General features: G+C 38.9%; 1 protein-coding gene and 8 long non-coding RNA genes across 10 annotated transcripts; 4 read left to right on the top strand and 5 right to left on the bottom strand.

Annotated features, from left to right (window-relative positions):
* Nucleotides 1-951: 951 nt before the first annotated feature.
* Nucleotides 952-2473, bottom strand: LOC134216455 (uncharacterized). The gene is made up of 5 exons (XR_009980679.1): nt 2340-2473; nt 2059-2272; nt 1888-1976; nt 1658-1789; nt 952-1591 (listed from the first exon to the last, which is right to left on the bottom strand). It is a non-coding gene; the product is annotated as an uncharacterized LOC134216455 (long non-coding RNA).
* A 478-nt stretch (nt 2474-2951) lies between these two features.
* Nucleotides 2952-4415, top strand: LOC134216454 (uncharacterized). The gene is made up of 3 exons (XR_009980678.1): nt 2952-3087; nt 3155-3915; nt 4130-4415. It is a non-coding gene; the product is annotated as an uncharacterized LOC134216454 (long non-coding RNA).
* A 1528-nt stretch (nt 4416-5943) lies between these two features.
* On the bottom strand, nt 5944-6392 carry LOC134216452 (uncharacterized). The gene is made up of 3 exons (XR_009980677.1): nt 6338-6392; nt 6142-6272; nt 5944-6073 (listed from the first exon to the last, which is right to left on the bottom strand). It is a non-coding gene; the product is annotated as an uncharacterized LOC134216452 (long non-coding RNA).
* Nucleotides 6393-8314: 1922 nt separating this feature from the next.
* On the bottom strand, nt 8315-12115 carry LOC134209765 (uncharacterized). The gene is made up of 3 exons (XM_062685802.1): nt 11998-12115; nt 8500-8699; nt 8315-8434 (listed from the first exon to the last, which is right to left on the bottom strand). Exons 1-3 carry the CDS (start codon nt 12047-12049, stop codon nt 8315-8317), a joined length of 372 nt encoding a protein of 123 aa, XP_062541786.1. The 5' UTR covers nt 12050-12115.
* A 6405-nt stretch (nt 12116-18520) lies between these two features.
* On the top strand, nt 18521-22859 carry LOC134216451 (uncharacterized). Of its 2 annotated transcripts, none has more exons than XR_009980675.1 (4): nt 18521-18685; nt 18764-18933; nt 19836-20113; nt 20174-22859. It is a non-coding gene; the product is annotated as an uncharacterized LOC134216451 (long non-coding RNA). The 2 variants fall into 2 exon arrangements; XR_009980676.1 differs by having other exon boundaries at nt 18521-18706.
* Nucleotides 22860-27027: 4168 nt separating this feature from the next.
* On the top strand, nt 27028-36201 carry LOC134212330 (uncharacterized). The gene is made up of 4 exons (XR_009979244.1): nt 27028-28152; nt 33926-34280; nt 34350-35025; nt 36004-36201. It is a non-coding gene; the product is annotated as an uncharacterized LOC134212330 (long non-coding RNA).
* Nucleotides 36202-43689: 7488 nt separating this feature from the next.
* LOC134212329 (uncharacterized) lies at nt 43690-45168 on the bottom strand. The gene is made up of 3 exons (XR_009979243.1): nt 45063-45168; nt 44308-44998; nt 43690-44072 (listed from the first exon to the last, which is right to left on the bottom strand). It is a non-coding gene; the product is annotated as an uncharacterized LOC134212329 (long non-coding RNA).
* Nucleotides 45169-45703: 535 nt separating this feature from the next.
* On the top strand, nt 45704-47860 carry LOC134216450 (uncharacterized). The gene is made up of 3 exons (XR_009980674.1): nt 45704-46235; nt 46298-46550; nt 46645-47860. It is a non-coding gene; the product is annotated as an uncharacterized LOC134216450 (long non-coding RNA).
* An 86-nt stretch (nt 47861-47946) lies between these two features.
* On the bottom strand, nt 47947-50524 carry LOC134216449 (uncharacterized). The gene is made up of 4 exons (XR_009980673.1): nt 49999-50524; nt 49423-49936; nt 48441-48888; nt 47947-48171 (listed from the first exon to the last, which is right to left on the bottom strand). It is a non-coding gene; the product is annotated as an uncharacterized LOC134216449 (long non-coding RNA).
* Nucleotides 50525-60948: the final 10424 nt, after the last annotated feature.

Below are 60948 nucleotides of genomic sequence, written 5' to 3'. Positions count from 1 at the left end.
TATTGCTATGTTATTGATCAACTCAGTGTACCTTTTGAACCCCTTGGCCGATTTCTACTAAATTTGAAACACACATTCTTTATCTTTAGGAGATGACGATAGGGGGGTTGGGGATACTTTATGGAAAAAGGGGGAGGGTGTGGGGGAGAGGTGTATCGCTAAGTTATTGATCAAATCAGTGTACCTTTTGAACCCCTTGGCCGATTTCTACCAAATTTGTATCAAATATTGTATGTCCTAAGGAAACAACTTTAGTGCATGAGGGTAGGTCATTTTAAAAGGGGGATGGTGTGAGAAAGGGGTATTGTTTAGTTATCGATCAATTCAGCATAACTTTTGAACACATTTGCCGATGTCCACCAAATTTGGAACCCATATTTTCTGTTTAAGGAAGACTATATCAGACTGGATAGGAGTGTCATAGCTGAATGAGAGAGAGGGTATATTTATTAAACGAACAGTTTAGTATACCTTTTTACCGCATGGGTCAATTCAAACCAAATTTGTAAACACGTATTCTCTGCCCAAAACTATTATAGAGAGGCTGGAGAAACTTTTGGAATGCGGGAGGTTATTGGGGTTGGATATTGTTTGGAAAACGACTTAATTTAAAATCCCTCCTATTTGGTTCATTCGAGGTTCTTTCACATTGTACAATGATCCTAAAACAAATTTCCCGAATTTCTCAAAAATAGCAAATCCTCGAACATAACATTTTCCCGGTAATAACATTTCCCCAAAAATGACTTCAACGAAAATGATATTTCCCAAAAATGATTCTTATCGATACACATATTCCAGAATATGGCATTTCCCTGAAAATGACATATCCCTGAATGAAGCAGACCATTAACATAACACTATTTGGCTTAAGGTCATTCGACATGAAGGGCATTTGGAATAATTATGAACAGCATCAGAAAAATCTTTCATAGAAAGCATGCATTTGCTGGGTATATAGCAATGATAATTGTTACCCTGCATCGGAATCATGGCTTGCCCAGTGAAAAGCAATGATTAATGTGTTTCCTTCTGAATGGTGGATGTGATTGCTTCTTTAAAAGTAGGCATTTGCCCGGAATAAGGCAATGGTGAGTGTGATCCCTTCTTTAAAAATGGGCGTTTGCCCGGGATAAAGCATCGGTGAATGTTTTTCCTTCTTTAGCAATTGACGTTTGCCCGGAATAAGCCTATTCAAGCCAACGATCCCTTTTTCAAGATCAGTCAATGTTTCCAAAAGCCTTCTTTTAATCAAATGATGAAGTATAAATGAGTTAACACAATTACTCTGTTGACCAATTGGTTTTATCTTTTTCTGATTGGGAAAAAAACTAAAAATCAAACTGGCAATTCCGAGCAAGGCCGGGTACATAAAGCTAGTTAAAATTAAATTAAAATTAAATTAAAATTAAATTAAAATTAAATTAAAATTAAATTAAAATTAAATTAAAATTAAATTAAAATTAAATTAAAATTAAATTAAAAATAATTAAATTAAATAATTAATTAAATTAAATGAAATAACGCCTATTGGTCCTGCAGCAACTCATCTCCTACACCCGGCGATTTCTCAGGAACCAACCAGCACCACCTGGAGCATAGAATAGAATTTGATTTTGAGAAAAAATATCTTGCTTTTCAAACAACAGTGTCTTACCCAGGCGAAATCCAGATGCATTCTGCTGGTTGAGATTCGTTCCCGGATGGAAATTAATATTCCGAAAAGACATTCCTCGTCGCCTGGCAGTAGAGCTGTCAACCACCGAAAAGAAAAGTGCCTCCTCTGAATCTGAAAGTGAATTAAAAACAAGGGTCGTAGAAAGATATGTAGATAGGAATGAGAGCACTGAACTCATATTTTATATTGAAATATTGATTTAAACTTACTTGCTTTATCTCACCATTTTATGGTGGTCCCAACTGATGCGCATTCTTCAGGCCAGAGACGTTATGATTATAAAAAAAACACCAAATCGCTGTTGGCAAAACCAATTAAACAAAAAAAGCCATAAGTAATGGTTATCTTATAATATATGCGCATTATGAAGGGAAACTTACTCAATGGAGCTGCCAAAGAAATGTGAATGCTGCCGGAGTATTCCATCCAAAACGCGGACCGTATCACAGCGACTATTCAGAGGAAACCCCATCCCATCTATGCGTTGCATCTTTGAGCGCTTCTCATCAGCGATTTCCGCCCTGGGGTGACCATGACCAGCTTCTCGTCGATGCCTGCAACTTAGTTTTGCAGATGCTGACACAAAGCCGAATGCTGAAATTCGAAGTTTAATATTAACAAGCTACCTTAATGTTCTTAATCAGTGAAAGTAAATACTTACATGAAAAAGCAATCAAACATCGCAATATACATATTGATTTTTCAGAAGAAAAAATCGCAAAAACAGCTTGGAAGCAACGTCACTTGTTTTTTTTTTCTGTTTATGTTTCCAGTTTGTTGCCGGCGTTGCAAAGCACGAGAGAAAAAGAGGAAAAAGCATGACACTGAAGTGTATGTTATATGCTTTCTGAAGAGAAGCATAACTAACAGACCCTAACCAGACCCTACACGCTTAGATTGATTTACCTATTTATGGGTACTTGCTTCACTCATATATGGGTAAATGCAATTATACCAATATTATTAGTAAAACTTACCTAAAAATCGGTTAACTTTACTGATATTCTGAAGAAACGGACTTTACCTATATATGAGTGATTGCATTTACTCATATTTGGGTGAAAATATAAACATAACAAAAACGAACTGAGGGCTACTGTTAGATGATTTTATTATTAATGGGTACTATGTTATTGTTGATATTCTCACTGTGAATTACCATTTTCTTTAAAAAGCGCCACTACTCATTAAAATGGGTAGTGGCACTTTTCAAGAAAATGGGTGAAATTTTCACGGTTGGAATAATATCAACAATAACATAGTACCCATTAATGGGTAAAGTCATCTAACCGTGTACCGGGGCCACCGTGGCAATGTCGCAGGAGTTTGGACATTTTCTTTGTTTTATCTTCGATACAGTCACGGTCGACGAATATTTTTGTAGTTCCGAGTGCAGCTCTTGATGTGAGGTAAATAATTTGTTATCTTTCAGTAAAATTTGTATATATTTAATTGCCATCCATTCTATTCACACAGCGTTTCGTTTGGAACTTCAGAAGATTTTAAGCAGTTCCTATCAGTTTGAGCAGCTGTCGGATATCGACATCGCAAGTTTTCTATTACGAGAAACCGGTCTAGCGCCCAAGCCATCGGTGGAGAATTTCTTGCAGCTCCGAGTCCCTGACCCCAGTTTAGGACATTTTTGAGATCTACCACCAGTGCTATAGAATCAAGCCGCCAGCAACCATTGTATTTTTCCCATTGAGAGCGCCACGGATGTTCCGAGAAAATATGCAGACTCCCATTCAACAGGACATTGTGCAGCAATTAACCATTGGTCCTTTAAATCACAAGGAAACTGGAACCATTTACTCATCTCGAGGTGAAAATCGAACGACTTCTCCTGTGCGGGTGCGAATATTGACGGCACCGAGCCTGGCACCAAAGACATAAATGGACTTATCTAAATACTCAAGGCCGATAAAGTTAACACGATCTGCTGTTAAAAGGTACACCGGACGTTAGAAATCCTTTCCGAACGACTCCTATATGTAAAAATATCGATGTTCAATTTGCATGCTGCCTCGTCTTGTCGCTCCCGACAATTGCCAACAAGAACAGGTCGGAAAAAGGAAAAGGATAAAAAAATTCAGTCCGTTCGGTTCGTTCAAGACAGGGGCATCACCAGAGGGAAACGGAACGTAAACCAAGGAGGAGTTATTATTTTTTGTACCAAGAGCTCCTGTTTGAGTGTGCTGCTTCAACAACATCCGGATATCAGATTTTTTATTAGATTGGTAGGTAAGGTAGGGTAAGCACTTCTAAATCCCTTGAACCCTGTTCAAAGCATTCGCACTGCTTTGAAATCATTTTTCAAAAACTAATTGAGAAAAGTTCAAGTATTTTCATACACTTATTAAACAAAATATGAACATTATTCGACTATTTTATCATAACAAATATTTTTAAAATTCAATGAAATAATTAACAATTTGATTTTGATATTTTCAGATCTCGGTGCGATCAGTCGCGGCATCGATCCAACGACATCAGTTATCATCTTTAGTCCAGATACCATCAGCCAAGCTGTCACCAGTTCCGGAATTCCGTCAAAATTCCGCACAGCTCGCTTGTGATCCGGTGCTTGCTGCGATTGATGTTTCCTCCACCGCGCAGTGATGAGCAGCTGAGGGATGCTCCGGTTCGTCCGGAACTGCTACCATAAATGAAATCTCCCACAGCTGCTTGTATTGCAGCAATAATAAGGCTTCCGACAAATGTATTACATAAAAAATAATTTAATGCAATAAAATAATTTGCTTAATAATTTATTTTTACCTATATTTTTTATTACGCGAAATATGAATATTATTCAATATGACTGTAAAGACCAAACAAAAAAGATTTACCCATATTTAGGTGAATTTCACCTGTAACGTTGTACCCATAAATAGGTAAATATTACTAATATTTCTATGAACTACTTTTACTCAAATATGGGTGAAAGGAATTTCACCCATAAATACGTATGTGCACTTTTTCGGGATTATAGGTACTGTTCACCCATATTTGGGTGAACTGAACTAAGCGTGTAACATCTCACAGATTGTTACTCTGGGGCATAACAATATTTCGAAGGACCCCCACTGCCACCACCACCCCACCCCCTATTGCGTTACGTAATATTTGAACAGACCCCAATATTATTTAAATTGATTTAAAAGTACTCCGAAAATTAGTATTCCAATTTTACCGTGCATAAAACCTTAAAATGGGTATTTTTTTATCTCATTAGGGTAAAATCAGCAGTGATTCAAATCGTTCGGGGCTGTCAGTTTGAATATGAATCTGAATCATGCACTTTCCCAGCAGTGGCTCATGATTCATTTTTTATAACAGTCGAGATTCAAAAGCTTAAAACTGGCTCATGATTCATTTTTTATAACAGTCGAGATTCAAAAGCTTAAAACTGTTATACCGCTCAGTTTCTGCAGATTTGAACCACGAATGAATCACGAGATTCAAATATTTTTCAATTGTTTTGGTGCATGAATGCGTCATTTTATGTACGGATCAATCCACTTTGCATTTACCGCGCCTTCCTCAGCAGCAACATAATCATTTCATTTAATGAAAAAAAAAATCAAACACGAATAGAACACTGCTGAAGAAACCTGTGAGTTTGTTCTATTTTGGCTCATATTCAAACTAGAATAGTATTCGAAAATTTGCAACCAAACTGAATCACTACTGATTTCACTCTTATGGGTTTATGTTTTATCTGTATAACTACACGCTAACCTGGATCTACCCAGAATTCTGTCAAAGTGACCCAGATTCAGCAAAACCGTGGTTACTCTAAAATGGGTATGGGTACCCTTACTCAAATTTGGGTATACGAGGCGGCAGAGAAATATGGGTAAACGGAACCCATATTTTGACGTTTTGAAACAGGGTAACCGCTACCCATTTATCTTGAGTTGGGTCAGTATTCTTGTTATTAAATTCCCAAAAAAATTAGCCCAAAAAAATACAAAGATGTATGGTTAAATAAGCGTTTTATTTTGCTTATTGGTATAATAAAAACAATATTCAATCATAAAGCTAGTATAGTTTTGCTTACATAACTTAGATCAAAATATTTACTGAGCACTTTCGGCCTTGATTGCCTCTCGCAAATTTGTGCACAACTCGTTAACAGATTTTCGTTTGCTCTGCAATGTGCCATAAACAAGAATCGAAAATACATCATGGCACATTTGCAATTTTGTTGGGACAACCACACCAAACACAACAAAACTTTTTCCAAAAAATATCAAGGACCTCAATAAATGAGACACTGGAAGCAAGTATTACTCCGTTAAAGATGATACTGTACTTTCCCGCACCAAAAACTGATGACTCGCATACAATGTGGGGCTCTCCGCGTGTATTTTCGACATGTGCCTCTATATCCTGTAATTAATTATAGGTTAATAGAATTAATAATTGATGCTAGAATAAATATTACAATCGAGTTATACCTGTGACCATTGCAGCAGTGGAGAAACAAGAATTTGCTCCGCCAATATCATATTTGATGGACCGGCTTGATTTGACTTCATTCCCTTTTTCTGCAATCTTGTAAAAATTCGCAATGTTCCTCTGACATATGCTAGAATAATTTTAATAATGGTTAGTGAATAAATCAATCGCAAGATTTTTCTTCAAATTAATTACAATCTTCAATGCTTGAGAACATGCCAGAAACCAGCAAAAGTGCTCTACCCAAAACCGGTTTAAATTCCAGCTGACGGGACACATGTGGTTTCAACCTGTAGAACGCCTCATTGATCTGGTAAAAACAGTTTTGTTAGTAATAATATATTTATAATAGTAGTAAAATACAAAAGAAGCCAAATATAGCAAATTCATATTAACTACCAACAATATTTAAAATATATTAAGACGAGATGTTTATCGGCTACATTTGCTTATCTGTAATTGCATTTGTACTCACCATTATGCCGTTGTACGACGCAAATTGTGGGAAAGTATGTAGTATTTCATCAAATGTCTTCTTTTCCCGTAACAACAATCGATGCAGCGGGTAGCATTCCTCCATTTCCTTAGAAATTTCGGCAATGTTATCGGAACTCGCATTTATTTCCACCAAACTGATCGCTCGCTCAACAACTAATGTTGGAATTGAGTCGCATGGTTCTTTAGGAGGTCTGTAGTATTTTTTATTTCTTTGGGAATTCGTTTTTCAATATTGCGAACTCGGTGGTAGATATAACCGGAATGGTCACTACTTGCATTTCCGCTTTTCCACCAGAAAAATGCCGACTGAAATATGGATAAGATCTATATAATACAAAAGATAGTAAATTTGATAATTGTTAAACTTCACCTCATCTGGAGCATTTTCATTAATACGCGTATGTCTCAATTGAGGAAACGTCTTGATAATAAGAAAATTATTTTGAGCTTTTTAGTGGAATGTTTTCACCTGTCATAAGACGAGTTTGAACAATCCCATTGAATTCCACCACTTAATTGTATCCTGACAGATACCGTCTTCAGTGTCTTGTACTTGACTCGACTTAGTCGACTTAGTAAGTCGAGTCAAGTACAAGACACTGAAGACGGCCTTACTGTTGAGGTCGAAATACGTATCTGTCAGGATACAATTAAGTGGTGGAATTCAATGGGATTGTTCAAACTCGTCTTATGACAGGTCTTGATAATATCTTTCGCCAGTCTCCACTGCTCGTTTGTTGTGGGGTACCTGTAAAGATTATACAAATTATGGGCACTACCAAAATTTAAATACGAGGTTTATCATTTGACAAAGAATATGTTGATATTAAACCTCACCAATCATATTTTAATTATATCATTTAATGGTCATAATGTTAACAGGCTATTCGATGACAACTGCATATTTCGAAACAAATTTATTTATTAGTTTGATTTTTTTTTTCTTAAACGTAACATAGGACAATTTTGCCTAGACCAAATATGCATCAAGTATTTTCATATACGCATTAAAAAGTAATAAACTGATTATATTTAAAATATTATTAAAAATGTACAAAGTAAAATTAGTTATGTCGCTGTTGCTCGCTTTGTGTTACTACCTTAAAAGTGATAATTACCCCTTGTTATCGTAAATCGCCAGGAGGGTGAAACGCCTGTCATCCGCGGTACGATGGCACTCTACCCAACATCGCTTTTGGTACTTCTGTTTTTGGTACCCAGTTTCTGGGTAGTATACCCGAATTCAGCGCTCATTTTGGGTGATTGGTTCGTACGCAATTAGTGCTAATTATCGGCATTTAACTTCTCATGGCGAAAACTTGCAATTGGTTGGGGTACATCGAGCCTTTTGTGTTTGTATGGCTTCTTTACGTCGAAAAATAGCTCGTCCATTCCTCCGAAGTTATGTTATCATGAATTAAACGAAATTAAAACAAAAACATTGTACGCCATACTGAATGAATGGTGGGTAGGCGTATTAGCCTTCTCTTCAGTCCCCTGTAAATCGCCCTTTCGAACTGTCCACACAAAATTTGAACCATGGTCCAATGCACCGAGTTCATCATTGACGTTTGAGACGGGCGCTGTTTACTAAGAATGAATACTTTTTCATTCATCGAGTTCATGCAAGTGTTCATTTTTAGTAAACAGCGCCCGTCTCAAACGTCATTGTGTTCATTCGGTGCATTGGACCATTGTATGTAAGTGTTTTACTTTCGGGATAATGTTCTGGTCCAGCTGATTGTAAACAACATTTCGGAACGCAGCATCCTCGACAAGTTTTGCTCTCAGATCCTAAAACATAGTGCCAGCAAATTAGTGCTAAATAATTGTGATCAGCATTTAGTAAATTTAGTTACCTGTTTACCGGTTCGTTCGGTATTCAGCTCGTGAGCTGTGTCATCAATGTCATCAGAACGAGATTGTGAGTGCGATTGGATGGCATACAACTTTTCGATAGCGGCCAGAATTATCTTCCGAGGCCCTATAGCAGTAATTCCGATTGTCACCAAATCACTGTCGGCCAGCAACATGAGTGAACGATCGGTTACTTTGTTATCTGGAAGGAAACAGAAGAAACACTAGCTTTGAAGACGTGATGTACTATAGTATCAAGTAAGTTGGATCGTAGTGATAATGAATTCCAAGCTTCATGGGAAAAATCGATTAATTATGCCTCGACACTGCCCCGTTGTCAGCATCATGTATGAAGTGTTTTGTGTTTTGCATAGATATTTATAATTTTAGAAACTGCATCTCCCGCGTAGGCTGATCCGCCGCTGCAAGCATAACTGTCCCATCCTTGCTTGATTTTCTATCTATGTGGGACAGTTATGTTTTATGGGTAGTTAAATGGTGTATAATACCGGGGGTACTTGTCGGAATAGGGTATGGGTGTGATTGCAATTTGTTGGTGTTAAGAACTATTAATGCATTTTAAGATAGTTAGCTGTATTTTGTACATGTTTATGGTAGATTACAATGTATGGTTCATTTATTTACACACTTGCTAGTCATCGAAATATTTAAGACTTATGTATGAAAAAGGTTCATCTATTCCTACTCGTTTCCATAAGTTGTACGCTTTTCGAGTTGATACTTGTGAACTCAAAACTCTCACTAACTTATCAATTCCCGTAACCTTCAAGCTATACAAATCGACTTCAATGTTTTCTATAATGAGCTGCTGAATCACAAAAATAATTTTCTCATCCCAGGTTATTATCGCTTCTACTATTCCATATTGTTTGCTTTCACAAATCTTGAACTTTACCACCATTCCGGGGCGGAAACTAGTATTATCTATGATTAAATTATTTATCATAGTAACAATCGGTGGAGATTCAAACAGTAGAATAGCATATTGCAAACAAGCTTTATTGATTTCTTGGCAAGATATGATAGTGTGTACTTTTGAAATGTAGTTATGTTTAATTATGCTGTCTGTTTGTCTGAGATTTATCCTTTTAGTAATGCTGTATGTTAGGTTTCTGAAATTATTGCAAGTTCTACCTTGACTTTTAGATAGTTTGTACTTTGATTCAAACGCAAAACAACTAGTGAGCGGGCCGCTTGTTTTAATTAGTTCGGGTTAATGAGATAAATGATGAATTTTATTTATGGGATGTGTGTTTGGGAAACAGAGTTTAAACAAGAAATGAAATCTATGGATTGCAACCTCAAATTCAGGTATGGTACATTCGTCATATTTATGGGAGAAAGCGAAATAATTAATTTTTAGTAGTACTCCGATAATTTGCACAAAGTTTGGGTCGATTGAAATGAAGGCATGGAACATGAATGGGAAAGCTCTCAGCAAAAGCCAACACTGCGAAGCTGATTGGGGAATAGAATTTACTCGTGACTTAAGGATAGCCAAAGTGAAGTTTGATGACGGCTTGTTTTCAACTTCGCAAGAACCATATTCAAAATTTTCAATAGCTCTGTTGATCTTTTCGCAAGTGAGTGTTTTACGGATAACTACCAAATTTCTTAGAATAAGTTTCATAACCATCATGTTGATCCCTTCACACAAATCGTGCATGGGATCCATAGAACGATCTTTCCCATAATTGAAATATCCTATTGTGTGTAAGCAACATTCTCCTACCAAACCACATTGGTTTGGTGCTTTTCTCGAATCAAGGACTGATTGAACATCTGACTGCAGAGATTCTGGTGTTCTATGCGGTAAGAAATCACCGAAGTTCCCTGCTCTAAAATAATCTCTAGATATATAACAAACTCTACAGAATAGTTTAGACTGGGGGCCCATAATATTGAAAATGTCGTGTAAAGCAGCTGTATCACCAATTACATTGACCAGCACTGCATGCAGTTTATAATCTGATTCACCTATCTTCAATTCAATTCCGTTTTCTACACGTAAAAAAATTTAATGTTGTTTATTATTAATAATTCTAATACTTTTTTGCCAAAGCAGGCGCTTAATGACATGTATAAGAAAAAACTTATACATCGCATTAGTCACATACATTCGGAAACTTATACTTTTCATTAACTTATGAATGATATTAGCTTTTTGATATGGGATCATTCATTAGATGACATAATGAAGAGTATAAGTATTTTCGAATGGTTTTTTGCCATAACATATAAGGTTATTTTTTTACGTGTAAAGCTTTCAGGTCATTTAACATAGGTTGTAGTACTTTAGCATATCCATAGTTTTTAAGAACACTAGATTGCACAGACAAAATGAAGTAAACACGGTCAAGAGTTGAATTTATCACAGGATCAAAGTTCTGAATCTTTATACTAATAATAGTTAACTTTTTCTTGCCTTTGCGGGAACCTAACGGATTAGCAAACTCAACCTCATCTGAATGGAGTAGCAATCTTATAATGTATGGATTTTTTTTGAAAATAGCCTGACTTTTATACAGTGAACCATCTTTGAAACCGCCAATGTATCCATCACATCGATTCTCTGCTAGCACACAGGCTCTAGCATCAGGATTCCTCATGACTAGTTCCAGTACCTTAATGATTGGAATATAATGAGCCGCGTCCTTCACTGCTCTCGTTTTCCGAACCGTCTTCAAAGGTCTGTATTTTGAATTGGCTGCACAAGGGACTACTCTTGTAACTGTTCTTTTACCTAGAACAATCTCTTGCACATCGGGTACGGAACCACCAGACTTATATGCTAGATAGGATAAGTTGAGTTCGGGTGTTTTTACATCTGCGAACAGATCCTTAAGTTCCAGAGAATTCACGAATTCTGCGTAGTCCTCATCTTGATCGCATAAGCCTTTTTTATTCGCAAATTCTCTGAACTTACTTAAAGTAAATACTTGATAAGCATTCAATAGGCTTGTTGCCATGTCCATTATTCCAACCAATTTGGTTTCCGGTAGGCTTACATCGCAGCGTAACTTAGTTATTGCATCAACCGCCTTGTTCCGCATTTCATCTAATCCAGTCGTGTTGCAAAAGTACATAGGATTAACAATATCACCCATTATTATCTGCTCATCTTCGTTCGATCTTTCTGGGTCAGGCAGGGTATCCTGTCCTGATGAATCACAATGCACATCGGTTACGTCCCAACCGCTGGTGTTAATAACCTCTCGGGTTACCAGTTGTTCCGTGTGATACTTCATTATATGCTGACGGAAGCTGGCATAATAATGAAATACTGCATTGCAGTCAACACAAGCAATCGGAATTTCATTTTTTACGCTGCATCGTATGTTATGCAGCGATTTCAGATGAGCTTTGAACATTTGTTCCCCACCAACTACAAACATTTTGCAGCCGGGAAGCCGGCATTGAATGCCTAAATAATTTAGATTTTACATCAAACAAAAAAAAACTTTATGGATATTATGTACCTGTTAAAAGTTTGTAGCTTTCGCCGTCCAACACTTCCCGTAATTGTTCCATTTAGCTATGATTTTTGGATGTATCACAAAAATGAAAAATCCTGCACAAGAATAAACTTTTCATTAGATCGCCATTTTGGAATATTTCAAATTTTTCACAAGTCTCATTTACCCAAATCGTTTACCCATTACAATTCAACTGTTAGCACGTTATAATTTTGGGTATTGCATTTTTTTTCTTGTGATATCAACTACTCAAAATTTGGGTGAATCACACTCATCACATGAAAACATTGCTTACCCAGATTTTGACAACTGCTAACTACAAAAAAATCCGGGTAACAACCACCCAGCCACTGGGTTGTTTTAAGTTAGCGTGTACACGGACAGATAAATCAACCCAAACTTTGAGTTCAATATACACGCTTAGTTCAGTTCACCCAAATATGGGTGAACAGTACCCATAATCTTCAAAAAGTACACATACGTATACGTATATATTTATGGGTGAAGTGCCATTTACCCATATTTGAGTACAAGTAGTTCATGAAAATATTTATAATGTTTACCTATTTATGGGTATTACATTATGGGTAAAATTCACGTAAATATGGGTGATATTTTTATGTTTTCATTTCAAAAATAATAATGGATAAAATTTATATTTTTATGAATTTAAGCAAAACGTTTATTGATTAAGTATAAAAATAACAATAAAATGAAATATTTATTCTATTGGTTTAATTACATGCTCTACATTTTAATAAAATATTTCGATAAATATTCATCTTCCATGTTGCTTAATGCCAGGCGAGGCATCTCGGAAGGGCCGGAATATCCCTGAACAGTAGCTTCGAGGCAGTATGTTCAATCGTCAAGCACAGCAAGCACGGGGAAATAAGTAAGGCACTGGTGCGCATGTTTGACGGCATTCAAAAACTGGATATGTCATTGGATCGATCAATTCAACAATTGCCACTGATCGGAAACATATCAGAAAAATGTTGAAAGTAAAAGTTAAATGATATATAATGCTATTAAGGCTCTGTCTCATTTCCCGAATTAAATTTAATTTTACTTAAAACTGACAGTTCAAAAATTAAAAAATCACCCGGCCATAAGAATGGCTGCGTGCTACCCAGTAAATCCAATAAGACATCGAACAAGAATGATTCGATATGTGTCAAAAGTAATCCTGCTCATCCAGCAGGGTTATTCGATAATTATTGAACTGTCACTTCTAAGTTTAATTTGAGTTTAATTATCCAATTGAGACAGACCCTAAACTATAAAATTTAAACTAAATATTCAACCCAGAATTGGAATAAAAAAACTGCGATTTAGAAATTATTTCCCACAACATCGGATTCAAAACAATTTTGTACCTACAGTGAACGTTCGCTAATTGGATTTTTTTTAGTTGGGGCGTTTTTTAGTTGGGGGTTTGCTAATTGGGGCGAAACCCAATTAAAAAGCAGCTAAACGTCAGAATCTGATGTCAAAACGCGTTGACGTTCTGTTTCCGTGTTTGGCGGGATCGAATTTTTCTGGCGCGTAAAATTTGCCTTTGTTCAACGCAAAAAGTAAACAACATTGACGCTTGTCAAAACGTCCCAATTAGCGAACAGCATTCGCTAGTTGGGGTGAGGTCGTGCCCTGTACTTGGTTTTAAATGAAATCAGCATCCCTTTAGTACCCACATGTCAGTTCCCCCTTGCGTTTCCTGTATTTTCAACGGTGTCGTGGTCGTGACTTTCCTCTCTCATTTACCAGTTATTTTGGTCTGTTTTCCCTGGCCCCATCGCGGCCAGCACCATAAGCTGCCGATCGGAAACAAGACGAGGCAACATGCAAAAAGGGACGAAGAGTTGTCCGGAAATATGATCAATTTGGGATGCATCGGAGCTTTTAGTAACGGCCGGCCTTGCGATCCATTGATGTGTGCCTTTATAATTTTAAGTCGCACAGAAGAAATTTCACTTCGAGGAAATAGGTTTAGCACAAATTTTCGTTTTTTGTAATGCTGCACAATTATAGAGCGATGAGTTGAGACACTTGACAGAAGGGAATCAGCAATTTTCTTAAAAGATTCCAATGGCCAAACGGGTGCTGTAGGATCGATACCGAAGCAACGTATTGTGCCGTTTGTGATCACTGGTCAGAAATTCTCAGCTATATGAGCAGAGATGGTTCTCTCCGCCGATGGTTCGGGAACTGTTCTGTTTACTATTATCGTTGATCGCCACCTTCGAGGAAGCCGACATGGTACTGCCGACCGGTGCTGGAAAAAATGTTCGAGAAGTTGCAAGCTATATACGTTGTTTATCGATAATCCATATTATCAAAAAAAAGTTACCTTGAATAAAGAATTATACACTGTAAACCCGGCATTACTCATTAAAGAGTAAAATGGACCCATTTTTTGACGATATATGAAACTGTCAAAATAAGGGGTATTTTAAAAATTTTGATTGTGGGTAATTTGTGTCCACTTTCAAGTTCAATGATTTTACCCTTTAATGGGTGAAAAAATAGTTGTTTGCGGCAAATCTACATAAGACTGCCGATACGAAAAGTTGACTAAAGTTAAAGTGAGAATTATTTTAGTTTTATTTGGTTTGTATGTTTTAATATAATATAGTTTTATATCTATTTCAGCAAATGGATTTTTTCCCTTCTTCGCGGGCTACTGATTGTCGGAGAAGCATTGGAGGGCAAATGTCGATGGATGAGTCCGATTGAAGTAATCGCTGGCCCGCTAAAGTAAATCCCCGTGAAAAATATGCGATGGTTCCGAGAAATGCCGGAAGCATTAATAGAGGAGGGTAATTTTCATTACTTCTACGAAATGTGCCAGCTGAATTTGTGAAGTCTGTTCCCGTAGAGAGAATGCTCTCGCGGTGTGGTACTGCCATATAAAGATGTGGATTATTTATTATTGGTGAAATAAAATGATTTTATTGAATGCAAATATTCGGCAAATGTTTTATTGATTGAATTACGAATGAATTTGATTTTATTATTATTAGCGATTTTTAAAATGATAAAGAGTGAATTTTACCCATCGTCAACAAAAAACTTTTTCTAATAATGGGTGAAATTTACTCGTTATTTTGACGTACAAGTTGTTTACTCATTAATGAGTAAACGTTGTTTACTCTTTTAATGAGTTGAACTATTTAACTTCATAATGGGTACTTTTTAACCCATTAAAGAGTACTTTGGCGGCACAGTATACTCGAAACAAGGATAATCAATTTTGACTGTCTGATAATTGATAAAAAGTAGGAAAAAATAAATACTTGCGACGACGACATTGACGCGGCGACCATCACTTTGAATTTGTTTATTTATGTTCAATTTTTCACCCAAATATGGGTAAATGCGATTACTCAAAAATAGGTAAAGTCAGTTTTGTCAGAATATCAGTAAACTTTACCGATTTTTTGAGTAAGTTTTACTAATAATATTAGTATAATTGCATTTACCCATATATGAGTGAATGAAGTACCCATAAATAAGTAAACCAAACTAAGCGTGTACGCACTGACGAGAACAGCGCAGAAAAAAATTACCCAAAATTGGGTACTTTTCCCTTTCTTTCCCATGATTGCTATCAAAACTAGAGCAAGATGCAAACACCTCACCGAGGTTGCTCAGTCCAATAACCCAAATTTGAGTAAAGTCAATATTCTCTATTTTGGGTTGATTAAGGTCCGCTTTGGATAAATTAATCTCAGCTTTGGGTAAATTGTTTACATGGGATTAAAGGCAAACTACCTACCCGGTAAAAATCGTTTACTCATTAATGGGTACTTTTTGTCTGCTATCTCTTTCTCTCTGCTGAAAAATTTACCCATTTCGGGAGAATAAGTGGATTTACTCATTTAAATGAGTAGATCCACTTATTCTCTCAAAATGGGTAAATTTTTCAGCAGAGGGAAAGAGATAGCAAAGAAAAAGTACCCATTAATGAGTAAACGTGTTTCTCCGTGTAGTGCCAGAAAAGTCATTTTACTCAAATTTGGGTTATTGGCCCAAAACATGGTTTTGAGTACAAACAACCCACTTTTGGGCAGTTTTGGTTTTCAGTGTACATTTTCTTCGGTGTACGATGGAAAAGGCCTTTTCATGTGACATCATGATGCTGAGACTGAACTTGTTATAAAACTGAATGCTGTCAGTTTCGAATTGTGTCTTGGGAGAACATAACCTTGTCATCCGAGAGCATTTCATACCGAAATAATCATATGTGATAACTATTTGAATATTTACTATTTTTTGCGAAGTTCAACCGTTTTGAAATTCAATAGTGAACAAAAAGAAAACATTCTCCATCGAATGCAACTTGCTGCGGTAAAATCGATTAAGGTTTAGTACTAGAAAAGTTGGCTAATGTTTTAGTGTGCACACACATACGCACACACACACACACGGACACACACACGGACAGACAGACATTTGCTCAGTTCGTCGAGCTGAGTCGATTAGTATATAACACTAGGGTCTACGAGTCCTCGATAAAAAGGTCGTTTTCGGAGTGAAATGATAGCCTTTTCGGTACAACTTTGTTGTACGAGAAAGGCAAAAACAGAACATGTTAATTTTTTTTATTAGCAGTTCATGCAATTCACCGGTTTTGAAACCAGATTATGCTCCGTAAAATGTTCAGAGTATATTTGAATACAAGAGTCTCGGAAAAATCTCAAGCAATAATAAAGCGGATTCAGATCTAGCCTTGAAACAATTAATCAGTAGTTCTGTTTAGTGGGTTTAGTGTAACTGAGCAATGTGGTTGGTCCAATAAAGTTATTGCGTACATTGCTACAATAATCAAAGACGGACTCTTGACAGATTTTATTTACAAATTATCAAATTTGCATCTTTTTCAAAACAAAGTTTGTTCAAAAACCATTTTGATTGGGTTCAAATGGATACAGATTTTCAATACAGATTTTTTGACTTGAGATACAGATATGAAGATTACTTGAAGAAAAAATACAGATTTAAATGTGGCAACCCTGATTCTTTCCTGTGTATCCAGCTTTCCACGTTCGCCATAATGGCGGCTGCTATAAATAAATCTGACAGTAACTGCTTCCGACGCCGAACTGTTTCCGACGCTGAGCTTTTTCCGACGGTGATCGTATCTTAGCAACTGTTTTCGCATTGTTTATTTATTGTTACCTGAGCAGGCATTAATGGAGTATAATTCAATTCTCGAAACAACATTGTAATATTATTACAACTATTTCTTGATTCGACAAATATATCCAACATTTTTATGTTTTAGGTGGAACGCGAACGATTTGGCCATCAAACGCAGTTTTTGGGGTGGGTGGTTCTTGAAGGCGAAGTCCATGTAGTCGTTGCAAATTGGCGCTTCCGGGTTTGGCGCTTAGCGGGTTTGCTGCTTATAACACTGGTGACGCTCGTGACGTTAGACCTCCGGTCCGAAATCTGTACAGCCGACGAAAAAACGAGAATTCGAAATCGGCAGAGATGATGTACCACGAGAGTTACCACCGTGGGCAGTAAACCCGAACTGCAAGGAGACTTCGAAGACTACATCCCGTATGAGGTCGGCACATGGCGAATAGCAAACACTGGATTTCGCAGTGGTCTTGTTGAGCATAGTAGAATGGGGGAGGTTTGATCCAATAGCATTGGCGACCGCGAGAAATAGACCCGACGGCGTAAATAGACGATGGAGCAGACTTTGTCCGTTTGACGATGGCGGAGGCCTGGTTCTGTGGAAGCAGGCGGGCAAAGATTTGGTCTGGTGGTACTCTTTTTACCCGATGGCATCACCAATACTTTTCTTTCCCAAAAATCAAAACATGAAATTAAAAATACTTGGCAGGACCAACGATGCAATCATTGACGAATACATAGACGGAGTGGTGGCCATTTTTTCGGGCACCACTATCCCTGGGGAGTGACGGATTACAATTATTTCAATCACTCGACCATTGAGAAGCCCCTCAATTCAAATCACGTCAGTTTGACAACAGTTGTCATTTCCATTTTTGTTTACCTCCTGTTTCTGATTCAAAAATCAATTCGGCATCAACATTTCAAAAGGGCGGAACTGACAATTGTAAACAAATCTAGTTTTCATTGTAATTAGATAAATATAAAACATCAAAATTAATAATCTAAATCAATATGTTTCATAAAAATATCTATAATACTATATCCGCACTACGATTGATTGAATAACATGTTATTCGCGCTTTGGTGTTATTCGGCCAATAACATGTTTTTCGAAGGTAATTTTCCCATACATTTCTGGCAGCCGTGTACGTGTAGCATACCGGTGTATGTATAATTTTATCGTTTTTCACAATGAATTTGAATGAACTGAGCTTTACTGTGAAGCACGCTTATTACGTGTCTTGTAATGATGCATGCCAGCGGAAAAAGTATTGAAAAAAGATTTAGTTTTAAAACAGTTTTAGAAAAGTTTTGCCAACTTTCAGCAAAGGATTTCTCGAATCCTCATATTTGTTACATACGTCGTTATGAAAAATTATGCTTGAATTGGATTTTACGGAACGTCATTCTTGATTTGTTGTTTATAGCTTTCGTGTTTTTCTCAACAGCCGTTGCTAATGAAAATTTGTGGAAAGTGCAGTAAACCACAGAAAAATTAAAATACGGAGCAGAACTGGCCCCGAACATTAGTGAAGACAAGGTGAAAAACTAGGAAAACAACGTATGGGTACGAGTATACTGTGCCTGAGTAAGACCGTGAGTTTTTGGACATTTCCAGGCCGAGAAAAATGTTGCGCAGCAAGAACCATCCGAAGGCGATGTTTCGCGGGATTTTCAGTACGAATTCGATGGTACCCAGGAAGTGATGATGATTATAGACATGCCCCAAAAGTACCGGATGCGATGCGATCATGGGAGAAATAAACGGTTACTGTTTAGTACATTCATGTAAGTTGTTATACCTAAACTGTGTTAGTTGCTACAGTAAGAAGAAGCTTTGACACGAAGAACCGAAACAGAAACACAACTTGGCTATTTCTTGTGAGAATAGTTACTAACTACTCTACTAATCTAAATTGATAAACTAAACTAAAGTATAAAATAAAATCAAAATTGAAATAAAAATGAGGTTGATTTAAATCTTAATTTGGTTTCAATTAAAATGAGCAAATATAAACTAAAATGAAATTGTTTTTAAAATTAGAAATTGAGTTTTTATAGATTAAAAATAATATTAATTAAAATTGAAGAAAATTTTTATGTGAGTTGAATTAAAACTAAATTGAAATTAAATAAAGCTTGAATTAAAATGAATTGCAATTAAATGTAAGTTAAGAAAAACCTAATCTGAAATAGACTTGGGAATAAATTTAAACAAATTGATTCTGTTTTTCAATTAAATTGAAACAAATTTAAAATAAATTGAATTAGATTTAAGTTGAATGGTTATTTTAAACAAATTTTGTTAAAATAAAAGTTCAATCAGGCCGGAATAAATATAAATTCCTTCATTTGTACTATATTGGTCTAACGGAGGGGTGGAAACAAGAGATATTTTAGTTACTAGATAAATATTGTCGCTGTCGTCGCTGTCCGGAACATCTTTTGCTGGCGAGGATAGGGGAGCTAAATGTCAAAGAAGGAAAATCCATACGATTTGACAGCTTGGGACAGCAGAACAAAAGGAACCGAAGCGATAATCTTTATCTAGTAACTAAAATATCTTTTGTGGAAACTTTATTAAAATAAAACAATATTTTATAATAACTGGGTGAGTATGTAGTTGAAAGATTGTTCGATGCGATTTGATCCATTTCCCGGCCTACCGATAACTACTGATTATTCTTCAGCCAGGCTACCGATTCATCAAAAAATAATCTGGTCACCCTACTGTGAACTGCTGTAAACATAAACAGCTCAAACGCTACTCCCACTGAATTCCGTGAAGTAAAGTCGCGATCGCAAGACGAAAAAACCGAGCGAATACCATACATCCCACCGTCGGAAACACCCAACGTGAAGCTGCCTTATCGGAGGACAATAGCAAGCAACCACCCTGTGACATGGATCGACACGAAAACCTGGAGAAACAACGCCTTGAATACCAACGTCACTTGAAAGCCAGCCGGTAAGTAATTGCACTATAAACTCTGCGCTATTTTCATACTTACATTTCCTGTTATTTTAGCCTGATGAACATGGCAAACCTCCGAAAAACCCAAAGTGTCCAACGAACACTTGGCAATGACCGCAACCAGTATAGCCAGTGGTCGTCAGATGAACATTCGGACTGCTCCATATACTGAACCTATCACCAATGTGGTCCCCACCTGTCCCCACAACGCGCATAGAGTGAGCAAAATCTCGTCAGCAAATCGACAGCTGCCCAGCAAATCGGAACACTCTCGGATGATGGACAATCGGCAGCACATGGACATCCACAGCTCAAGGGCGGATTCGCAATAGAAAGTCCCTATTATGGACCACCTTGGTAAAGACTCAGGGTAGCCATTGAACCAGGAAACAGAAGGGAAATTGAAGTCATCGGCAAAAAAATTTCATGCCGGGAAAAATAAATTCTCGTTAAGTACCTAATATTCGAAATTCTTCAACGTTTGTAATGAAGTTCAACTTCATAAGAAAATGTTTTATTCTTTAATGCTCATTCCTCAGGCGCATTCAAAATGAATTATTTGATTTTAGTACATGGTACACCCAGGTTTTTTTTTACACGGTTTGGTTTTAGTCGTTTAAGACCTTCAGCGTCAATAAAACAATGAATTAACCCCACGAAAAAATTCACAAAAAATCAAAGAAAATTCAGGGGGTATTAAGAAAGCTGTAAAAATTCAGGTTAACCGAGAAATTAATGAATTCCAACCGTGTAAAAAAAAACCTGGGTGTATTTGTGAGGTACATAAATTAAATAGATCTTCCTCAGATCCATTTTGAGTTCTTCTTCTTATTGGCATTACATCCCCACACTGGGACAGAGCCCCCTCGCAGCTTAGTGTTCATTGAGCACTTCCACAGTTATTAACTGCGAGGTTTCTATGCCAAGTTATACCATTTTTGCATTCGTATATCATGAGGCTAACACGATGATACTTTTATGCCCAGGGAAGTCGAGATAATTTCCAATCCGAGAATTGCCTAGACCGGCACCGGGAATCGAAACCAGCCGCCCTCAGCATGGTCTTGCTTAGTAACCGCGCGTCTTACCGCACGGCTAAGGAGGGCCCCTTTTGAGTTATTACTAGATTATTTTGATTTCAGTTTCGAGTGACATCATAAATATTTTGTCAAATATCGAAATACTCGTTGTTTTGAATAAATGTATTTAACTCTAAATTATTTCTATAGTGTTCAAGACTTCTATTATTTGATTGTTATTTTAAATTGCAATAAAAATTATTCTGAGACTATACACTGTTTTATTACTCCATTACTAAGTTCTCTAAGTAAAAACATCAATTTAATTTATAAGAGAGAATTGTGTCTTTCCTTCTTTCCCCACAGCTTCATCAAATTCTCAGGAAGGTATCATGATTCCAGTTGAAAATCGAAATTCGAAGTCACAAAAACCGATTTTATTCGCGTTTAACTTATAGCGCATCATTGCGCAACTGGTGCACATTGTTCGCAACCATATGTGCTATGCAGCGCACCAGATGCGCAGTAATGAACTTGCGACTAATAGGAGAAAAATTGATTGTCGTGAGTTGAAAAATTCGATTTTGACCTGCACATATGATATTCTCAAATAAGAACAGTCTGAATAAGATTAAACTGAGGGCTAAACATTCAAAATGTTCGGCTATATTTTAAGATACTATAGGTTTTTACTGCTATCTGTAAACATCATGCTCTAAGAAGGAACTGGCATGCAATGTCCATTGGCTCTGTCAGAAACTTACGAAAGTTTTGCAACTAAGAATCAAACGAATAGTAATTATGTGCTAATGTGGAACTTGAAATTAAAAAAAAAGACTGGAATTGACCAATAAATCAGTGAACGATGCAAATTTGACGAGTGTTATGTCTAGTGTTATGCATAGAACGGCTGTATAGCTTATAGTTGTATAGCTATTTATTAGATTGTTTGAATTTCTTCATGCAGAACGAGTGTGAACATTTCAACAGCAAACTCCTCAACATGTAGTCAGTAAAGTAAACTAAAACTGCATTAAAATCAAGTTTTAATTCAACTATAAAAAAAATAAATTTTAATTATATCAAATAATCTAAATTAAATAAAAAAGAAACTGAATTTTAGACTCCTGGACTATAGGGCAATGAATAATTGCCAAATATGCTCCTGATCGACGCCATTCATCATTGTCCCCGTGGTGCGGTGGGCCATCACGATGAAAACCACCATGTCCGCGGAATCCTCCACGGCCGCGGAACGGTCTTCCACCATAGCCGTTCGATGAATTTTCCTCGTATGATGCACCGCCTTCCGGATATTCGTAGTCGGGGCCGCGACGATATTCACCGCCTTCCTCAAAACCTCCACTGCGCTTTGAGATGGTGATGTTTCCGTTCAGCAAAATCGATACGAATACGACGATCCGGTGCCCCTAACGGGAATCCACGCATTTCCTTCACAGCAGCCGTAGCAGCATCAATAGAATCGTACAGAATGTAGGCCTGGGTGTCCCCTTTGTTATATTCGATCTTTTTGATGGCACCAAAACGGTCGAACTCACGCTCCAACTGAGTAATCGAAGTCCATGCGCCAAGACCACCAACCCAAATTCTGGTCGTCGGAGTAGCTTTACCGTATCCTATCTTGCACTGGAACTTGCCAATGTACTGACCGGACAACTCAACCTTAGCTCGGTGAGCCATGTCCAACGTTTGGTAGCAAACAAAAGCATTTCCAGTTCCTGCCGAAACGAACCGAAACGACGTCGCAAGGTGAGGGAGAAAAACAAACAGACAAACTGTCAAAACGTCAAGAGGGGTAAGTCAGCGCTCGTAAAATATTTATGTAATACTAAGGACACACCTGTGGTACTTGTACCATGGTACAAGAGGACAAGAAAATTATTCCAAGACTATCTTTGATAAAGACAATAATCAGTACGGAACTCATTTCAAGATTCTTGTACCATGGTACTTGTACCACCAGTGTGTCATTAGTATAATTCGTCACCCACGAGGGGTATTTTCTTCAAAATGAAGAAGAAGACATGGTGCCCGATTTTCTGATGGCTTTGTACCGGACATTTCGGTCTATGTATTCGTCAATGATGCAATCTCGATAAATCCCAATCACTTATAGGGAATTGCGCTCTTCAAATAAAAAAAAGATCGCTATCACTCGTCTCAACCATACAGTGTTAAGTTTTCAACAATTTCTAGATCGCCCAATTCCCGACGTTCACTCTTTTTTTTCCTTCGTACACTCATCACAAACTCGCGGTTTACAGTTCGCGCTATCTACGCGGCAAGTCATGGGTGCTCATCTGAACAATTTACGTTCATACATGATTTGAACCACCCTCCGTAGATTAAAAATCACTGTTGATACACACCTAATTATTATAAACCAATATCCTATTCGTTCACGCTTAATTAAGCAGCGGTTACATAACATATTATAGGCTTTCATTTTAAAAAATCGGGACACATACTGTAGAGCCTAAAAAATAGCGTGCATAATTTTTTCAACCTCAAACGCTTTATATTCTGTACACACAAAAAACAAACATGGTTTCACAGAATGTTTTGCACTTTCTTCTTGAAAAGTGCTTGATTTTCTTAAAATTAAAAATTAAATTAGTCTCGTTAAAAGTTACTTTTTTATTTGAGAGTTTTTCTTTCTTCGGTTCCCGACGATAAATAAAAGTTCTTTTATTCAACCTGAAAATTATTAAACTGTCATACACAAATCGATATACTAGATGGGTAAGAAGAGGAAAGAAAACATCATGCTATTTATTTCATCTATCTATTCCTTTTCTTCTCAGTGCAAAAACGACAATAAAAACAAAACAGCAGCGATTTAAGTCAGCCGCCACTGTCATCGGCAGAAGTTTTTTTTTCTAATTTGTGCAGTGGAATTGTTGATCACATCTATGAAATCAAAAGGTAAGTCGCATTTTTACTTATTTGAAACGATGCAGTTCCGGATACCAGTATGTATACTAATTCTTATAGAAAAATGGTATCCAATTCCGGTGCGTCAATATTTTGAATGGAGTTGGGCAATATGACGATTTTCATGCAAGATTTGCTATTATTTCTTACAGATTCGGTTCATGGCTGAAAACTATGGCGCGTTTTAAAATCTACAAGAGTGGCTGGGGTCGCTGGATAAGCCGCGCCCGAGGCCGCGCCGGTAGTTTTGGAAGCTGCAAGTCATAACACGACGATTTACACGAATGAGGACATCCTGTAAACCTGCTCAGTTTAATAAATTTTAGGTTTAAAATAAATTCAATATGGAATAAAATTTAAAAAATGAATAAATTTAATTTATAAAGAAAAGCATGAATGGAGGAATGAAAAAAAAACAAGCTTTTTTGGGGAAATTAAAACTTCGTCTCAGATTGAAAATATTAAACTTTTTTTTCTACAGTGTGACTATTTTAATTTGACAATGTTGTTTTGAAAGTTTTGTACTTTTATTTTCAGAGTCGCATGCCACTTTTGGAATATGGGTGTAGAAAAGTTTTCGTACTTTTTTTTTAAAGAAACGGAACTCTCTACGAAAAAGAACCAACGCAACTTTTTATTTTAACCAACGTTTTTTTTAATTTCATGAATAATTTTTCTTTCTGTGTACTGAACAAAACGACCGATCCTACCCACTCGGAAATTTGTTCTAGACATCTCCGCGATATCTCTGAGACAAAAAGTTGAGTCTCCTAGATATTTTTCTTCGATGTCTAGAACCTTTCACACCTCAAATCCGCCTCAAATGCAACAACCGTTTACACCGGTATCTACCTCGAATTTTAGACAAGCAAACCGTTTGAACCGAAAGGGATTTGACATATAGGATCTTCTAGATAAAGCAGAGATATCTCTTAGACATGAGAACCACAATTCTTCTAGACTTTTGCTAGATATGGTTTAGATATTGGTACCTAATGATTCATCTTCTGTTTTGTTTCTTTTTATGCTTCATTTTGTAAAGTGAAAACATGGAAACATATTAAATATTAATCAGTGAATGTTTCTTTTTATTTATTTTGTTTTTCATAATAACAATTTAAAAATGAAGAAAATGGATTGCTCATTGAACTCAAGGATTCCTGAATTCTAATCGTTTTCTGCTGGAGTTTTTTCGGGGATACTGCTAGGTTGCATTCGGAGGTTTTTCAACTATGAACACTGTGCGGATTCCTTCGGCAATCCTGCTACGAATCTTTCGGGAATCCTGCAATGATTCTTTCGAGAATTCTGCAAAAATTCCTTCGGGAATCCTTCGCGGATTTGTTTGAGAATCCTGGGGAGATTACTTTGGGAATCTTGTGGCAATTCCTTCGGGACTCCTGCGGAAATTTCTTCTTCCGATTACGCTGGTTTTCCTTCTGGAACACTTCGGAGATTTTTTCGGGAATCCTGTGAGGAGTTCTATCGGATATACTGCGGTGATTCCTTCGGCAATACTGCTGGGAATCCTGTGATGATTCCATCGAGAATTCTGCGGGGACTACTTTGGGAATTCTGTGACGATTCTTTCGGAAATCCTGTGGAGATTCCTTCGGGAATCCTGCGGAGACTGTATCGGGAATACTGCTGGTATTTCTTCGGGTCTTCTGCGGAATTTTTCCAGGAGTCCTGCTGGAAATACTGCGGAAATGTTTTCACTGTGGAGATTCCTTTGACAATCCTGCACAGCGCAACTACAGAGATAAAAAAAATGGCGACGAGAAAAAACCGCGAGGGAAGTTATAACCGTTATTGCCGTTTCGGTTTAGCTCGTCGAATTTATTTTATAGGTGAGGGGATCGACGAAGGGTGTGCTTTCGACTAGCGGTTTGAAAACAAAATGGTGATTATGCTCAAATGTGCAATGGATAAAATGAAACCCGTGACACATTCATGGGTTGGTGTCTTAATGAGGTAGATTCCTGTTCGCTTTTAGACATCCTTCCATGCGGGTAGGTTCAGCAGCTTTACCACCGTTTCGGGTTTACCCACTTCCGGGTTTTCTGGATCTACAAATAAAAATGAAAAGTTAAATCTACGAATTGCCATAATTTCTTTTGCTTTTTGAAAAGAAATTTTCTGTTACGCGTACATGCAATGTCTTACGTAGCCCTACATTGACTAACAAAATATATTAGCCCGAGGTCTTCCTAAACCGGAACTCCAGTTACACCTACAGTTCCAACTGGATTCCAGCAGGAATCACTATACTGAAAGCAATCTACACGCTCATGCTACTGTTTTCACACGTGAATTTTCACTACTTGACAAGCATACTAAAGTAACGTGTAAATCCAGTCCCAAACGTCACAAAATGGAACGTTCAATGTTATAGAATTTAATGAAGAATCGAAATGAAAAACACGTTAAATATTTATGGAATGCTTTTGCGCAAAATAGCAGAATGCGTCTCGTGTACTTTTATCGATTATTAAAAGTAAATAATAGTTCGATGATACTAATGAAACACTTGGAAACTGTCGATTAAAATAATGTTGTAATTTATTTACAAAATCATAATTTTTATCTATACATTTCACTCATCTTCTAATTTACGTTTACGCAATTTTCTGGTAGTTTATTGAGTTAATTTGATTCCGACTAGCCAATAATTTGGCGAGTTTTACTGGATATAAGTGATGTTGTTCATATAGCGTTCATGCGTTGGCGAATTGCTTATCAGCTAAACATTTTTCCGATTATGAAGTATGAGGTAATCTGAAAATGTAATAATGCCATGCAATGAACTTTGTATGAAACTAATATAATAATTTACCTCACCTGCATATCAGTTAATGAAACTTGGTAAACTCATTACTTTTAGAAAATAACTATTACAGAAAAAACTGTATTTTAATGAAGCTCGTGGTTATATCATTGACGAATACATAGACCGAAATGTCCGGTACAAAGCCATCAGAAAATCGGGCACCATGTCTTCTTCTTCATTTTGAAGAAAATACCCCTCGTGGGTGACGAATTACATAAATATTTTACGAGCGCTGACTTACCCCTCTTGACGTTTTGACAGTTTGTTTGTTTTTCTCCCTCACCTTGTGACGTCGTTTCGGTTCGTTTGTTGTTTGTTCGTTTCGTTACTCAGTTGGAGCGTGAGTTCGACCGTTTTGGTGCCATCAAAAAGATCGAATATAACAAAGGGGACACCCAGGCCTACATGTACGATTCTATTGATGCTGCTACGGCTGCTGTGAAGGAAATGCGTGGATTCCCGTTAGGGGCACCGGATCGTCGTATTCGTATCGATTTTGCTGATAACGGAACAACACCATCGTTCTCAAAGCGCAGTGGAGGTTTTGAGGAAGGCGGTGAGTATCGTCGCGCCCCCGACTACGAATATCCGGAAGGTGGTGCATCATACGAGGAAAATTCATTGTACGGCTATGGTGGAAGACCGTTCCGCGGCAGAGGAGGATTCCGCGGGCGTGGTGGTTTCCGTGGCAGTTTTCATAGTGATGGCCCACCGCACCACGGGGACAATGATGAATGGCGTCGATCAGGAGCCGATGGTGAATCCTAACGGACGGAAACAACAAAATAGTGGACAGCCTGATGAAGGACGAGGTAGGTAAACACCACCTTCGTATTACTCTGCTACTACGCCTCGATCAACCCAAGTTGGAAGATGTGCAGTAGCGCATATCGACGTCATCGTCGCACGCAATCTTCCTCGGCATGCCGGGATCGACGTCATCGGTAGCATCGTCGGATGATGTCAGCGTTCAGACGCGTCCACTGCGTAATCTCGTGTCCTACCTGGAGCAGAAAGAAGCGGCCGGCGTTATATCCTTACTCAATAAGGAAACGGAAGCAACCGGTGTGCTCTACTCATTCCCGCCATGCGATTTTTCGACAGAATTGTTGAAACGAACATGTCACAACCTCAACCTCAGGAGGGACTGAAGGAAGACCATCTGGTAATCGTAGTGGTCCGAGGAGGAATCGCCTGAGTTGCGGATGAGGGCGCAGATAACACATAAGGTAAGATGATGAATAACGAACTGTAGAATAATTAGAAAAAAGGTTTAATTTTAATTTTTGTTATCAAAGACTTTTTCGTTGCTGCAGCGTCTATCTACGGTAGTTTATTGTTTTTGCCATTTGATATAGGAGTGATCGGGGCAATATGGGCCACCTAAGGAAATCGTTCCGAAAAGCGCTGAAAAGCTCAACAAATCATCATTCAAATGTAGTTGACTTATACTAGGGAGTGTTACCTTTCATATTACGTCGATGAATGGTGAAAAATGCGTTTGGAAATTGTTGGAATGCATTTTTGAAAATGTATTGATTTTAATGTGTGTTCCCGACTATACGGGGCAATATGAGCCACCATTTGGGGCAGTATAGGCCGCCCATCCAAAACGTGTTTTTAGGAGAGAAAAGTGTGGTAATATGGAAGGATATGATATTCGTACGCTGTTGTACGTATATTCCATAGAGTATATTCCATACCAAATAAAAATAATAAACCGCACAACAGCGGATCGAACCGATTTGCCACTCTTTACCGTTTGAATAGCCATATTTTATAATAGCCGATCAATAGTCATTTTTTTCTGTTTCAATCGCAGTAATGCGGTGTTGTAATTTTTTCGTAATGAATCTTACATAGATGATAATATTCTTGTATTTGGCAACTGAAATTTGAACTTGTTCGCATATTCAGGTCTGATATCTTGCTCTGTGCAGGTATGCCCATGTTGCCCCATAGAGACTGGTTTTGTAAAAAAATATTTGTTTGTTAAATTCAGATTTGTATCAGTACAAACATGTGTGCACAATATTCAATTAAAATATGTAGATCTTCTGATTTTGATGTATTTTAAACCTGTATTTTAATTATTTTTGTGTCAAAACCTTATTTATAAACTTCAAATCTTATAATAATTTTGCACATGCTGCAAAAATTTACATTTTCAAGTGTATTCTTAGGGACTCTAACAAAAGGCGGAAACACGAAAGGCGGAATCACAAATGACAGAACCTCGAAAGGCAGATCTCCTTATACATGTAACAAAAAACGGTATATATCATAAGGCGTAATTACAAAAGGCGGAAATACGAAAGGCGGAATTTCAAAAGGCAGAATTCAGTCATTTCTTAGTTTTACACAGGCACCTGCTTGAGGTAAAGGAGGACATATTTTATTCTTTGAAGGCTCGCATCTGCCCGGTCTAAGTTGAAGGAGGATATGATTCCTTCTTTAAAAGTACGCCCCTCCGTATTTTTTTTCTATTTTATCAGGGTAGGGGACCAGGGTGCATTATGAACACCCGGGGCAGATTAGACACCCCCAATATTCTTGTTAATTCAATCAATTTTCTACTTTCAATGCAGCGAACTCTATAATCCTTTCATAAACAACTAATTTATAGCGTACAAGCCATTGTTTTATTTTCATAGCGCATAAATTTGACAAAAAAGTTAGAATGTCTTCCAAATGATTAAAAATTATAAGTTTCACTTTCCATAAAATAAGCTTTACTTTACCATAGAAGATGATTTCTCAATTATTGGTCATCCCATAGCAACATTCTGTTATTTACAGTGCTCTGGCATGCATTTGTGACAAGTTTCCTTGATTTTTACAATATTTCCAACAGTTTTAAATATGTTCACCTGTTGAGGCAAACTGAACACTCTATATGGGGGTAGAACTGACCCAAGTAACCATGGAGCTATATATGCTTGCAAATAATACAGCAATTAAAGTTGACTTATAGTGGAAAAAGGCCCTTTTACGATTGAAATAATGCTTCATTACTTTGACATGTTGAAATAAAACATAAGTAATGCATTTCTGCATTCGTAACGCTGAACTAGTGTATCGTTGCTTGACAGGCGATGAATAAATGCATCTTTACATCGGTAAAACTGATCTAATGCAGTTAGCATTTAACATGCTGATCTGTGATTGATTACATGCATTAATTAATGCTTGGTGGTTACTTGGGGACACCTTAAAAATTAAAAACATAACCTCAAACTCATCGAAATAGGCTTTCATATCGTGTTATTTTTGTGTTATCATGGTGCGGAATTATAAATGGCTATAAAAGTTCCAGTACATGAAATATATACACCCAGGTTTTTTTTTACGCGGTTGGAATTCGTTAATTTCTCGGTTAACCTGAACTTTTACAGCTTTTAAAATACCCCCTGAATTTTCTTTGATTTTTTGTGAATTTTTTGATGGGGTTAACTCATTGCTTCATTGACCCTGAAGGTCTTAAACGACGAAAACCAAACCGTGTAAAAAAAACCTGGGTGTATACCATAGATGCATATATATACCATAGAAGTCGCTGAAAGTGCAACAAAAAAAGGAAGTGTTTTGTATAGATTTGGCAATCTCGTTGGGAAGTTGATCGGTACAACCCATTGGAAGGATTGGCGATGCCCATGGGCGTAGCCAGGATTTCGAGCAGGGGGGCGGGGGGCAACTTTTTGGGTCTTCTAATTCGTAATTTTTTAGTGATTTTATGAAAACACATGAATATTAGTGCTTGGTACTATTTCCTTCTAAGAGTGAAATCAGGAGTGATTCAGTTTCATTCCAAATTTTCGACCACTATTCTAGTTTGAATCTGGAGCCAAATAGAACAAACTCGCTGGTTTCCCCAGCAGTGTTCCATTCATGGTTTTCAAATTTTCAATTAAATGAAATCATCATGTTGGCGCCAAGAAAGGCGCCGTAATTGCAAAGTGGATTGATCCGTAGATAAAATGACGCATTCATACACCAAAACAATTGGGAAATATTTGAATCTCGTGATTCAATCGTGGTTCAAATCTGCAGAAAATAGAACGGAGCGTTATACCAGTTTTATTTTTTTGACATTTGACTGGTATAAAAAATGAATCTAGAACAGCTGCTGGGAAAATGAATGTTTCAGATTCATATTCAAACTGACAGCCCCGAACGATTTGAATCACTGCTGATTTTACCCTAAGTTCCAAAAACTTTGAAACGAAATCCACAACCAACAGTAAAGGCTGGATCACAATAGCACGTTGCGCTGGGCGTTGAAGTCAGCGTTTTGTACTAGAACGCAACGCTAATAAACGTGACGCATTCATGCCCACAATGCAACGTTCGCGATGTGCGTTTATTAAACAGTAAATTAAACAAAAATATTGTGGATCCAGTTAAAAACCGAACTGAGCTCTCGCGACAATCGCATTTTCTCCCATTTCTGGATGTCGCAACTGCATCGCGAGTAATGCGCATCTATGCTATAGCCGTGCGCTATCCTGCGCACCACCCGCGATGCAGTTGCGACACTTGTAAATGGGAGAAAATGCGATTGTCGCGAGAGCTCAGCTCGGTTTTCAACTGGATCTACAATAATGATATTTGAATTTCTAAACAAATCCGCTCTGAAATAATATTTATTATCAAATAGGCAGAAAAAAAACAATATGCAAGCTTCCTCCAGTCATTCTATCCGAAGTTCTATCAGGAATTCTTTAAGAATGCCTCCAGCAACTTCTTCGGCAATGTCTTCAGGAATTTCACCATTAATTTCGCCGGGAAATAATCCAAAAATTTCACCATTATTTACTCCAAGAAATCTTACACGAGATCCTTTATAAGTTCTGCAGGGAATTCTTCCGATAATTCTTCGTGCTGTTTCTCATAAAAAATTCTGATAAATTGCACCGTGAAGTTCCTAACACGGTTAGATGACTTTACCCATTAATGGGTACTATGTTATTGTTGATATTATTCCCACCGTGAAAAATTCACCCATTTTCTTGAAAAAGCGCCACTACCCATTTTAATGGGTAGTGGCGCTTTTTCAAGAAAATGGGTGAATTTTTCACGGTGGGAATAATATCAACAATAACATAGTACCCATTAATGGGTAAAGTCATCTAACCGTGAAGACTATTCCTTGGAAATTCCGCAGAACTGCCAGTAAACATTCCTGAGAATTTCGAAAAAATCTTCGAATTTCTGGTGTAAATTCCATAAAATTTTCCCTGAAAGTTTCAAATAATTTCTTGTGAAAATTTCAAAGAATTTCTCCTGGAATTCCACCGAACATTTATACAGAAATTATACCGAAAATGAAATTTTCGGAGGAATTCCTAGATTAATTCCCAAAGTAATCCTGAAAGAATTCCGGTGAAAACATCAAGATTTCCACTGGGAGATCCTCCAGGAGTTTCTCCAAAAACTCCTCCGGGAATTCTTCCAGGAGTTCCACCGGCAGTTCCTCCAGGATTTCCTCCGAGAATTATTCCAGTAGTTCTATCGGCAGTTCCTACGGGGGTTCCTCTGAAAATTCTTCCGGGAAATTCTCCAGAATTTCCTCTGGGAATTCATTCAGGCTTTCTTTCTGGAATTCATTTAGTTTTCTTCAGGAATTTATATAGAAATTCACCCAGAAGCTCCTCCGAGAATTTCTCTGGGAGCTCCTCAGGGAATTCTCCGAGATGTCCTCTGACGATGACGATGGTCCAGCTATATACCCCTACAAAGGTTTCAGCTAGACGAGATTTGTCTATAAGATGAATTTTCCACGATTTTTTCCGAGGATTCTTCTGATAGTTTCACTGGCATTTCCTCCGGGGGTTCCTTTGAAAATTCTCCCGGGAGTTTCTTCTGAACTTGCTCCGGAAGTTCCTACGAGAATTCCTCCGAGAGCTCCTTCGGGAATTCCACCAGTAGCTCTGCCAGGAACTCATTCAGGCTTTTTTTAGAAAATCATTTAGGCTTTCTTCAGAAATTTAAATGGAAATTCTTCCTGAAGTTCTTCCGAAGTTTCTGTGGGAGTTCCTCCGGGAGGTCCTCTAGGAATTCTTCTAGGAGTTCCTCCTGAAATTCTTTCGAGAGTTCTTACGGGAGCTCCTCCGGCAGTTCCTTCGGGAACTCCTCCGGGAGATACACCTCAGAAGAGGAATTCCCAGAGTAATTTCCGGAGGAATTCCCGTAGAAATTATCAGAGGAATTCTAAGTCGCTAAGTTAACTAAGTTATTAGGAAATGCTAAGACAATGTAACAATAAAACCGGACTTAGTTAACTCCTCCAGGAAACTCCAGGAAAATTTTTTCGAGATTCGATATCATTGCTTCTTTTGCTCCAAAAAATTCTAACAAAATTCTGTACACTAGACGATCAACAGCTGAAATTCACTTAATTGCAACGCTTTTTAACTGTAATTCGATAGCTGCAACAGTTTTATAGTTATCGGATAGGTAACCGCTAAACTTTAAAATTATACGAAATTCCATGGCAGCTACATTGAGCTGCAAATCAACGTTTGAAGAAAGCTTTGACTTCTAAAATTAGTAGCCGTTTATCAAACAATTAGCAAACTAAGCCTTGTCTTGTCTTGTCTTAGCACATGAACACTGCACAGCCAGTATAAAACAGTTAGCAAACTAAGCATTGCTAACAAACAAAAATTGAAAGATTTGACTGAAGCGTATTACTAAAACGTATTAAACTATGAACTTTTTTTTGTCCCGCGTTCACACAAAATTTATCTGGTCACATTATTCTATAATTAAGTCGAGAATTCAGTAAATCCACAAATAATACGAGATTAGCAGTACCGATAAGATAATCTTTGGGAAACGCATACAAGTGAGAAGCTGCAGAAAATACTGTAAACATCTCATGAATATAATTCTGAATGAATCCGCTGGTTGTTTCCTCTCATGATTCAATTCTTTCACAATTTTTCCACGGTTGTGTTTCAAAAACAGTAAACTTTTCAATAAGATTTTCGATCCTTTCAGATCAAACGAGTGCGACAACGGGCCGTGGTTGGAGGCAACAAATAAGAAGCTGCTGACCTTTTCCTTCCAGTCCAATCCTTTCATTTGATGGCTATGCATAGTGGTGCGAAACGTCAGCTTTCCTGGATTGTTCAACACTAGAGTACATCTGTGTCCTGTTAATACTACACCACAGAGATTATTCAACACGAAAAGTGTATCTCCTGATGTACGAATCCCCGAGATAGTAAAGTGTGAGAAATAAAACCGTATCGGTGAAAGTAGCCTTGGACCACTTGTTTGGGATTTGGAGTATGATAAAAAAAATTAAGCCTGACGACGGATGACAAAAGCTATATTTTTCCCACGGGTCAAGGTAAGTTCGATTTAAAATATTCTATTGCTTTACATGATTATATATATTTGCTTCTATTCTAATCTTCAGAAAACGATTCAGAAATGGAAAAGCTCGTGCTCCTTGCTGACAAGGAATGGAAAAAAAACTCAACATTCTAATTCATTTTACTCCGAACGAGTCGATTCTGTATTGGCTACAATAATAGTCCGACTGATGGGAACAGCTGATAGGGAACAGGCAGTAAGCATGATGGCGTTATGGTTACGAAGTTTAGTCAATGTAACTGCTGCTCAATCAAAGCGATCGAGAAATTATCAAGCAGAATGTGATCCAGAAAGAGAGCAACTCAGAGTCACATAAATAACCTGGAGATTCCAGTACTTTGAGCAGTAGGATAAAGGATTATCTTTGATAACTCTTCTGCTTCTACTGCAATCCATACGTGAGGAGCAAAGCAAGCGGACCAGTAACGAAATCTAGAAACTCCCAATAGCTGCCAACGAAGCCAATGGTGATGAAACGGGGGCCGGCGGAGGAGATCAAATCCCAAGTTGGGGCTCAGCGCTCTTGTGATCGAATTTGGCCCTCTATCGAAATCGAGTACTTTTGTTCCTTTGAAGTGGTGTATGACATATGCTGATGCCAGTAGTCGTGAGTATGTGCACGATAGAGGAAGGCCTGTCCTGGTGCTGCTACTAAACTGCTTATCAAACTTGTTCTATGCACAAAATTGAAAGCCAACTTTATCCGGAAGAATAATGGAGTAAGTTTGTGCTCTTTGTTCATATTCAAAATATTCTAGCATTCAATATAAGTTACTAAATTAGCACTTTAACAACAGCGGACTAAAATAAAGTTGTACGATAAATGGCTCATTCACAAATCACATAACGCAAAAAAAAAAAACAGATTTGAACCCTCACTCACCCCTCCGTGACTTGTTTGTAACATTTCCTTTATACCCACCCACCCCCATCTGTGACGCATAACATCTTATTAAAATTTCACAAAAATGATAAATTGTTTTTTTTTTGTGAACTCCTCCTTAACTTCCTTCATAGTACATAATAACTATCAAATTTGAATTTAATTAGAAAATTAGTTTTTTATATTATTTTATTATCTTAAATGTTTACCCGTAACAAAACTAAACAAACCCACCCACGCCCTAGACAAACCGTATCATTTTGTAACGCAATATTGTGTACCCACCCACTCCTTGATGGGTTAGGTATTTTGTGAATGAGCCCAAATAGAGTGCAATATATTTTGATACCAACTTTGAAATATATTCCGCTTCTGTATAAGCAGTTGTCTGCCTGTAATCGCATAACTGTCCCATATGAATAGGAATCCCAGCAAAGATGGGACAACTATGCGGTTAGTGTAGGCAAAAGCTGTTTCTTTCAATTTCTTCATTATTGTTAATGGCAAATGCGTTAAGCTATAACTAACTTCGGTAGTGGTGTGGTAATAATCTAATTATTAAGCAAAGCGCTTTATAGCGCACCACAAGCGAAGTTGAATTTACGTATTAAATACGAGAAAAACCTTACTTCGTTAGTCTTAGGCCGGTTTTCAACTTAACTGAGTATATAACTTAATTTGATACAATTCAATATGATTTAATTTGAATTATACAGAGCAGTTGAACTACAACTACACCTACGAGTCCTGGATGTCCCTCTAAACATTCTTCTTCTTCCTCTAACACTTATTATGATTTTTTTTTTAATTTTAGATTCTGGTGGTGAAATATGGACAATCTCAGGACAATCAATATTTAACTTTCTATATAAGTTATATGAACGCTGAGTTTGGCCTAAAATGCACCCCGTGAGGTACCGTGAGAGAAAAAGCAGAGCGACTTAATATCTAAAGGTTTAAACATCTGTATTCTTTTCAATCCTATGGCAATAAAATTAATTGTATATTTGAACCTGTGTTTACACTATGATTATGCATTGAAATAATTTTATTTCAATTTGATTGAGATATAATGGATGAATTGTTGAAACGAACATGTCACAACCTCACCGAGGAGGGACTGAAGGAAGACCATCTGGTAATCGTGGTGGTCCGAGGAGGAACAATCCTCTGAAATGCCTTTTTTCTGGTATTGCAGCAACTAGTCCATATTGGCACAGCATACAACATGGCTGGTCTAAAAATTTGTTTGTAAATCAAAAGTTTTTTCTTAAAACAAAGTTTTGATTTTCCGTTTATAAGTGGATATAGACACTTAATATATTTGGTACATTTGGCTTGAAGGCCTTCAATGTGATTTTAAAATGTTATTTTTGGATCTAGCAGAAGTCCTAAATATTTAGAATTCTGATAGTTTACCTGCAGTGAGCGATCTGATAAATAATTTTGGATCAGTTTAATAGCTAGTTGGTTGTTTGCTTATTGTTTGTTGGTTGATTGATTGGTTATTTAGTTGATTGGTTGGTTGGTTGATTGTTGGTTGGTAGAATGATTAATTGGTTGGTTGCTGCTTGATTTGTTAGTTGGTAGAACTGTTGAATGGTTGGTTACTTCACAGTTGGTTGGTTGCTTGATTGGTTGGTTATTTGGTTGATTGGTTGTTTGACTGGTTGATTGATTGGTTGGTCGGCTGGTTAGTTGATTAGTTGTTTTGTTGGTTGCTTGAATGGCTGATTGTTTGGTTGCTTGATTGGTTGATTGGTAGCTTGCTGGAATGGTTGATTAGTTAATTATTCAGTTGATTGATTGCTTGATTGGTTGGTTGATTAGTTGATTGCTTGATTAGTTGGTTGGTTGATTGTTGGTCGGTTGCTTGATGGGTTGATTAGTTGTTTTGTTGATTGCTTGATTGGTAGATTAGTTGGTTGGTTGCTTGATTTGTTAGTTGGTAGAATGATTGATTGATTGGTTGGTTGCTGCTTGATTTGTTAGTCGGTAGAACTGTTGAATGGTTTATAGTTGGTTGGTTGATTGATTGTTGGTCGGCTGGTTAGTTGATTAGTTGTTTTGTTATTTGGTTGATTGGTTGGTTATTTGATTGATAGGTTGGTTGATTGGTTACTTGATTAGTTGGTCGGCTGGTTAGTTGATTAGTTGTTTTATTGGTTGCTTGGATGGATAATTGGTTGGTTGCTTGATTGATTGATTAGTTGGTTGGTTGCTTGATTATTGGTTGGTTGGTTGATTGGTAGCATGCTTGAATGGATGGTCGTTTGATTGATTAGTAATTTGGTTTATGGGTTGCTGCTTGATTTGTTAGTTTGTAGAATGATTGGTTGCTTAATTGGTTGATTCGCTGGTTGGTTGGTTGCTTGATTGCTTGGTTGATTGGTAGCTTGCATTAATTGTTGGTTGGTTGCTTAACTGGTTGATTGGTTGGTTGCTTGATTGATTAGTCGGCTGGTTAGTTGATTAATTGTTTTGTTGGTTGCTTGGTTGATTGGTTAAAAAGTTGATTGGTAGCTTGCTTGAATGGTTGGTTGTTTGATTGGTTAGTTGATTGATTCATTGGTTATTTGGTTAGTTGGTGTGTGGTGCATATTTTGCTGTTTGATTTGTTAGTTGGAAGAATGGTTGATTGGTTGGCTTCTTTTTTGTTTATTGATTACTTGATTGGTTGGTAATTTGGTTGATTGATTGCTTGACTGATTGATTGATTGGTTGGTCGTCTCGTTAGTTTATATGTTGTTTTGTTGGTTGCTTGAATGGTTGATTAGTTGGTTGGTTGAATGATTGCTTGGTTGATTGGTAGTTTGCTTGAATGGTTGGTTATTTGATTGATTGCTATTTGATTTGTTAGATGGTAGAATAATTGATTGGTTTGTTGATTGCTTGCTTGATTGGTTGGTCAGCTGGTTAGTTGACATGTTGTTTTGTTGGTTGATTAGCTGATTCGTTGCTTGATTGATTGGTAGCTTACTTGAATGGCTGATTGCTGGATTAGTTGGTTGGTTATTTGGTTGATGGGTTGCTTTACGTTTGATTGAATGGTTGATCGGCTGGTTGGTTGATTAGTTGTTTTGTTGGTTTCTTGATTGGTTGATTAGTTGATTGATTGATTGATTAGTTGATTGGTTGGTTGTTGCTTGATTTGGTAGTAGGTAGAATTGTTGATTAGTTAGTTCCTTGATAGTTGGTTGTTTGGTTGATTCATTGTTTGTTGGTTGATTGATTGGTTTTTTAGTTGATTGGTTGCTTGATTGGTTGGTTGGTTGATTGTTGGTTGGTAGAATGATTAATTGGTTGGTTGCTGCTTGATTTGTTAGTTGGTAGAACTGTTGAATGGTTGGTTGCTTCATAGTTGGTTGGTTGGTTATTTGGTTGATTGGTTGTTTGACTGGTTTGATTGATTGGTTGGTCGGCTGGTTAGTTGATTAGTTGTTTTGTTGGTTGCTTAAATGGCTAATTAGTTGGTTGCTTGATTGGTTGATTGGTTGGTTGCTGGAATCGTTGACTAGTTAATTATTCAGTTGATTGGTTGCTTGATTGGTTGATTGATTAGTTGATTGGTTGATTAGTTGGTTGATTGATTGTTGGTCGGTTGCTTGATGGGTTGATTAGTTGTTTTGTTGATTGCTTGATTGGTAGATTAATTGGTTGGTTGCCTGATTATTGGTTGGTTGCTTGATTTGCTAGTTGGTAGAAGGATTGTTTGATTGTTTGGTTGCTGCTTGATTTGTTAGTTGGTAGAACTGTTGAATGGTTTATAGTTGGTTGGTTGCTTAATTGGTTGCTTCATTGTTGGTTGGTTGCTTGACTGGTTGGTTGATTGTTGGTCGGCTGGTTAGTTGATTAGTTGTTTTGTTGGTTTCTTGGTTGATTGGTTAATAAGTTGATTGCTAGGTTGCTTGATTGGTTAGTTATTTGGTTGATGGGTTGGTTGGTTGCTGCTTGATTTGTTAGTTGGTAGAATGGTTGATTGGATGGTTGCTTCATTGTTGGTTGATTGATTGATTGGTTGGTAATTTGGTTGATTGTTTGCTTGACTGGTTGATTGTTTGGTTGCTTGATTGGCTGGTCGGCTGGTTAGTTGATATGTTGTTTTGTTCGTTGCTTCAATGGTTGCTTGGTTGGTTGATTAGTTGATTAGTTACTTGATTGATTGGTAGCTTGCTTGAATGGCTGATTGCTGGATTAGCCAATCAAGCAACCAATCAACTAAATAACCAACCAAGCAACCAACAAACAATGAAGCAACCAACCAACCAATTAAGCAACCAGCCAACTATCAAGGAATTGGTTGGTTATTTGGTTGATCGGTTGATTGGTTGCTGCTTGATTTGTTAGTTGGTAGAATGGTTGATTGGTTGGTTGGTTGCTTGATTGTTGATTGGTTCTCAATCTTACCAACTAATCAGGTTATTTGGTTCATTGGTTGCTTGACTGGTTGATTGATTAGTTGCTTGATTGGTTGGTCGGCTAGTTAGTTCATATGTTGTTTTGTTGGTTGCTTCAATGGTTGCTTGGTTGATGATTAGTTGGCTGGTTGCTTGATTGCTTGGTTGATTGGTAGCTTGCCTGAATGGCTGATTGCTGGATTAGTTGGTTGGTTGCTTAATTGGTTGGTTATTTGGTTGATTGTTTGCTTTACTGGTTGATTGAATGGTTGGTCGGCTGGTTAGTTGATTAGTTGTTTTGTTGGTTGCTTGAATGGTTGATTGGTTGATTGCTTATTTGGTTGATTAGCTTGTTGGTTGATTGGTTGATTAGTTAGTTGGTTGATTGGTAGCTTGCTTAATTGGTTGGTTGCTGGATTAGTTGATTGATTGGTAGCTGGTTACTTATTTGGTTGATTGGTTGCTTTACTTGATTGATTGGTTGTGGTTATTTAGTTGATTGGTTGCTTGATTGGTTGGTCGTTTCGTTAATTGGTAAGTTGTTTAGTTGATTGGTTAATTAGTTGGTTGCTTGCTTGATTAGTTGGTTGGTTGCTTGATTGTTTGGTTGATTATTTGGTTGATTGCTGCTTGATTTGTTAGTTGGTAGTATGGTTGATTGGTTGGTTGCTTAACAGGTTGATTGATTGGTTAGTAAGCTGGTTAGTTGATTAGTTGTTTTGTTGGCTGCTTGGTTGATTGATTAATAAGTTGATTGCTAGATTGGTTGGTTATTTGGTTGATTGGTTATTGGTTGGTTGCTTGATTGGCTGTTTAGCGTCCCACCTAACACCAGGACTTGGGCTTGTGCGCTTTGAGCGGCACACGGTCGCTTTGGAGCCTACATGCGGATACATGCAGCTTTTTATAGAGGTTAAACAGGGCCTACTGTCAAACCCCACCACATACTAGTCAGGCGCCATAACTCGCAGATGGCCTGGGGAGGGATCGTCATAGTCCCTGCTGCACCCGACCAACCAACCCATCAACCAAATAACTAACCAATCAATCAACTAACCAATCAAGCAATCTAGCAATCAACTTATTAACCAATCAACCAAGCAACCAACAAAACAACTAATCAACTAACCAACAAGCAACAAACCAATCAACCAGTCAACCAACCAACCAATAATGAAGTAACCAACCAACAATCAAGCAACCAACCAATCAACCATACTACCAACTAACAAATCAAGCAGCAACCAACCAATCAAGTAAGCTACCAATCAACCAAGCAATCAAGCAACCAACCAACCAACCAACTAATCAACCACCAAGCAACCAACAAAACAACATGTCAACTATCCAGCCGACCAACCAATCAATCAACTAGTCAAGCAACCAATCAACCAAATTACCAACCAATCAACCATTCTAACAATTATCAAATCAAGCATCAATCAATCAAATAACCAACCTTTAAAGCAAACTACCAATCAACCAAGCAATCATTCAACCAACCAACTAATCAACCAATCAAGCAACCAACAAAACAAATATATGAACTAACTAGCCGACCAACCAATCAATCAACCAGTCAAGCAACCAATCAACCAAATTACCAACCAATCAAGGAATCAATAAAAAAGCAACCAACCAATCAACCATTCTTCCAACCAAGCATGTTATCGATCATTTAGTAATTTGCGTTCGATCATTTAGTAGTTTGTCAATAGCTCATTCCAAAAGCTGAATTTCAAAATGTGTTGTACGGTGGACTTCTAGTGCGAATGTTTTTCAGCAACTCTTCCTAATGGTTCATTGTTTGTATTTCACTAGTAACGAAGATATAGCTATAGTTTCAGTAACTTAGACTAAATGATAACAAAATTCCGATCACTTAGTTTAAGAGACTGCAACTAGCGCTATAACTCCGTCACTAGTGAAATTCCAACAATAAACCATTACGCAGAGTTGTAGAAAAACCTTCCCACTAGAAGTCCACCATACAACACATTTTGAAATTCAGCTCTTGGAATGAGCTATTGACAAACTACTAAATGATCTAACGCAAATTACTAAATGATCGATAACATCCTTGCTTCCAACTAACAAATCAAGCAGCAACCAACTAACCAAATAACCAACGAATCAATCAACTAACTAATCATACAACCAACCATTCAAGCAAGCTACCAATCTACTTATTAACCAATCAACCAAGCAACCAACAACACAACTAATCAACTAACCAGCCGACTAACCAATCAACCAGTCAAGCAACCAACCAACAATCAAGCAACAAAACAATTCAAGCAAGCTACCAATCAACCAAGCAATCAAACAACCAACCAGCTAATCAACCAATCAAGCAACCAACCAATCAAACAACCAATCAATTAAATAATCAACCAATCCAGCAATCAATTTATTACCAATCAACCAAGCAGCCAACAAAACAACTAATCAACTAATCAGCCTACTAACCAATCAATCAACCATACTACCAACTAACAAATCAAGCAGCAATCAAATAATCAACCAAGCAATCAAGCAACCAACCAATCAAGCAACCAACAACTAATAAACCAAGCAATCAACAAAACTTATCAACTAACCAGCCGACCAACTAATCAACCAATCAACTAAATAACCACAACCAATCAATCAACCAGTAAACCAACCAGTCAACCACTCAAGCAACCAACCATTCAAGCAAGCTACCATACCAATCAATCAATCAAACAAGCAATCAACCAATCAAGCAACTTAGCCACTTAGTCGATTGATGTGTAACAATATGGATCTTCGGGCCTCTCAACAAAAGTTCGTTTTGAAGTGATCTTAAAATAGGTATGTATTCGTAATCATTACGGTAATTTATTACACATTACGGTACGGTAGTGTGGGCAGCAATGCGATTCACCAAGTTATGCAAATGTATCTCCGTAAATATAATCAATGATTCATATTGAATAAATGTCATCGTGTATTTCCGTCGTGCGTCCACAATGTGGTCCTTGAGGTCCGACAACTCAAGCAGATTAAAAATCTCGGCATGACGGCATGCCATACCGGAACCTCGACCGGAACTGCAATAGGGTTTCTGACGGTATGGCCGTTTGAAGAAAAACTCTCGGCTGGTACAAAGATCTGAAAAAATAACAAATCCTAAAATTACACTATTCCGTTATAATTTTTTTACTAAATAACCTACCTTTCAAATAAAAATCTGCGATCCGATCGTTATTTCAGCAGCATATCAAAATAGCTCTTAGAACGAAAAATAATAACAGGATCCCATTTGTGCCCATGCCCTCTCTATGCTGAACGACTCCTGGACTTTTCCCGGCCTCCGTCATGGCCATTTTCTATAAATGACAGTTCCGGATCGGCAAGACCAGGAAACATACAAATTGAAATGAACGTAGGAAAGTTGTTTTTTCTGTAGTTGTCCGGATGTTGTCGATGTGTGTTCGGTTGAAGCTTTTATTAACACACGGTATACCGCACTACTTTGTCACTCGGCCATGGGAATTTCGGGAATTTCGCAAGTACCATTGATATGTTGCGTGCCGTCCGAAGTGCCGTCATTGTATGCACCATTGCAAGTGGTTGTAGGATGATGAACGGTTTTGTTATTTTGCTTTTTATCGGATGAAGCACCAATGTTTGCCTATTCTTGAGGAGTGCTAGAAGCTGCCAAATGGGAATTGATCGGCCATGCGCGGTCTCATGGGCGAAACTATGTCGATTCCGCTGCACTAGTATAGCTTCATAATATGTATGTTTGAGAGTTTGGAATCAGACGTCACAATTTTTTGGTTATTTAATTCACAGAAATAAATATTTGTACCTTTCGTACGAATGGTCATCGTCACATTCCAATGATGTGGTTGAATCCCTTCTTATTAAAAGAGACCGAAGCCCCCGACGACCGAAAGTCGTCCTCCGATTCCGACTCTTCCTTCTAATCTTCAGCAGGAGCGGCAGCAGCACCAACGGCAGGAGCACAAGCATCGTCAGCTGGAGCGGCTCTACCAGCTGGTATCGACAAGAGCTTCTCGCGACCGGAGGCCATCAGTTCCTCCACCGACTTGCCCTTCAGCTCGTTGACCACCTTGGTGACGTGAGTTGAATCGGCCTCGATACCAACCGAGCTCGGGATCTTCTCGATGTCGGCACTCGATGGGCTGGCGTTGCCGCCGAGGACAGCCAGGAGGTATGCAGCCTTTATATTGTCGGATGCCTGATTATTGCTGCATTACTAGCAGCGAGGGAACATCATTCATGGCACCCAATGTCAGAACTGATAGAAGCAATTCCATTCCTATCAGCTTCTAATCTGTGAGGTGGATGAAACATCAATTGTAGCAAGCCCAGGATCACAACTGGGTGAACTTTTGATGGCAGGCAATTCCGGAACTGGTGACTTGGCTGAGGGTACTGTAGATGGTGGAAAGATTGATGGAAATGGAACAGTTGCGACTGACCACACCGAGACCTGAAAAATATCAAAATAAATTCCTTATTAGGTATTTCATTAAATTGTAAAATTTCAACTAGGGTAAGACTGTAAGTTCAAATATTTTCACAATATTTGTTTAAAAATAGTTGTTTAATAACTTTATAAAAATACGAGAACTTAAACTGTTTTTAAGAAATGATTTTAAAGGAGGTGGGCCAAAAATTGGGATCAGGGTGATTGTTGGGTGTTATACTCTGCCTATACAACTTACCAATCCGTTGACAAATCTGTGATCCGGATGTTATTGAAACATCAGCATTGAATAGCAGCTTTTGGTCCAAAAAGCAATAACAGCCTACCTGACTCACGTTTCATTTCTCCTCTGTCTTGAGCTGTGCGCCGTCTGTTCTTCTTGTCGGCCACTTCCGGGAATAACAAGACTAGGCCGCAATCAAATTGTATCCAACATCGAAAAGATCTTCACGTTATCCGGGAATGATTTTTTACGGCCGGTTGGACCTTCCAGACCGGACCGCGCGATTCCATCGGTCTTGGTTCCATTCGTCTTAGGTGCCGTAAATCTTTGCACCCGCACACCCTGTTGTTCTTATTCGTTAAAAGACCACTGGTTTACTGTTGGGCAATTGGGCCTGTCGTGTGGGAATCTGTAATATTCTTGGGACATCCGTGGAGCTCGGAATTGTAGAACTGCGACGGTTGCTGGCGGATTAATTGATTCCGTAGCTGGTAAAACTGCGACAGTTTCTGGTGGATTAATAGATTCCGCAGCTGGTAACTTTCGATAATGTCTAGGATCAGCGATTCGCAGAGCTGAGACAATACCCCACCGATGGTTCGGGAGCTAGTTTACCTTTTAGCCATCCGTCAATCGTCGCCTACGAGGTTGATGTCCGACAGCTGCTGATGCTGGTTTTGATTTTTCAGAAGTTCCAAACGAAAAGCTGTATATACAAAATCAATGGCATTAAAATATTGCAATTCTACTGAAATACAACAAATAATTACCTCATATCAAGAACTTCACTGGGAACTATTTATATATATTAATATTTGTCGACCGCACCTGCTTACACTGTATGGAGGATAAAAACATTAAACAAACTCGCCTCGATTCATTGATTTGAATCAGAAACAGGAGGTAAACAAAAATGGAAATGACAACTGTTGTCAAACTGACGGGATTTGAATTGAGGGGCTTCTCAATGGTCGAGTGATTGTAATAATTGTAATCCGTCACTCCCCAGGGTATATAGTGGTGCCCGAAAAATGGCCACCACTCCGTCTATGTATTCGTCAATGGTTATATGCTAACTGACAATTTTTTGTCGACGTCAGGTGATTTACATTCACCACAATTTATGCTATATGGAATGATGTGCAAAACACGTTGTAATGACTTGGATTTTCCAGTGGTATGAATTCATTTTCATTGTGTGTAACTTTAACGTGGATCGCCAGTGAAAGCATAGACCAATACATAGACCGCAATGTCCGGTACAAAAGCATTGAAAATTCGGGCACCATGTCTTCTTCTTTATTTTGAGAAAAATACCCCTCGTGGGTGACGAATTACATTCCGTTACATTCAATTTACGAAGCCTTTGACTTACCCCTCTCGACGTTTTGACAGTTTGTTCGTTTGTTTTGCTCCTCTGAAGTGATGTTTCTTTTTTGGTGTTTTGTTCAGTCATGTTGACCATGTGATGAATAATTTCATTTTTGATTAAAGAAAACTTGCTTGAGTGGCGTGCTTTCAGTGGGATTTGTAAGTTGACTGGAACCCGGTGCATCGTCAGTTCGGTCTTGGTTTCGTCGCCGTCGGTTTTATCTCGTCATCATCGCCGTCGCGTTTGAACAACGGAGTGTGGAACCGTCGATACGATTCGAGCGTATTCCCACTTTTTCAGAAACGAAGCAACTACAATCTTAAAGCAGCAGCGGGTTACCCACGACTGCACGAGCTTACAAAAATATATCCCTGGAGATAACCAACTCGATCGATAAAGGAGGCCAGCTACACCATGTAGAACATGCAGATCCATCGATAGGCATAAAGAACACGAAGCAGTACCAAATCATTGCCGATGGAAAAAAGCGGAACACGAACCGGAATTAAAATATGATGAACAAGAAATCGATTTGGATTTCAGTGCCACTTCACAGCGGAAACCAAGAAGGGTAAGAGTAAATTTATTCATTTTTTAGGATGTTCCTAGTAGGTTTGTTTTTCTTTTGGCCAGGCTCGTAACCTTGAATGCATGACGGAAATCGTTCGTCAACTGGCTGTTTGCAAAGTACAGCAACATGTCACCGACGAATATCAAACTTGTATGAAGAAATGCTGCTGCTTTCCAAACCGCTAAACCAGGGAATTGGTTTATAGACATCGACTATATGGAGTTTTAGGTTTAACCACATAATAAGAAGTGCCATCTGGTGACAGGGTCTAATACTGTCCATACGGCCGTCTAAGAGGATCAAGCCGCAATCAAGGTATCATTACTATATTTATTATTAATTTTCAAATGGTTTGGTGCCGCTAATTTGACGATTAATCAATGTTTTTTCAAATCATTTTGTTTTTCAGAACCGTCTAATACCACTTTTCAAGAGCGTATTCTACGGACGAGACTATATGTTGGATATCTACGACATAAACCGAAATAACACTTGCCGGTAGGTGGTCGTAAAAGTTGCATCTTCATTCTACAAAAGGAAGTATTGGGAACTACATCCTCGACTGCACAATAAGGAACTTTGAAATGTTACTGACCTTGGGAAATAACCGTATCTACCGCACATATTCCTTGACGAAGGTGCCGCATATCTATAGACAACTGGATTCGAACAACGGTTTAAACGATGCGAGAAATATGTTTTTCGAATTAGCGTTAGAGCTGCTGAACTACGAGCCAAAGACCAAAGTAGCTAGCCCGGGAATTAGAAGATTCGGGTTCGAGTCCTTCACAATTGGGTTCGAGCTTCTTTCACATCATAGATTGAAACCGCTAACTAAATGTGGTATGTAATGTTTCTTTTTTTTTCTATGGCTGCTAATCAACTTCAAGTATTCTATTAGCATTTCCTCAATTAGGGAAAAGTGGGGCACAATCACCACCCTACACTTTGGTTCTTGTGGTATAATATAAATCCTCCGCATCCTGCAGATTTGTCTCTTTAGTCATCTCTATATTGTGTCTTGCCTATAATATAAGCATGAAACATATTGATTATTACAGTTTAAGGATCGTATTAATTGGTTTTGGAAAATATGTTTTTTCGATGCGTTTATTTACTGTATGGGGCGAAACTCGACACCACCTCGGGGAAAGACGAGCAACGTCCATAAAATATTTTCGAAAATGTTTTGAACTTAATAAAACATTAGGTCATTATTTTTGCATTAGGTATTATTTTTTTACTTGAAAAGATTATGCATAAATGATGTTACTTTGTCGCTTTAGATTTGCCTGAAATTAATTATAATGGTGAAACTCATTTACGATGCAATACCACCCCATGCTGATAGCTTTTTTAAGTTTTCTTTCATCGATTATATTGAATTTAAACTAATTGTTTTTTTAGTGTGGGTAGACTATTAGGCACATCAGTGGCGTAGCCACGGGGGTGGTTTTGGGTGTAACCCCCCCCCCCAGAGACAACATTCTCGGGAGATTTTTTTTTTTCGAAAAAAAATGTTAAGAAAACCCCCCCAGACCAATTTTCTGGCTACGCCACTGAGCACATATTATAAGCATTCGAGGATATCGATTTTTTTAATAAAACTATTTCAAAAAAAAAAATATATTCCACATTGTTTTTCTATTATGCGGGAAGGAGAGCGAAATCATGAGAATATTATTCAGCACTATTGTATATACAGCACTATTTGAAATTATTTATTTATTTATAATATGTATATATTATGTTATTGGTAAAAATAGTTTTGTAGCTCAAATAAGAATTTGTGTCAGTTGTACGACAGCCAAAATGGAACAGCGGTCTCCAAGTGCCCGCGTCTCAAATCCGCATATATTGTCCAGTGCATTGAAAAGGGCCCCAATGCTGAGAACTGGTTGGAATAGTGAGGCGAGCAGTGTAGATGTTGCGCTTGCTCATTAAGGTGATTATGCAATCAAGCCATGTGGTGAATTTCAAATTCACCACACGTTTTTCTACTCATATTATCAAAAGCTCAAATCTAGCGTAACAATTTTCGTACAATGCTGAAAATAAAGTCGATTGTTTACCAAAAGTAAGCAAACAATCTACGGATGTTTCAACCTCATGGGCGTTCTGGTTCTCTCAATTCGTGCTCTTGAAAAATCACTAGAAAAAGCACGTGGTTTCCAAGATGGCTGATTTGTGGCTTTCTTGTATAACCACCTTAACAGTAAGTCCAGTTCGTCGATGGCGATATGTAGCAGTAATTTGACCGGACGACAGTATTCCCAGTCGAGCAAATATTCGTCTCAAACATGGATTCTACTAGGGGCCCTTCTTAGCCATTGATTAAAAAAACCTAGCCTAGAAAGTCTTTACACGATCGCTGTTATAAAAACACAAATCTGCTGATAATGATTTTTCCAAGTCTCTACCACTACATAGACGTTCTATAACTGCAGTTATGCAAGTCATGCATGCGTGCATTCGAATTTTTCCCAGATCTTGGCTATCGAAACAGCCGCGTAGGTACTTCTTTTTCTACTTGTAGTACGTTCAGATCCAAGCATTTGAATGTTTTATTGACGATGTGCTTGTTGTTAGCATCGATCTTGAACAGCTCGTCACAATCGATGCTGTTGGTGTTGATCGTGTTGCCATAGATAAGCTGTTGGACAGAAAAGGAAAAAGATAATTATTATGCTTCTCGAGATTTTATAGCATTTTGCTATTTCATCTCTTTTTCTCTCGATTGTGCGCCGCTAAGGTATTTGCCATATTGTGGTACCTTGATTACGGAAATGCAAAATATTTCATCACATATTACACACGATTACCTAATGGGAATTATTACTACAGTACTGTATACTGTATACTGATCCAAATGCAGTAGCAACAAATGTAAAAAAATAAAAAGATCCCGTTTATTCCACCAAAGACTAACTATCCATCGAGGGACAATAATATGTTGCATACCTTAAAAGCGAATGTGAAAACCGCGCCAAAAGATCACATCTGTTTGACATTGCTTTATTTACTTTTTGCATGGCGCACAACTCGGCGCACGGGAGCCGGCGCGTAACTGGCGCGCCAGGTTGCGGATTTAAGAAAAGAATCGCAATAATTAAGAGTGTTCAAAGGCGGTGGTCTGCGTTGACTCACAAAAAGAAAATATTTAGAAACGTGATATGTAAACACCAACCTGATAATTCAGTTTTTCCACGATGCTTTTGGTTCCCCATAAGAATTTCCCGACTTTTTAGTGTGGTCAGAGCGGCCATGTGCTGAGCATAGAATCAGGATCTAGTGTAGCGCCAACCGGAAGCCGGAAGCTTGAGCACCATCTGGTAAATGTTGCACTGCATGTTAAGTTCCGGTGACAGACCAGGTGCTTTCATTAGTTGTTTCGCTGACTTTCTGCTCTCGACGAGTTTGAGAATTTGACAGGGCAATATTCCCATTTCGCTTGTTTGGAGGATCTGATTGCTGGCGTTCTCACCATCTACTGCATCGGTCGTCGGCGATAGCACCGTAGTGAATGAAATGTGGTACTCCCGGACCGGATGATATGGGGTAAAGGGAGCTGTAATCCATTTGCAGGATAAATTTGCCGTAGAATCCTTTTATCGTTTCCAACACAAGGCCGCCGGAGTATGCCGCCTTATTTTCAGGTTTGCTGCGATCAGCAGCCGCTTCCGGTTTCTCTTGATTAAAATCTGTTTAAAGAAGTTTATTATTCTATAAATGACTTCATTGACGATCTAAAAAAAGAACTTACCTTCTAGCTCTGAGAGCCTTATCCGGCGCGATGTAGTCCTTTTCGGTAAATGCATGCAGGAAGAATTCGTTTTTCTCGGTCCAACACCCGGGTAAAGTTCGGTTCATCAGGTTTCCCGCAATCTGAGTAATCTGCAGCGCCACACCCAAAAAAATCTGCACGTTGTTTCCACCTGAAAAAGTACGTAGATCTTGTCCACCTGAAATTCACGTAACTTTCACCTGATTTTTTGATAGAATTTTCATTCTACGTGAAAATCAGGTAAGTTCTACCTGAGTTTTGGATAGAGTTCACCGGACACGTAAGTTTCACCTGAATTTTCTGAAGCATTTGCAGTTACGTGTGCACGTAAAATGTACCTGAAAATTCAGGTGGAAACAACGTTTAGATTATTTGGAGTGCAGTGGCAGCACGTTAAACTTGTATGAAATTCTCATCGTAAAGTAATTATCTTGTGGAATCTGCATTGCCATTAACCGCTGGCATATCAAATCCGGATCAATGTTTCCATTCATGGAAACCTATCCTACCAAAAGAAACCTATTTATATATCTTTAACTAACAACGTTTTCGCACAAAAATTTTGAGCGCGGTTAACAAAACAAAGGTAAGAAAATAAATAAATGAGCATAACTGACAACTGTTGTCAAACTGACGCAATTCGAATTGAGGGGCTTCTCAACGGTCAGGTTATTATAATAATTGTAATCGGTCACTCCCCAGGGGTACTGAGTGGTGCTCGGAAAACTGGGCACCATTCCGTCTATGTATTGGTCGATGGTGAAAGTGTCGGTTGATAATACACGTTCGATTCACATGTAAAAGAACATTATACAAGCGTGTAGAATATTTTCAGTGTACTGGATTCCGGAAGAAACCTCTTCTGAATTTTGAAAGGAATTTCGTAATTGGCGTAAAAAGATCTTTTAAGGAATTACACTGTAATGCGCTGGCGTAGCGTCAAAATGCGTACCTTAAGTATCGTCCCAAGGGTTTTGCTTCCCTTGCCCTGGTTCATCACAACGAAGATCGGCTGCAAATTGAGATACAGAAGAAAATTAGTTCAATTCGAGTCAAGTACGAGACACTGAAGACGGCCTTACTGTTGAGGTCGAAATACGTATTTGTCAAACAAAAAACAAAATGGAAAACTTCCAAAAATGCTCGAAGATGTACGGTGCGCGTGCGAAGCGAATGATAAAAGTGAAAAACCATGGCGCGTGGCATTTGATCGACGAGTGCACCGGTAGATACACACACAATTGTAAATAGCCGAATGTACCATTATACGGGCCCGAGTATAAATGAATCTTGACTAAGGTGGTTTGCGTCTTTTCGAGGTAGATTCCTGTTCGCTTTTAGACATCCTTCCATGCGGGTCGTATATGTTCCTGATCCACAAAAAAAGGAGTCAAGCGGAACATTTCCAATTACCGTGGAATTACCTCTCTATATGCTTGTTCAAAGTTGTGCCTGTTTTAAAAACTACATCGATTTCGACCAACATGGCTTTTGTTCGAAGCGGTCGGTTAGTACGAACTTGGTACAATTCACGTCTAGCTACCTTCGTTCTATGGATTTTGGATCGCAAGTTGACGCAGCGTATATGGATTTGAAAGCCGCATTCGATACTGTAGAACATGAAATTTTGCTAGCTAAATTGATGATACTCGGCGTCTCATCAACGGCTGTGGATTGGTTCAGGTCAGGGTTTGAATCCAAAGGAGAATGAGAAAATCTTTCACTTATCATGTCTGTCTCTGTATACACTCTCGATAGGTAGCAAATCGTTAGAGACGTTTTTCGGTAGCTGTTATGATAATTAACTGATTCGGGGGGCTACAACCCAAGATAAATTTCTTTTTATAAGACCCAATTGCGGGGGGCACCGGTTCTGATGATGCATTTCAACTTGTTTTACACAGCTGTGCGAAAAAATATGGTCCCAACATAAAATGGGCGAGAACAAAGCGTTTTATCAAACTCCCTCGGCACACTTAATCGATTTTTTGCTCGGTAAAACAAATTGACGAACATGACCGTAAAAGCTTATTTTAACTGACATCTCGTTATTGCGCTTTTTGCACTTTATAAGAGTTCTGCGAGATTTTTTTTCTCACAGTCACCTTTTTCTCACACTCAATACACTCAAAAAACTTTGATTTTCCGTGTATAATATTTGTGTGTGAGTGCTCAATCTTAGAGTCCTATAAGAAGAGTAACGTCATGTGTTACGTTTGACAGGTCTCCTGCTCGTTTGGAACGCGCATTTGTATGCACTGAAAACCAAAACTACCCAAAAGTGAGTTGTTTGCACTCAAAACCGTGGTTTGGGCCAATAACCCAAATTTGAGTAAAATGACTTTTCTGGCACTAGGTAGTTTGCCTTTAATCCCATGTAAACAATTTACCCAAAGCTGAGTTTAATTTATCCAAAGCGGACCTTGATCAACCCAAAATGGAGAATTCTGAATTTACTCAAATTTGGGTTATTGGGCTGAGCAACCTCGGTGAGGTGTTTGCATCTTGCTCTAGTTTTGATAGCAATCATGGGAAAGAAAGGGAAAACTACCCAAATTTGGGTAAATTTTTTCTGCGAAATTCTCAATAGTGCGTATATTGAACTCAAAGTTTGGGTTGATTTATCTGTCCGTGTGGAAATGACAGACGATTCTGTTCCAATTCTGACACTTGACGACACTGTTATTATAGTCACTGTTAGGGATCCTACATTCAGAGATATGCGAAAGCGGCCATCTTGAGCCAATCGAGCATTGAGAACTGTCAAAATCTGAGCCAAATGGACATCGTTATTGTTGCAGATCGAAAGGTATTGCGATTTTGGTGAAATAAATTTTATGAAAAGTTTTATCGAATGAACAATTTGTTTTGCTTTCGTAAGTAAAAGTAATCTAGTTGATGTCTTATATCGTGTTCATTCGTATAGCTCTTTAATTTTAGCGAAAATGCACTGCTAGAGGATAGACAAAATAATCAAAAAGTGTCTTCGAATGTAAAGTCATGTGCAAGCCTAAACATTTTTCACTGCGGCAAGTGCTGGCAGCGTTTGTTTACGAAAGTAACAGCGTTGCTAAATCGTCTGGAAAAGTATTCGCACATCTCTTAATATAGGATCCCTAGTCACTGTACTCAATCTGAAAACAAATAGACGTCAAATCTTGGCGGGAATCGATTTAGTGTACACGCTTACATGTGACTAACGAGTAATGGGTTATATTTGGGTAAATTTCAGTAACAAAAATCGATCAACCCGAAATGAGAGTGAGTGTGAGAAAAAGAAGCGGGCAAATCACAATCTACACATAACTCTTCAAATTGGTGAAATCGGCAATAACAAATCTCGCGTAACATTTGAAAAGGGCCTACAGCCTAAACGTAAACACTGAGAAAATGCCGTTCGAAAAAAATGCATCACAATTTCTATTCCTATTTCTCAGGTTCATGATATTTTGAGCAGCAAAAACTCCTAAAAGCACATAATCAGCACTATCTATCCATCCATAACTGTAGCGATGAGTCCCCTCGTAGCAGCGGCGCTTGTCCATTGGTGACGGCGAAAGACTGTCAATAGCAGAAACGTCAAAGCAATTCTGATGGACACAGCGAATGATATGTAAAAGGCGATAATAAAACAAACAACATGAAGAATAATTGTTATCATCCTAGACCCGCATGTTGAAGTCGATAGAGAAGTTATCGTTAAAAGTTGAATAGCTGAATTTATTTTAAACCTATAATTGGAATTAGCATAATTTGAAATCTTGTAGGTGAACTGGAATCATATGCGTGAAACAATAATTGAATAACTTAAAAATCTATTCTAGCATTATTCGATATAACCTACGTATAGAGCCCTTATAAGAAACCCATATTGTATAACTTTTCGTTAGACAGTGAAGTAGGTATTTTTTTTTGCACAGCTATTATATTCAGGACTAATATCCACTCTGAATTATAGATCCATAAGTACCTAGCTCAATCACGAAAGAATCGCTCTTTAACGGCAAATTGGTTCACCAAAAATTGTGAGTGCTTATTATATAACTATTAAACTTTATGTACCTAACAGAAACTGATTAAAATTGCAGCTTAAAGCTTACTATCATCCCAATACGGAGTTTGCTATTGAGACTTTGGATGAATAATCCCCACAATTTTCTTTAAGAATTTTTGTTGCTGGGTAGCCAAATGGAGCGATCTCGCGAGAAAGGTGAGCTTACTTACACCTGTCAGTCATGCGATCTCCCAGATCAGGCAGAAATACGCATGATAGCCTGCGACAATTGCCGCAAATGGCAGCATCTTAGCTGCGCTGGCGTTGATCCTACGATTGAGGATTTCTCGAATCTCAGATTCAACTGTAGAGGATGCAAGAATAGAGGCCAAACAGCGAAAAGTGGCTCCCGTCTTCACGTTCCACCGACGGACAGGTCTACTCGGTCATCGGCGAAAAGATATGGTTCATCGAAGGTACCAAGCCTTGCATCAAGTGAACGATCCGTTCTTGAGGCCCAACTCAAGGTCGTAGAGGCACAAGAACAGCTGGAAGAGCGAGAGCTAAAGGAACAAGCGGAGATCCAGCAACGAGAAATCGACGAGATGCAGCGAAAGATCGAAGAACGCAGAAGCCTGCTGGACGCGGAACGAAAGCTGCGAGAATTACAGCTGTACAAAGATAAGGAAGTGCAGGAGCGCCAGCAACAAATTCGGAAACAATCTCTCGAGAAAAAAGTGCGCTTATTCGACAAATAGCTGAAGCGGGTAGTAGGAGCGGTTCCGTCTCCGATAGCAAGGAAAAGGTAGCAAAATGGCTCGACTCGGCTGTGGAATTCCCCAACCGCATCCCCAAGGACTGGCGTGCACACAATTCAATCCATTCGACTCTACCATTACAAGCACTCATTCCCGGAGAGCGATTTTCTTCCCCACCTGCACGCGCTGCTTCACTTCCAGCAGCGATGCGACTTAAGAGTGATCTAGAACCTACATCGGTTCAAAATGTGATTCGTTCCCATATAGAATTCCCTGCCCAATCGCTGGAGCGCAGCGTGCGCTTCCCAGAACAGGATGGAAGGAACGGCTCACAGCCAACTTTACACCAAGTTTCGCAGTCTCAAGAAGCGTTACCAGCACCGCAGCCGGCTAATGGAAGGCTCGGTGCTCGCCCAAAGACAGGGCATCCGGATATGCCGTTTAATCCTGCGGGCGGACTAGTGTTTCCTCGGCAGGTGACAAGCTTCGAAGAAAACAATCACGCAACGCTTCCGAACCCTCCACTACATCAAGCTGCAAACTCGTTGCCAATGAATGGTAACTTAGCAAGACAACGGACACTTCAACCGCAACAACAGTTATCTGGGTTTCGTTTACCAGTACTAACAACAGAGCAGATCGCCGCTCGCCAGGTACTTGGAAAAGAACTTCCCCTCTTTAACGGGAACCCCGAGGACTGGCCAGTATTCGTTAGCAGCTTTGAACAATCCACTCTGGCTTGTGGTTACACCGATGCCGAAAACTTGATTCGTCTCCAGAGAAGTTTGCGAGGACATGCTTTAGAGGCAGTAAAGAGTCGTCTTCTGCTGCCAACTAGCGTACCTTACGTCATTCAAACACTGCGCACGTTATATGGACGACCCGAACTGCTCATTCGATCTCTAATATCGAAAATTCATCGAGTTCCACCACCTCGTCAAGATCGCCTGGAAACGCTAATGGAATTTGGCCTGGCCGTACAAAATCTTGTGGATCATCTTGTTGGAGCGCACCAGGAGAATCACCTCTCAAACCCGGTACTTCTTCAAGAGCTCGTCGAAAAGTTGCCGGGATCGCTTAAGCTCAGCTGGGTGGTGTACAAGAATCAGGATCCTGTCGTTACGTTGGCCACCTTTGGAAGCTTCATGTCACAGCTAGTATCAGCTGCGAGCGAAGTAACATCAGAGATACCCATCTTCAATAAAACATCACGGAGCGATAACCAGAAGGGCCGAGAAAGGAATGCGCTTCAAACACATTTTTCTAAGCCCCAGCTGTCCAGTTCCAGTAATCAATCGATATCTAGTTATAAAGATAACCAAAAACAAGGTAAGGTGTGTGCTGTATGTACTAAGGAAGGTCATCGCGTAGGAGATAGTTCGCAGTATAAAGCGATGAACGTTGAGGACAGGTGGCAGATAGTTCAGAAAAAGGGTCTGTGTAGAACGTGTCTCAACAACCACGGCAAATGGCCCTGCAAGTCGTGGAAGGGGGGTGGGGTTAACGGTTGCTCAATGAAACATCACACTTCGTTGCATAATTCTACCCCTAGTCCACAGTCTACCAACGTTTCTACAAGCCACTTCACCTCCAGCTCCGAAGAATTCCCCTTATTCCGAATCAAACCGGTGGTCTTGCTTGCAAATGGAAAGTCGCTTACTATCTTTGCCTTTATCGACGAAGGTTCGTCTTTGACGCTGCTAGAGTCTGGTGTAGCCAAACAATTGGGCATTCATGGTCAGAAGGAGCCTCTCACGTTACTATGGACGGGTAATGTAAGTCGTGAAGAATCGAGATCTCAACTAGTAGAACTGGAAATTTCAGGTACGGGACCCGGATCACAAGCCCATGCCATGCGAGCTCATACAGTTGACAGTCTAGTTCTTCCCACACAAACGGCGGTATCAGGACCTCTGCGATCAATTCCCGCATTTGCGAGGGTTGCCTATAGAAGATTACGAGAACGCTCAACCGAAACTTCTTATAGGAATCGACAACTTGCGACTTGGAGTACCTCTCAAAGTACGCGAAGGAAGATGCAGGGACCCAATAGCTGCCAAGTGTCGCCTAGGTTGGGGCATTTATGGCTCCGCTCCGAGAGGTTCCCCAAAAGTGGTTCCTGTCAATTTCCATGTTGCAGCTACGTCGGACCCTGACCGGGAGCTGAACGAGCAACTACGAGACTACTTTACCGTAGATTCAGTAGACTATTGCCTCCACACAGTAGAATCCGAGGAGAACAAAAGAGCGCGAAAAATTATGGAGGAAACAACACGCCGAATTCCCTCTGGGTTTGAAACCGGGCTTCTTTGGAGAACGGATGATGTAGAATTCCCGGAAAGCTATACAATGGCGGTACGTCGTCTGCACTCTCTCGAGAAAAAGTTGGGGCAGGATGGAGCCTTATTGAACTCAGTTCGTCCACTCATTTGGGATTACGAGCGCAAAGGGTACGCGCATAAAGCAACCAAGGAGGAGCTGGACAATATAAATCCAAATCCAACGTGGTTCCTCCCTTTGGGTGTCGTCAGGAGCCCCAAAAAAAACCGACAAAAACAAGGCTGATCTGGCATGCTGCAGCCACGGAGTAAGCTTCAACTCTAAACTTCTCAAGGGACCCGATCTGCTGACGGCTATGATATCAGTATTGTGTCGCTTCCGGTGGCGATCTGCGGAGACTTATGGCAGATGATTCATCAGACCTCGATATCACTGATGGACCGCTCCTGCCAATGTTTTCTCTGGTGAGATAGCCCTGAAGAACGCATCCAGACTTACGTGATGGACGTGGCGACCTTTGGGTCCACATGCTCACCGACGTCTGCCCAATACATAAAGAATCGGAACGCCCAAGAATTTGCAGCGGAATTTCCTCGCGCTGCAATTGCCATCGTAGAAAATCACTATGTGGACGACTATCTGGACAGCTTTAGAACTGTTCAGGAAGCCATAGACGTAACGAAGGAAGTCAAACTAGTTCATTCCAGAGGGGGGTTTGAACTACGCAATTTCTTGTCAAACTCCGCACAAGTTCTAGAGGAAATTGGCGAAGAACGACGTGAAAATGGTAAGGAGCTACAACTTTTGCGTGGAGAGGCAGAATCGGTGCTTGGCATGAAATGGCTGCCCAACGACGATTCCTTTATCTTCACCTTTGCCATGCGCAGTGATCTCCTTCCAATCCTCGAATACAATCACATCCCCACCAAACGAGAAGTCTTGAAAGTGGTTATGAGTCTGTTTGACCCGTTAGGCTTTTTATCGTTTTACTTAGTACATGGAAAAATCCTTGTACAAGACATTCGGGCGGCGGGCACCTCATGGAACGAAGCGATCGGAGAAAAGCTATATGTACGATGGCGACCGTGGACCTATTTGCTCCCAGAGATGCGGAACATAAAAATTCCACGGTACTACTTCCGAGAACCACTCCCAAAGGAACTTAACGCACTAGAGCTACACGCCATCGTAGATGCAAGTAGTTCAGCATATGCAAGCACTGCATATTTGCGCTTGCTTGCTGAAAATGAATTTCAAATCGCTTTACTTTTTTCGCAAGAACAAAGGTCACTTCTATAAAACGTTGTCTATTCCCCGCCTTGAACTGAAGGCGGCAGTCCTAGGAGTACATCTGGTAGAGGCAATACTAAACCATAACAAGCTTTCTGTTGCACGAAATATTTTTTGGAGTGACTCGTCTACCGTATTGGCATGGATCTGTTCAGATTATCGTTGGTATCAAAAGTGGCCGTGGCCGTACGCATTGGAATAATTCTCACAGCAAGCAAATCCGAGGAATAACGATGGGTTCCATCAGAAATGAATGTAGCTGATAGAGCTACCAAATGGTATAACGGATCTAACTTCAATCAGAACAATCCCTGGTTTTGCGGTCCGCCCTTCTTGAGGAAATCTGAGGAACACTGGCCACAACCACTTCGATCCTTCACTACAAAAGAAGAGTTGCGTCCGAATCACGTGCATTGGTCGTCAGTGCCTCTAGTAGACGCAACAAGGTTCAGTAAGTGGAGTAAGCTTCAACGCATGACGGCATACGTGTATCGATTTATAGCCAATCTTCGACGAAAGAAAAACAACCAGATTATTGGAACAGGGCCATTGAATCAAGAGGAACTGAAACTGGCCGAAGAAGGACTTTGGCGAACGGCACAGAAAGAAGTATTTATAGAGGAAATAAAAGCTCTACAGGCAACTCAAGGATCTCCAGATGCGCGACATGGAACCGTTAAGAAAACAAGCTCGATTTACAAAACATGTCCATATCTAGACAACCATGGGATTCTGCGAATGCGGGGTCGTATAGCAGCCTGCCCATTTACATCCTTTGAAGCCAAATTTCCATGCATCATGCCAAGAAATCATCGTATTACGTTGTTGATCGTCGATTGGTATCACCACAGATTCTGCCATGCAAATCGTGAGTCGGTGGTGAACGAAATAAGACAACGATTCGAAATCTCCAAACTCAGAGCTCTGGTGGAAAAGGTAGAAAAACAGTGTATGATTTGCCGCATAAGAAAGGCCACCTCTCGAGCACCGCTGATGGCTCCGTTACCGCCTGCAAGGCTACAAGCGTACATAAAGCCATTTACATCAGTAGGACTTGATTATTTCGGCCCGATTTTAGTGAAAGTTGGAAGGTGTCAAGTAAAGCGATGGGTAGCACTGTTTACCTGTTTGTCAGTCAGGGCAGTACATTTAGAAGTCGTTCATAGCCTAAATACAGAATCGTGTATCATGGCAGTCAGGAGGTTTGTTGCACGACGTGGACCACCGGCGGAAGTATATAGCGACAACGGGACTTGTTTTCACGGAGCCAATCCAGCTTTCCACGCTAGCCATAATGGCGGTTGCTATAAATAATTTTGACAGTAACTGCTTCCGACGCTGAACTGATTGCGACGCTCTATGGTATCTAAGCAACATTTTTCAAATTGTTTATTTACCGCCATCAGAACAAATTAAACAATCCTCAAGCCGATGCTACGCATAAAGTTTTCGTTTTCGGGGATATCCAAACGCTTAACTGGAATACATTTATTGTTGTCTGATTGCCATCCGACATCTCGGAAACTGCCGATAAATCGCCCACAAACATGTTAAATTGCAGCAAGTAGATAGAGAACGATATCTCGACATAGCCGTAAGTTAATACAACTTAATGTTTCTGCAATATTTTGGCTACGAAAATAAATTATACTACTTCAGAGTGAACATCCCTCAAGCGTGGCATTGAACTCATATTGAATTCAAGTTTTCAACAAAACTGACCGCAAGCCAATCCCGGTGAATTTTTTCCCAACCTTGTCAGAAGACCGTCACTTAGTCGTTTCCAAAACCACCCTCCCTCACCGTCGCTGCAAACTCAGAACTAGCTCGTAAGCCATTACCAGAAAAGCTTCCTGTACTTACTGCGCTTACGCTTTTTAATGTTTTTTCCCTTTAGACTGCATGTCCCCCGACCCGAACATTAACAGATTAACAACAACACCTGAATTGGATCTGGAACGGGTAAATAGCTGTAGAGTTCATTTCAATTTTCATTCAAATTGACGATAAAGCCTGAAACCGATTTGAATTCCATTAGGACCAGCTTTTCACGCTGATTGCTTGCGCTAGCTGTCTGACCGACCTCGGATACTTAAGTTTCACTCCCGAGCAGACCCAATATCTTAAATATAATATAACGCAGTGAAATTTACACGACATTTAGTTTTCCAAATTTTGGAATACTACGCCGTTGTTGATCGCTTCGCTCTCTGTCGCATTCGCAATCCAACATTCCTTTCAATTTACTCGTAAGTTTATAAAAAAACTTCTGTATTTGCTTTAATGTTCATGCTGTAATTTAAGGTAAACTTTCCTCAAGTCAAGAATAAACTAGCCTGGAAGCAAGTTTGAATACTAAATTAATGGTCTCGCCGTTGGACGAGGTTTACAAGAAATCCCTCTCTATCACATAGCCATGCCCTTCAGGTGCTGCGTAGAAGGATGCCTTGCGATGTACGGACGAGATAAAGTGAGCTTTCACAGGTTTCCAGCTATCCGCACAGAAAGTAGTGCTATGAGACGAAGATTGTGGGCGGAAGCTGTTAAGGCAACAGAGAAGCAAGTTGACAAATTATATGTTTGTGGGCAACACTTCGAAACAGGTGA

Source organism: Armigeres subalbatus, chromosome 2 (assembly GCF_024139115.2).
Source record: "Armigeres subalbatus isolate Guangzhou_Male chromosome 2, GZ_Asu_2, whole genome shotgun sequence".
NCBI lineage: Eukaryota > Metazoa > Arthropoda > Insecta > Diptera > Culicidae > Armigeres > Armigeres subalbatus.
This window is presented reverse-complemented; position numbering and strand designations above follow the sequence as displayed.

Coding starts and splice junctions, on each gene's coding strand:
- LOC134209765 (XM_062685802.1), bottom strand. CDS start 12,049: ATGGAACAATTACGGGAAGTGTTGGACGGCGAAAGCTACAAACTTTTA. Junction 8,700..11,997: donor AAGCTACAAACTTTTAACAG/GTACATAATATC, acceptor GTTTCCTTCCAG/ATAACAAAGTAACCGATCGT. Junction 8,435..8,499: donor CCGAACGAACCGGTAAACAG/GTAACTAAATTT, acceptor ACTATGTTTTAG/GATCTGAGAGCAAAACTTGT.